At 39.9% G+C, this 72,089-nt stretch overlaps 2 long non-coding RNA genes across 4 annotated transcripts; one reads left to right on the forward strand and one right to left on the reverse strand.

Annotated features, from left to right (window-relative positions):
* Positions 1 to 815: 815 nt before the first annotated feature.
* LOC135315075 (uncharacterized) lies at positions 816 to 39,919 on the reverse strand. Its single transcript, XR_010374532.1, has 3 exons — positions 39,834 to 39,919; positions 1,293 to 1,446; positions 816 to 957 (listed from the first exon to the last, which is right to left on the reverse strand). It is a non-coding gene; the product is annotated as an uncharacterized LOC135315075 (long non-coding RNA).
* LOC135315071 (uncharacterized) lies at positions 38,597 to 46,928 on the forward strand. 3 transcript variants are annotated; one of them, XR_010374528.1, is made up of 4 exons: positions 38,597 to 38,686; positions 40,268 to 40,362; positions 43,848 to 44,207; positions 44,324 to 46,928. It is a non-coding gene; the product is annotated as an uncharacterized LOC135315071 (long non-coding RNA). The 3 variants fall into 3 exon arrangements; XR_010374527.1 differs by lacking the exon at positions 38,597 to 38,686 and adding an exon at positions 38,979 to 39,125; XR_010374530.1 differs by lacking the exon at positions 38,597 to 38,686 and adding an exon at positions 39,877 to 39,967.
* Positions 46,929 to 72,089: the final 25,161 nt, after the last annotated feature.

Consider the following 72,089-nt stretch of genomic DNA (forward strand, 5'->3'; position numbering starts at 1 on the left):
GACACGTGGCACTGATGAGCACAACACTAGCAGCAGTGTTACTGTAGCTGTAATTGTCTATGGCTACCAGCCAGGTAAAGTCTGAAGCTTTTGTCATAGCTTTTATTAGATTAACTGGCATATTTAGGAAAAATATAAGTGTAGACAAAATCATAGGTGCCCATCGGGTTTTTTTAATATATGTCTCTCATGGATGTAAATTTGTGATATTCAGATAAGACATTAGGAATTAAGGATGCACAAGCCTGAACTTTTCCTTTCTTGCTGCCTTTTGAACGTATATACCAAAACGAATCACATATATAAGAAACACTTATGAATTCTGGATAAGAAAACAAAACTCAGGTCACTAAAGGATAAACGCATGCATGAGGATGAGTTAATCTTTACACAATTTCCGGAAGTACAAATGGTTGGAGCTACAATCCTAGAACTAATGTTGTTATTTAATCAGGACCAATCTGAAGACTGCTGTCATCTGAAGCCATAAATTCATGGAAACATCAATTTCCTAGATACAATGGAAACTCTACCACAACACCCTGGCTAGGCAATACATGGCCATTTGTTCTGATTGAATTTAAAATTTTCCTTGTTTGTGTGTTCATAAATCAAACTGAAAAGTTAGACTATTATGTTAAGAACATAACTGCTGATATGAGGAGCCTATGCTACTTCTAGCAGGACAAAAACATAGGGTGTAATCCTGTTTGGATTAAATTAATCACATTACTCTAAAAAAAAAATCCCAACCCATTTGGGAAGACAAATGCATGGGTTAAATATCAATGAGGGAGAAACATGGTTTCATGCAAGAAAGTTTATTAGCTAAATCCGTAACAAGACCAAGCATTCAGGTTGATGTTCAACAGTGCAGCTGCAAAGCTACGCTGGCTATTCGATACGTGTGCCAGAAGAATTCTAGTTCCAAATGAATCAACGTAATATAGGCTTTTCCTGCAAAAGAAAGTGGCAGTGGTTTTACTAGGATTGTTTCTTTAAAACAATTTCATTAAACATGCAGCAAATCCACCCGTGGACACGGTTAAATTGATTTACAGCTGGCTTATGTTGATTCAGCTTAATTCAAAGTGTGGAATTTTATATGGCAGTTGTACATTGATTTAAGTGCTTCTTAAATCTACTTATGGAAAAGTCATATTCAGTATTCCAGCAGCATTGATCATCTTATCCTGTGAAGGACACTTAAAACCCACCAGTTTTGAACATCAGACTGCTTTCCTACAGAGCACAGAAGAAAAAAAATGAGAGTTTGAAACAATACTGAATACCTTTTCTCATCAGTATGTTCAAGCCATGCTCCAGAGTGAGTTTTTTGTTGCATTCCCGGTGGAGGTTCTAGTCCATGCAGCAGGGAACAGATTGCTGATTCTCATCTGCTTGTAATTCTGCAGTCAGGTTGCAAAACCTCATTTTATTTCATACCTGAACATAAGAGGAAGAAAATACCACAGAAAAAAAGTGAGTTTTACAATATCCTTTTTGATAAGCTGGGGTTTTGTTACTTGTCCTACTCAAAGGGTTTTTGCAATGTCTTTAACAGATGCAAAAAGAAAAAGTGAACAATGCTTACTTGGGATAAATATTCACTAGTCTGTGTATGTTAGAATGAGCTACAGTGACTGTTCATTGGAACGGTCTCATCAGCCCCAGCCTGTAAGTACTCAATGCTTTTGGAAATTAGGCCATTTATTTCAGGGCCTAAATGGGCACTTGGGAACCTAACTTCCAATAGGCATTTCTCAGTGCCATGCCCGCTAGCCTCTAAAATGCACAATCCCTGAGCAGACCCAAACTAAATCTCAGTGTTTTACCTCTCTGAAGTCAGTTGAAATTTTAACACTTCCAGTGGAATTTTTAACACTTCCAGCGGTTCCAGTGGGACCAGGATTTCACCCCTTATTTAATCTTTGCTTAGTTTAATGTTCAGCGTGCCATCAGTGGTTAATCAGTACAGATGGGATTAATTTACTTGCTGAAAGCAGGACTCCAGTGATAGCAATTACCCCATTTATTAGCTTTAATAATGGAAATTTTTTGTCACCTTCCCGCCACAGCCAATGAGGAAGAAACCACCAATCTGCAATCATTTTGTGGGTGAAAATACTCTTTGCTTTGATGGTGTTCTTCATGGACCAATTTGTGACATTTGATGTGAGGGATGGCAGACTTTACCTGGGGAATCAGGAATGTTCATGTTCTTGGGAAATACTCAAGTGGATTCCTTTCACTGGGAAATTTTACGTGTCATATCACCTCCTTTTTCTTTCTCTCTTTTTTTTTTTTTAATCAATACAATATAATGCATGTCAGAAGGCAAAATATTTCTATTAGCCTCAGAGATAAGTCATCTGTCATAGTTATGATTAAATGATACACGGAAAAGAATGTCTGATCTCTGAGGCAAAGAAATTTCCACTTATAGAAGTGGAATTTTAACAAGATGTTCTCATGAGCCCACTTCTAGCATGTTTCTGGAAAAGGTTCCTTATGCCATTACCAGTCTCCCAAGCTAACCACATCTGCACTAAAGAGGCTGATGCAGAACAGTTTTTAGCTGCCAGCCAAGGTACAGTGCGACTGCTGCTCCTTCACGGATCTTGGATGACCCCAGGGCTACTCCAGACTACACATCCGAACACAAAAAGAATAACATATTTACTGTCTACTCAGAAAAAAAGAAGCCTGTAATTACTGTGTGAACAGTAAGAATATGCATGTAGTCTGCCTATAAAGATAAGAAATTAAATAAAGGCTAGCTGAGAAGCGTTATACTGAACTTTAAAAAACACTCAGAAAAAAAGAGAGGAAGAACAGCAATACTAACAGGAGTGGAGTATGTTGGATTTCTGTCAATGTTCTATGGCATCTATATGTAGTCTATATCTAGTGTAAATATGAAAAAACAATAATAATAACAAAAAATAAAAATACTGATTCTGCTAAAGTCAATGGTAAAACTCCCATTAACTTGAACAAGACCAGAATTACTTCCACAGCAGTCCTGTGTACTTGTCACTGTACAAGATGTTGGTCAGCATTATAGTGTGCTGTAATCATCAATAAAATGTCACTGATCCTGGAAATATTTTGCTGTTACCCTTCGTGTTTTCATTCTGATTTCCAGAGATGTGGCTCTGCTTCCCACAGCAGCACACATACTTAACCTAATTCAGACCAAGGGAGTACAGACTTGCTTGAAAATCAAAAGACACAAAAGTTTTTTACCTAAATATTATAGAATATTGTTCAGGCTTTAGCTGAGAATAGTTTCAAGATGCGGCTGAATATATACACAATATAACCAAATGAAAAAAACAGGTGAGTTTAGAGTAGCCATTTCTACCTGTGGCCTGCAAACTGCTGTAGTGCCATAAACTATGCCTAAAAACCTAGAAGAGGCAATGAGGACAAGCGCTTATACTGCCAGTAAAAGTAAATTCACTCTGAAGATGCCTGCACTGCCCATGGAAGTTTTTGAAAATCCAAAAATTCAAAGAAGTTGAAAAGTCAAATATGTTAAAACAGTGACATTGTTAAACTTGCTAACAAGGTGTCATAAGTGGACTTAGAAAATGAGGATTATCAGTATTTATGCAAAATACTTATCACAAAAAAATGAGTGGCAAACCACTTTTATGAAGGGTTAGAATTTGGATCAAACCTATTCATTCCAGGTACCTTCCTCAGGCTGAAATTTGTGTACATTTGATAGACAGGGAACCTATACAAGAATGGATTCTTTGTGGTTCCTAAGATTTTATGCTGGTTTCCTAAGGAAAAGAAATTTCTTTACTCATAGGTTTTGTGTGATTGCTTATCTTACCTTTCCACCAGTAGCTTCTGAGCAGTCTAAGTTCAGACCAGTAATTAAGCTCCTACAAGTTTTGTAAGCACAGTCAGGTAAACAGAGCAAGACAGTAGGAGCATGTTGGCAAGGAGGAGAAACCGCAGTGTGAGGCTTACTTTGCTTGACACCAAAGAATCCACACAAAAAGCAAACCCACTAAGTCTGCTGTCTTCAGTCAGACCGCAAAATCACTGCAGGACACTAACCCATAAAAATGCAGTTTTTATTAACTCTGGCAGTCCCAGAATGATTTGTCCTGAGAATAGATATAACAATAGATGTACTACTGATTAGGAGTTTTGCTCCTGTCTCAAGGGTATTCAGGACTTTAACCTTTCACACAGAGGGCAAAATCCACAGTGCACATGGACTGGTGCTATGCCTCCATTAAGAGCGGATGATGTACCCCAGACTGTTGATCTGTAATCAGGCTGGGGTGACAGAGTACACAGTCCTACATTTGTAATTTCAGTACTTGCTGGTTTACCCAAAGGTTGCAAGCTCCCCGATAGCCTTGTTTTTGATTAGGATGCGGGGCTGAAAAATATGTAGTAATTTATTGGAAAATCTCAGGCTCAGTTCTGTGAAGCATACTTAACTGCAGTGACTGGATAGATGTTTATCCCGTTTCAGACTTATGTGATGTCAGTACTTATGTTCACTTATTACAGTAATAGTTTAAAATCATAAAAGCCAATCAGCTTTTCTCAAATAGGAATAATGGATTTAAACATCTAAAATGAATGGATATTAACTGAATAAACTGGTTTTAGTGTACAGACAAACCTTACACTCGGAATAATTTTTAAGCAACGGGAGCTACATTACAAAATAATTATTTTAATTAGGTGAGCTTAATTAGACTACAGGATCGGAGGAAGTGAGCTAAGTTTTCAGAGCAATTCCTCCCCCCGCCTCCCCAGTGCAGGGCGGGTGATGGACCACGGGCATCATGTGGCAGCAGAAGTGGCTGGTGGCTGAGCTGATGCCAGGGCCCAGCAATGTTGCTTAGCAACTTCCCAGGGCTGCCTCTGGCAATCAACTCTTTTGTGCATCGGGTGTGCCCCACCGCTTCCTTCAGAACGGGAAAAGACAGAGCAAATGGCCCTCCAGAAGAGAGAGACCAGTAAAGCTGCATGTGCCCATCTGCTGTGGCACTTCATCCAAAGAGCCACTGTGAAAGAAGCCCTTGTGCAGTAGCTGCTTCTTAACTAGCTCCTTTTCTGGATGCCCCCATTCTTACTATGCAAATATAACACACTTTTGAAAAGGATTAATCAGTAAAAATGTGCACACCTGTTACAGAACGGGAGCATCTGCATAGGGCATTGCTTCAAAAATGGCCTTTTAATTTTACATTCACACTTGAATCTGAAATGATGTTCAAGTGCAAAAAGCCCTTGTTTAACCTGAACTTCAGACCCATCCACAAAACCATTTTGCTTTGCAGACTACGTATTATTTTTGTTCTTCATTTGAAACCACACTTAAGTTGCGCCTTAGTCTGAGTCAAGGTGTCCCAAGATACTGTGAATGCATGAAGAAAACGACGAGTCAATGTTCTCGTCTTCAAGGTGGTACTGGGTTACTCCAGAGCTGGGCCATAATTACAGTCGTCTCTCCAGCTTCCCCCCTCTCAGTTCTCAGGGAAAAAAACCTATGCGCCGGTCTGTGCCCAGCTTACTCTTTGCAGTCTCAGCTCTGCAGGGAGCTCAGGCCCTGCTCTTCTGTGAAGGGGAGTGCAGCTGGCCCCCAGAGAGGGAATAAGGAAGCTCAAAGTGGCTTTTTTACTTCCTCAGGTGGTGTCAAAAGGCAGGTCACAGGTGAGCCCTGCTCTGGAAGCACTGAACAGCAACATTCCCTGTCTGGCGGGTCTGACAGCCACCAGCACATTTGCATCGTTCTTACCAAATGCTCCGAGAACTTGACCCACGCATTTATTTTGCCCTGAAACATGGAGGTGGAAGCAATGCTGGAGGTGTTTGAGTACATCTGATTAATTTTTCTTAAGCTTTTGTGTAAACACATACTACAGAATTATTTATTGTTACCTTTTCCCCTACCATGACAAACCAACTTGTTAAAAAAGGCCCAAAACAGTGGCAGATCCTTTATTATGAAGAAAAAAAGCATTTCCACTGTGCTTGCAATACGGTTCCTTAAGAACACTGAAAGCCAAAATTTTGCATGATATTGCAGTGAAGGAAAACTTGGAAGTAAATTTACTTTCTTTGCAGTTGAAAAAAAAAAATCTCTGAAGGACAACTTTCCTTCCTTCAGTAATTAAGGGAAGCTACAGTTCTGTTTAAATCAGGATGCAAAAGTTTTAATATACTTTACACCTGAACTGTGGAAAGAATTTGATAATACACCTCAAAAAACTGACCAGCTTGTTTTGTAATGGTCAAAAATAGCTAGTCTTCTCTGCAATTCAAAATTCTATCACTTGAGACGTTACAGAGCTCTTGTCTTTAGACTTCCCAGTCAGCTCTTGAAGCATGAATGATGCCTTTTTACTCACTGCAACTGCTTCTTTTGTCTATTGAGTCAAGTAATTAAAAAATGATTTTATGGTGGAAAAACTGCCCTAATGAATATAATTTTGACAATTATTTCACTGTATGAAGATTTTTACATTATTTACATTAACTGATTTTTAACATGCCAGTGATTTGTGATCTACCCACCAAAAGAAGTACCCAGCAAATGAAAATGCCCTGTGAAGACTGTGCATTTACATAACGAGTTTACATTTAATCAGTAGTTGAATATGCATAACCACAGCCTTTTTCACAGGCTGAGCTTTGCCCAGGTATGTCAACTATCAGTTGTAGTGACCACTACATGCCATATACATGCCAGCTATCAAGGGGTTACATTGCTCTCAGTCCACCACCACTGCCCTGCAACAGCACAAAGCAACACTGCTCGGCTGTTCAGGGCACGGACCCCACGATTTGAGGTCCTTTTACTTTGGGGTTTGGCAAGTACAGCAGCACCACTGCTCTCCTTATTGTCATGAATAGGCTGGGGGGGGTGGGGGGTGGAGAAAGAGAGAGGAGAAAATATACAGCCCTAAACTACAGTTGATCTGATTATTAAACGTCAGAAAACAGCAATTTGATAGAGCAGCTACGAGAGGTAAGGTATAAGCCGGAAACACCCTGCCTGTCTGGAGCTTCCCACTACCAGTATCAGGCTGACAGGATTCCCACAGCCTTCACTTCCTTACTACTTTTTATTTGCTTGGTAAATATCTTTGGGGGTTTTTTACCATCTTTGACAGTGAGCTCTCATCATCTATCAGAAGTGCCCAAAAATGTGTAATCTCTCTTTTGGAAGTTTCAGCTATTGAGGAAGAGTGAGTGGGTACAGGGGAGTGCCAGGAAGCGGGTCTCTCTGTGGATGCACTCTGAATATTAACTTCTGGTTTCCAGGCAGTGTCATCAAAGATAGAAATTCCCATAAGCTTTGGGCTGCAGATATTCGACCCAAGCTATGTTGAACAAAATTGATTCTGAGGTTAGTTTTTCGGCTATTATTAACGTCCTTGTTTTCTAAAATATTAATTCAAACAGATATGAAAACCTATGACATTGCCACATATCCATCTTCCCACCCACACACTGTCTGTCTAGGTATTACGTTATCTGTCTGAAAATTGTGTTAGTTCCCAGGTTGAATGAAGTTCTAAAACTTTCAGCAAAACTGGGCTGAATTTTATGATCATGAAGCCACATTACAGCTTGGGAAAGAGATCAGGTAAGCTCCCTGGAATTGCATGGTTTAGTTGGAAATCATGCCAATTCAGCTGTGTCATGCTTTGAATTTATGAATTTTCTTAACTTCTAAATTAAATCTAGGGTGGGAACCTGCCTGAATTCAGTAGGAGAGCAAGGTATCCATGAGCTACTCCTCAGATCCTTGTAACTCAATGAACACTGCTTTACACTCGAGATCTGATTATGTTTACAAGTAACAAAGAACACTCTATTAGCAACCATTGTAATTTTAAACAATCTTGCCCCGTTTACAGAAAACTCCAAGTAGTGAGGAATCTGCTATCTTCCATCCTTCAAAGCACAAGCATTGCCTTTTACCCTACTGTTATTTGTGGAACTACCTAGAGCGCAGCATTGCATTTTGTATGACGAAATCAGCTAAACCATACTGACCACAAGCCCTGTACTGTAAACTATGGCTGTCCCTCAGCTCAGGTTGAAAGGTGTCTGTTAGGAAAAGGTAGCGTGCAACTGCTTTGGGAATATAGGGAGAGAGCTGAACAGAGGCCTTGTCCCCCAAGACTTGTGACTGAGGGTGCACGTGGCACCAAGTGGTCCTCAGGAGGAAGGAAAGGTGCTGCAATCTTCTTTGGCCCCTCAATTTATAACCAAACTCCACACTAGCTGTCACCACTGGCACTGAGAGGCATTTTACTGACACTGAAGAACTGAAGGAAGATCCAGGGAGCAGCAAGCCAGCCAGCCTCACCTCTATCCCAGGGAAGGTGATGGAGCAAATCCTCCTGGAAGTTATTTTCAGACAAGGACAGGACAAGGAGATGGTTAGGAGTAGTCAGCATGAGTTTATGAAGGGAAAATAAAGAGTCAATGGGCATAAATTGAAACAGATGAAATCCTATTTAAGCCCAAGAAAAATTTTTTCTTACTGTGAGGGTGACTAAGCACTGCCACAGGTTTCCAAGAAAAGTTGTAGAGTCTCCATCCTTGGAGGGATTAAAAACCCAAAAGGACATGGTCCTGAAAAACCTGCTCTAGCTGTCGCTACTTGACCAGAGAGGGCTGGACCAGATGATGTCCAGGGGTGCCTTCCAACCTCAGCCATTCTGTGAATTGCTATAAGGTGGTTTGGTCTGGGATCAAATAACTGAAGCCTATTGCTCTGTCACTAAGCTATACCAGATGTAACTTCAACACATTTGTTACAAACATAGTACAAAACCAGACAACTGCAGGGCATCAACACTGACTATCACTTTCTTTAAAGGAAAGGTTAGTGTTTGTGAGAAGTAACTTTTCTAGAAGCATTTCTGGAGGAGGACAAGATGCATATCTGTTACTGAGTTTATCTCCAGGTAACTGACTCATACATGGAACTTAGGAACCCTTTTGTGTGTCAGCACCAACAGCACTGGAAGTGTGCCATAGCTGTCAACTGCACCTTGTGCAGCTTTCGTATTGCAACACAGCTTGCAGTCTCAGACTGTTGATTTCAATAAAAATACTCCAAACATCTTTAAGAGTCCTCTTCACCTCTGCTAATCGGATTAGGAGGCATATAATTAAGTATCAGCTGTTCCTAAGACAGAAGATTAAAGACCCCTTCTCAAGCATTGGTAGGATAAGGAGCTGCAAAACTTTTTTTAGAAATGTATTTGGTGCAAGGGAGTAAAAGGTTGAGGTTGAGGAATTATACAGTATCACACTGAATTATAGGAAAGAAACTCAGACACATGCCATTAAAATCAAAAAAAGGATCATGCTAAGAGAAATAGCAAACACTTTTTCTAGGCCTCTCAAATAGCAAAAATACTCACGACTGCATTTAGGACGCACACAAAATACTTACTCTCCCTGCAAATGGTGCGTTTTGGGTGAGAACCGCAGCATATTGGCAAGACAAGGAAGAGCTCATACTTTCTCTACTAGTGTGTATGATGTTACTCTCCCATGAAGGTTTGCTCTGCACAGCTCTCAATTTGGCAGACTCCTCACACAGCGAGCCCTCCTCTACTGTCTGCAGAAGAGGGCCTTTTTTATTGCTTTCAATAGCTACCAGGCCCAATTCATGCAAAATAAGCCCAGAAATCAATACGGTCTTGGAAGTAGCTTTCACCTCTGACTTCATCTTGCTTTGTGTCAGGGGGTCTCAAACTATGGTATACAAACCACTTCAAAATGCCGTGCCTGTACTGTGCTGCAGCTCTGGTAGCTGGAATTGAATCCCCATTCATTTAACAGCAGAGACAAAATGAAAAGCATTAAGTGCTCAGGCAGCTTGGTGAGGCTGAGCATCCCTGCAAGAGATGTCCTAGAAAGATCAAGAACTACGGCTAATCAGGGTTGGGATAGGTCCCGACTCTGTGCTATGCCCAAGCACAGGGGTTAGGATGAAGCAGTTCATACAGAGCTTCCCTTTCCTCTGCTCATCTCTACAGCTGCTGCCACTGCTGGCAGTGGTACCTGTTGCTGTTGGGAATGACAAAATCTGGTCAAAGAAAGTTTGGTCACTCTTACTTTTCACCAGTGATACAAAATGGAGGCAGCAGGGAAAAGTAGAAAATGAATGGTGAGTCTTAATGAATTTCCTCTGAGCAGCTTTTATCTCATATATCACACATCGATGCAGTGTTTAAAATTTTATTTCTTTAAGTCAGTAATAGGAAAATTAAATTATGCATTATTAATAAAGTAACTTGAAGAGAGGCTAAAGTCTTTCAAGACGGTGGAGAGAGTTTTCAGAGGCTCTGTTGCAGAAGGTGAGATGGTGGTGCTACCCACGGAGGAGAGTATTTGGGACCCTCTCTAAAACTTCTCAGAAGTGTTTCTGGAGACTATCAGCTGCAAAGGATTTACTAATGGCATGGCAAATGTCAAAGCTGGTGAGAGAATAAAACTGGAGACAAAGCTGACTTTCCTGTTCAGGACTGGTTAGCGATCACTCCTCAGTTACAGTGTATGCTATGCATAGACGTGGCTTACACGGGACCGGTCAGGTGAAAGGGAGTTCTGTGGGGTTCATCAGTCTAAAGACAATTAGACCTCATAAAAACTAATTGCCACACAAAGCACCTTGCTCCAAAGCAAAGACATGGAAAACAGAAAAATCAAACCCCAGATGTCAGGAAGACTGTTAGTAGCTAGAAAAAGCTCCACAAGTTGCTATGTCAGTGTTGCAGATACACGTAAGCTTAACCACATATGTGTGATATCCAATACGTATGAGGTTAAACATAGAACTGGACACTAATCAGTCTCCATTTTTAGATACCTCAAGCCCACAAAAACAGTAAAAAGAAAAAAAAAAACCAAACCAGGTTTCACAAAGCTTTACAGTGAGAAACTGTGTGGAGTGTCAGAGTGGGACTTGGGAGACCTGATCTGCTGCCCAGCCTTGCCGCTAGCTTGTAGATGCCTTCAGCACCCACCCCCACCCCGAATTCCCCCTCTGGGGCATGGGCAGAGTCACATTTTTCTGCTTTGGAAAGACCTGCAGGGTCTTCCCACCAAGTAGCTAATGCCGCTCCAACAGTGAAGCTTCTGCTTTAGAAAGCATTACTTCTGTTCCCATTTAAATAGCTTGTTCACAGGTTTGCACACATTGCACTTGCTTTCACTACGAAGTAATAAGTGAAGCAGATTCCTTCCTATAGCACAGCTACCTGGACCATAGGTGGTTTTCCCGTTATTACTATTATCTATAGGGTAAAGGAAGAAGGACTGAAAGGATCCGTACTAAGGTTTGTATCAGTATAACCATGCACATGTAACTATTAGAGCCACAGAGGGCCATAACAGTTACACTGCCACGGAGGGCTATAATAGTTACACAGCCACAGAGGGCTATAATAGTTACGTTGCCACAGAGGGCTGTAATAGTTACACCAGCACAAAAAACTGTGCTAAGACAAGTGTAAGCCTGTGGTCATATAATCCAGAGCAAATGAAGCACTGGAATTTGTGTTACTGCACATCAGCTGGGTACCATGATAATTCATAGCCTCTTACATATGCTAACTAATATGAGTGCTTAGCTTCTTTAAGCTAATTTTACTTCTCAGTTCGGATGTATTAAAAAGAGCATGAGCACAGCTGCAAGCAGAAATTTGCAAAGCTGTAGTAATTTAATAATTGCAAGTCATAAAGCAATATCCCACTTTTCTTATCCTGTCAGAGCTGGGATGAAGTGACATTAGTGCAAAAGAAGGAAGATGGCATTTGCAGACTTCCTCTGGTGGGGACAGGGCCTTTGAGTGGGGTATATGAAGTGGAACAAAATCTAGCCTCCTCTCTTACTGCAGTAATAAATAATTACTGAACCAAAACAGATAAGGGCAATTACCAATGATCTTGAGAAAGATTATTTTAATATAGAATAGAGCACTGTTAAAGCAATTAAATCGCTTGTAAAAAAAAACCAAAACTCAGCAGGATTTACATGTGCAGGTAGGCAAATCTATCAACACTACTGCTGCGTTTTCAGTCAGGCACAGCTTATACCATGGTCCTAATCTGTTCCATGGCACTGCTTTTTCTGCCGTGCTTTGCTACTCCTTCTTGCCATAGAACTGCATGTGCTTTAGCAGTGGGAGGAAGCATTCCCTGTCTACCACAGTGATAGTTTATGCAGCCCTTTTGTTTGCTGTTACGAAAGTCCCTTCACACCCTGCCATATACACGCAGGGAAGTCTGCCTCAAATTCAGAAATGTTTCCTTTCAAACAAGAATGGAGGCAAAGTACAGAAGTGTGTGGCAGAGGTCCCAGAGAGAGGGAAGCTTCTCTGCAAATCATGACATGAGAAATACAAAAATAATTTCAAAGTGGCAAACCCAGAATCCAATTCACAACACTTACCCTGGTTTCAACATTCTTAAAAAAGGCATTATATAATCCGAATGCAACAAAGTAATAAAAATACATCTTGTTTTTGTGCTAGCAAGGTCTTAACTCAGATAGAAAGCATCTGGTATTGAACAGAATTTTTTTTACTATGTGAGGTATGTTTTCTCTTGGATGAGTTACGTTGTGGAAAACACTTGTAAACATTTTTCAGTATATATTGTCCAAAGCTTCCATTCATTTTCTTTCAAAATACCGCACATGGGGTGGAATACCAAGAGATAATACCCAGACCTGCATGTAAAATAATAATTCTAGTTGAGTCTTCACTACATTCAGGTCTTCCCGAACATAGGGACCAGACAGGATGCTCTGTTTCTTCTCTTCACACCTATTTCTGAAAGAGGCATCTTGCTGAGGGTTAATTAATACTCAAACATGGGTAAATTGATATGCAAAGGAGCACCCAAAGTGCCCAGACATTTCCAAAGAGTTGGCAATGGAAGTGATATGCTCTCAGGTGAATTTGCTACCTGTGTCCAGCTCATACAGAGACACACAAGTTCTAGAGGTGGTTTTACATTATCAGTACCTTTCTAATTAAATTTCAATAGCTTTAAAAGTCAATTACTGTTTATAAGATTCAATTCCAAACCCTGAAACTTTGCTCTTTTTAACTGTCTTCTGTCTCATACTTTTTTAGAGAATTACATTACTAATGATGGGATTAATATTAAGCCATTTCATTATAAATGTGTTGGATGTACTGTTAATATCTTGAATTAATCTGCAGTTGGCAAGCACATCTCCACCCTTGTCCTTCTCTCCAAAAGAAATTTAGAATGACAGATTTGTTACAGGTCATAAATAAAATGTCTTCAAGGTTAACTTGTGAGATAGGACTGGATACTTTTTATAAAAAAGGAATCTAAGTATACCTTTCCAAGATTTACAGAAATTAGACAAAACTACAGGGGTTTTTCTTTGCTTGTTTCTCCCCACTTTCTAGTAACTGTAACAGCTGCTTTCATCCTGAGGGCTCAGCTCTGGTTTTTTGTCAGGTGCCTTACAGACAGCAAAAGTGCAAATGCTCACACATTTCCCTTTGAGCTTGTCAAAGCATAGAAACATAGAATGATAGAAACGTTATGGTTGGAAAAGGCCTCTAAGGTCATCAAAGTCCAACCATCAAGCCAACACCACCAATACCTCCTAAACAATGTCCTCAGGTGCCACGTCTACACAGTTTTGAACACCTCCAGGGATGGCAACTCCACCACCTCTCTGGGCAGCCTCTTCCAATGCCTGACCACTCTTTCAGTAAAGCAACTTTTCTTAATATCCAACCTAAACCTCCCCTGATGCAACTTGAGGCCATTTCTTCTCGTTGTACAGCTAATAACCTGGGAGAAGGGACCAACACCCACCTCGCTACAACTCCTTTCAGGTAGTTGTAGAGAGTGACAAGGCCTCCCCTCAGACTTCCCTTCTCTAGACTAAACAACCCCAGTTCCCTCAACCGATCCTCATAAGACCTGCTCTCCAGACCCTTTACCAGCTTCATTGCCCTTCTCTGGACACGATTCAGCAACTTGATGCCTTTCTTGTACTGAAGGGCCCAAAACTGACCACAGTATTCAAGGTGCGGCCTCACCAGTGCCGAGTACAGGGGCACCATCACCTCCCTACTCCTGCTGGCCACACTATTGCTGACACAAGCCAGGATGCTGTTGGCTTTCTTGGCTACCTGGGCACACTGCTGGCTCATGTTCAGCCGGCTGCTGGCCAACAACCCCAGGTCCTTTTCCACCAGGCAGCTTTCCAGCCACTCTTCCCCAAGCCTGTAGCGTTGCATGGGGTTGTTGTGACCCAAGCGCAGGACCCAGCACTTGACCTTGTTAAACCTCATACAATTGGCCTCAGCCCATTGATCCAGCCTTCGTGCCCTCAAGCAGATCAACACTCCCACCCAACTTGGTGTCATCTGCAAACTTACTGAGGGTGCACTCAATCACCTCATCTACATCATTGAGAAAGATATTAAACAAGGCTGGCTCCAAACCTCAGGCCTGGTGGCCTGGTGACCGGCCACCAACTGGATGTAGCTCCATTCACCACAACTCTCTGGGCTTGGCCATCTAGCCAGTTTTTTACCCAGTGAAGGGTACACCCACCTAAGCCATGAGGCACCAGCTTCTCTAGGAGGATGCTGTGGGAGACAGTGTCAAGGCTTTAATAAAGACCAGGTAGACAACATCCACAGCCTTTCCCTCAAACTACTAGGTGGGTCACCTGGTCATAGAAGGAGATCAGGTTGGTCAGGCAGGACCTGCCTTTCATGAAGCCACGCTGGCTGGGCCTGATAACCTTGGTTGTCCTGCACATGCCTGGTGAGTGCACTCAGGATGAACCGCTCCATAATCTTCCCTGGTACCAAGGTCAGGCTGATTGGCCTGTAGTTCCCTGGATCTTCCTTTTGGCCCTTCTTGTAGATGAGCGTCACGTTGACAAACAATCTATTGAGTTTGCTTTTGAGAAAGCCTTAATCTCCTGGCTCGTCTTTTCTCAGCCTCTACTCAGGCTGGGACCCCACTGACCCTGTTGATACTGCGGCATGCTAGCAGCTGGTCACCTGCATCTTTGCCAGAGACAGCCACCGTCCAGACTTCCACTTGCACATGCAGCAGAGCTCAGCCTGAACCAAATAATTTTTTTCCTTTCTGTAAAGGGGTTAGGGAATTGGGCAGCACTAAAAGGAAGAAAAAAAAAAGACTTCCTGAATCATCTTCCCCTTTGCAATACAGCCAGCTAAATGCAGCCTCCATCCTTCCGCTTCACATGGAGGCACCTGCAGTTGGATCCTGCTTTATGTGAGAGAGCAGATGGAGACGTTGAAGGCATAAGAAGTGCTCCTTCCAAGGAAGAAACTCACGGTTTGAGGGGAGGTCGAGGACAGGATAATTTCCATGACTAACCTTTTGATAATGGTACAAAAGCAGTGTTTGGGGAGTCATTATTATCAACCATATTATTGGCCATATAAATCAACAAGGCTTCCTAGAACAGTTAATGGCCTGACCTATTTCAGCAGATATTGGACTGTCTGAACAGGGGCACAGGAAATCAGGGACATTACTTCAGGCTTCTGCTTAGTGTTGAGGTGAACTACTGCAGACAAGGCAAAAAAAAAAAATAAAAAGAGAAGAAAAGAAAAAAAAGATTGATTTTCCTTTTGGCAAATATTTGGCTACAAGGATCTGCTCATCTGTCATTTGTCTTGCCTTGAGAATTGGCCTTTGCAGAATGAAACAAACAAACACTGCTACACTGTATGGCATTTTGTATTGACATAAAAGCCTCACTGAGGGTAACAGACATTTATAGAGCAATTCACATGACTTTTAAATTATCCACCTTTGCCTTTGCTTAGCATTGTTTAATCTAATAGTTTGCATTTGTTATTTGAAATGTACGCAGAATAGATTGTGTTGCTGATAGCTACATGGAAAGCCTGCTGTCTGTTAAGAAGACTTATCATTTGTGTATGTACTGATGAAATATCCTCTCCTGAGTGCAGGATTTCATGTAGACAATCACAGGCACACTGTGTTCCCCACCTATTCCTTAGAGGGGTCAGAGACTGGCTGCACCAGCACAGATTCCCCAGAAGACCCATATGCACAATAGTACAATCTTCCACTGCTTGGCGTGTATTGGAAATAGAAAATATAAACTACTCTACTTGCTCTGATTATGCTCAGCTTGCTCCTGTTCCCTTGAGGGTCATTGCCAGTTGCCAAAGGTTGGCATAATGCTGTAGCTTCTATAAAGCTGCTGTGTGGACAGGCAAAATTCAGGGACATGAAGGCAGCTCGCTCATACCGAACTCCCTGACAGCTCATCCTTCACATTTCCTGCCACCCACTCACACACAACACTCCCTGCTTTGTGAGCACAGGCATGGCGAAACGGGGAATTGGGCTTCAATTGCTAGAAGTCTTATCCTGTGGGTACTTTCTGGGAGATAACAACTTCACATCCAACTCCTGTGATGCACAGTTAGGACTTGGTCACCACAGAGAGAGACAAAGTTTCCTGTATCTGTTAGAATAATTTAATTCTTGGTGAATTTTCAGCTAAAGTCCACTATCCTTCAGGAAGAGTGAATTTGGACCATTAATGTCCACATTTTGATCTTCACCACCCCTGTCTTGCTTTGCTTTAGTATCACAAAGCAAATACATGGATTATTTAATTGCCTAGCTGACAAAGCACAGAAGAAAACTCCAGGGACAGACAGTTATTTATGCCTGAATGTAGCACTCACATTCATATTTATGTAGCTAGATATGCATTCTGACTATCAGGGTTATTATCACATCAAGATTTTTAAAGGCAGCTGATTCAAATACGTTCTACTGAGATGCCACTCAACCCCAGCCCGTTCCTCTTTTCCTGGGGTCCAGGAAGCCTTTGGTGAGTAGATGATATATAATATATACTTTTGTGTAAGCTAAATCGTAGAAGAATGGCTGCCTGCCCCACAAGATTGTGCATCAGAGACTAGGTGTAGGGGGCACTGGACACACTTATCTAACGTACTTTAAGGTTTCAAAGAAAAGGCTTTGTATCATGGTGCGAGAACAAGCTCAGGCTTACAGTAGATTTTGGTGAACACTGTATGTGTACTTGCTGGCAGGGTCATTTACTGTATGGCTTAGTGGTGATGTCTGCCCTCAATGGGGAGGTGAAAGCATGACCCAGCAATGGTACACTGAAAATGGAAACAAGTTTTTGGGTTCAGATAGCCCTTTTCAGTAAAGACAGAACAGTTGTTTCAGTAAATAATGACAGATATTCTTAAAAGAGCTGTTTTCTCTATTTTTGGTAGTAATAACAGCTCTAATGCTACTTGAAGAGCAGTTTAGGTTTTTTCCTTAGGGTGTGGGGGCAAAGCAATACGCAATACTGCAGAGCCAAAGAACTCCACTCTGTGAAAACACTAGTGCTAAGAGAGGTACAAAAACTAGACATACAGAGGTGGAAGTAACAGCCTTTAAAGCTAAATGCAACTTAGTACAAATGCAAGTTAGCAGACCTCTGTGTACTAGACTGGGTGCGTTAATTGTTTAGACAATCTGAAAGAAAAGGTAGTTGGTACCTGTGAAATGACATTAAGAAGGACTGAAGCATTAAGCTGGGTAAGGCTGCCAGGACAGAGAAGCATCGCAGCTCCACCAGCAATGAGGCTGCTAATGGCAATTCATCACTCACCTGAGCCAGGCTTCAAGCCGTGGTGCTTCCTTTTCTGTGTTGTGATGCTGTGGATGCTGGAGATTCAAGGATTAGGATATGTGACATTTTCACAGCATGAGCCTTAAGCCAGCAGGCTCTTAAATCACCAAGTGTCCAAACAGTTTTCATTGTGCTTTCATCCATTCCCCACTAAGTAAGATCAGCAGGGGAAAAAACTGCCTCCATATAGGAAACGAGAATAGCACAACACCCGCTGGGTCGGAAACTGTATTCATGAGGTACGTAAATGAGTTGACAACAGGAGGATGTTGTAACTGGTCCTGCAGCATAAACTCTGCCGCAGCTAACGCAGCTGTCCTAAGATATATGGGGTTCCTGAACTAAAACCTGGCTATTACAGAAGGAAGCAGTGTGTTTTATTCAGAAAACCTACGAAATGCAGGAAAATTAGCCTCATCTCAGGGAAAAAAAATTAAAAAAGATGAAAGCAACAATTTCAGAGTATCAAGGAGGCCTAAAAGGCTTGCAGATGTCCATCCATAGAAGCTATAAAAAGTGTTTAAACCTGTGAAGATCAGCCAGTACCAGCCTTTCCCAGCCAAACGTACATTGCTTCATCGGCCCAGTAACACATTTTTACCCATAGTGTTAAGTATGGTATTTATTACTGGGAGGAGACACTGCAGTCAGGTGTGCTGAGCAATGTCTCCACCAGCATCTCCTGGATTTCTCTCTTCACAGGTGCTGGCACTAGGGCACGGCTGCACTAGACTGAGATGCCTAAGCGAGCTGCCAGACAGAAGCAACAGAGCCACATTAACATAATAGTCCTTTTCAGCCAGGCTAATGAACCTGGGCAAGGTAGAGCATTAATTCAGCTTCCAGCACACAGGTTAGATTTGTCTCTGCCTGACACTTTATGCTGTGAAGACAGGCCCCAAGTCCTCAGAACTGACCCTGAGCAGGAGCCTGGCCAGAGATCTCCTGGACTCCTTTCCAACTTGCATTATCCTGTGATACTGTGAAAAAAACTATTTTGAAATCAGGGAATGAAAATGCAAAATTACTTCCTACCAGTAAAAAACATGTGCCCAATTTATGCTACTTTTTAACTCTGAAGAGAACACTTCTCACAAGTACAGGGCAAAGTAAAGCCTTTTTATCTAGAAGTCAGATTTTGTAATATACTGTGAACAAGTTGCAGCACCACCATGGGGAATTAATGTAATTTCAGTAGGATTACGGACTTAAATAAATGCTTATCCAATGGAAGTGGGCATGTTTGTGACCGTTAATTTCAAAATGACTAGGAGAAAAAGATCTAATCATGAATGATATCAGCCAGTGACTAGGTACAAGCTACGTATCAACAAAATGGCAAAGAATTTTCACCATCAGAAGTAATTTCTGGTTCCAATTAATTTTTTTTCTTCCCTTCTTTTTAAAATTTTGTCCATATGTGAACTGGTATATTGATAATGAAACTTGTCATTAGTCCTTTTCTAGGACATTCTTCAATTAAACTAAATATAGGTTTATTTTATCCCTATAAATATAGAGGGAGGTTATCCTCCCCCTCTACTCTGCCCTAGTGAGACCACATTTGGAGTACCGTGTCCAGTTTTGGGCCCCCCCAGTTTAAGAAGGATGCAGAACTGCTCAAGCAAATCCAGCAGAGAGTTACTAAGATGATCAGGGGCCTGGAGCATCTCCCTTATGAGGAAAGGCTGAGAGACTTGGGTTTGTTTAGCCTGGAGAAGAGTGAAGGGGGATCTTTTCAATGCTTATAAATATCTGAAGGGTGGGTGTCAGGAGGATGAGACTAGGCTCTTTTCAGTGGTTCCCAATGACAGTGCATGGGTCAATGAGCACAAGTTGGGACACAAGACGTTCCACCTAAACATGAGAAAAAACTTTACTGCGAGGGTGCCAGAGCAGTGGCACAGGCTGCCCAGAGAGGTTGTGGGGTCTCCTTCCCTGGAGACATTCAAAACCCGCCTGGATGTGTTCCTGTGCCCCCTGCTCTGGGTGTCCCTGCTCAAGCAGGGTGGGTTGGAGAAGGTGATCTCCAGAGGTCTCTTCCAACCCCTACCATTCTGTGTGTGATAGCCATAAAATCCTCTGTTAGGTGAGATAATAGAGCACTGCAATAACAGTCTGCCAGCTATTAACATGAGCTGTCAGAAGGACTAGGACTGCTGCTATTGGTGAACTGGTAAATTCCTCAATGACAGTAGTACCTATGTGGACCCAATTAAGAGTGGGGCTAGAGCAATATGAAAGTGTACAGTGTAACACCTGCCCAAACTTCTAGAGGCCAACATAGCTTAAATTTGATTTTAGAAATCACGTTGTGTTTAACTAGAATAAAACCAGATCAGAGCTCATATCCCATAATGGAGATGAACACAGTAGTTTCATTACTGTTCTAACAGTGCTGAAATTATTTTTGTTTATGCTGTTAAATTCCTGAATTAAGTTAAATTTCTGATTTAGCCAATAGGAGTTGCTAATTGTTTGTCTTTGGGAAAGGGTGAGCATGGCTGATAAGACACAACTTTTTCTCTCAAGAAAAGGCCCAAACATAGCAGTGGAGGAGAGTGAGTGGGTTAACTCACAGCACTCAGACTGCTATTATGGCCTTGTCTACAGAGCCAATGTTTTCTGTTGTAGCGTTATAATTATACTGCTGTCATTATATGTAATGATGTGGTACTGAACACAGTCTATTCATGCAGACACAAGCATGAACACAGTGTGAAGGTGTCAAAAAGAGAAAGAAAAAAGGAGGAAGAGAAAGAAAACTGAAAATAAAAAAGAAAAGGAAAAAATGGAAAGGGAAGATGAAGAGGAAAGATATCTTCCAGCAGACTGAGGGTGCCCACGTAGGGGATTACAAAGGTTATATCTTCTGAGTATGTATTTCTGAACAGGCAATGACCCAGGCAGCTCCAGTTCAGGAGAGGCAGGGGTCAGTTCTGTCAGTAGGCTGGACAGGGAGAGGTCCTCCTTCACTTGTACCACAGTCTATTCCAGCCATCCTAAGCCACTGTAAATTCATCAGTTTAATGACAACATTTTAATTTCCTATTCTAATTTGCAACAGTACAGCTTTATACAGACCAGTATTGAACCAATAAATTTTATCATGTTGGATGCCTTTGGGTATGAAACATCTAACCACTTAGGCAGAGTCTTAGCCTGGACTTAGTAAGTAGAAAAAAATTCAAGACTGAGAAAAGCAAATTCTGTAGGCTGCTGCTTCTGAAAACATGTCAACCGACTACGCAGCACTTCTTTCTCCAACACTGAGGAATTTGTCTTGGTGGCTACTGTTGTCTTATGTTGCATGTACGTTGAGGCAGAATGGTCTGAATCTTAAACTGTAGCTATGCAGGATCATGGGAGAAGCTGGGGATGCTGCAGAGCTGAGCAGAGGAGTCTGTGGAGAAGATTACACAACCTGAGTGCATAGGACATTTGCCAGGCAGGTATAACGGATCTGTGTGGATGTGTGGAAGAACAGAGAAGGGATTGTATGGTGCTTAGCTTGAAAAAAGAGCCGGTAAGCCCATAATTGTGCCAACTTTTCTTTTTTTTTAACTCAGATTGTTTCACTTCTCTGGGCTACCAAACAGTTAAATCTACATATAAACAGGAAGAATAGTAGTAGGGGTTGTCTACAGAAGAAGAAAGGAAAAGGTAAAAGGTGGAGAGTGTTGTACCTCTTTACAAATTGGATGAGCTACTGGTACAGCAGTTTGTGCAACCATGCTTTGCTATGCTGATAGGTGAAAGGAAGGCTTTAGCCTACTTGTGGTTAATGCAGTTACTGTTAAGGAAGATGCCACTTGCTGCAAGGTGGCCTTTCATTCGGTGAAGGATGGAAATTCAACTGTGACTCTTCCTTTTGTCTAGAGAGGGGGAAGAAGTGAAGTGGGAAAGTTGGATATGCAATTAGTGATTTGTGTGCTAGGACTTCACTGTTTGCTGTTACAAGCTTATTCTAAAATGGGACTACAAGTTCAACAAGCTGGAATACCTATCGGAAGCAGAGGGATGTATCATGCTTGATCTATAATCCCATTGGGCCAGTAGTTGCATTGATGCTGTATCCCAATATGACTATGGGGATATCTGCACAGGGTAGTTCAAGCACCTGGGCACAAATCACATCAGTCCTATAGATGTGTCACTGCATGAGTCTGGGACTTTGTCTAGATAAGAGGCAAGAGTGCTCTCAAAAGATTGCATTTCTAAACTGTTTTAAACCTGCAGAAAGCTCAGGCAATCTGTGGTGACCTTGTTTCTAATAAGGCCAATGTGTAAGGATGAAATATGGGCATGTCAGAGAGATGCATCTTCTTGAGGAAGAAGATGTAGGGTGGAATGAGAATGAGAGGAAGGAAGAACAGGATGGCCTTGGGCTGCCATGGCTTGCCAGTTCAAAACTGGAAAGCCTGGAGCACTCCGGCAATTTCCTTCAGGTAACTTTAACTTCCCTCTGTCTACACAGTCAGGGAAAGCTCCCCACATTGTCCTTTGAAGGAGCCTTCCAAGGAAGGATGTAATGGCAGGCACAGATGCTTATGCCACAACCACTGTGAATAGAAAGGAGACTCTCCAGGTCTCAGAGGTAGCATCACCTATATTTGGTTTAGAAATACATTGCCTGCAGGATTGTGACTTCAAGAGCTGCTGCCAAAATGCCCTGTGTGATGACTCATACCCTCTAGGTGCACCCTGCTGGGTTAATGGTGCAGCAAAAGGCAGTAAAAGTGCTTTGCGCTGTGTTGCATCTAAGGTTTGGCAGCCATGGGAACAGATGGGAGGGAGGCATGAGCACAGCTGGGAGCATTTGCAGTTTGCAAGGCTGCTGTGTCAGGGATACCTCTGAACAGAGTGCCAGGTGCCCTTGGAGTCAGTGCCTAGAGCACCCCCACTTTGCAGACAGCTGAGTGCCTTGCTCTGCACTTCCAGGTGCCCCAGCTGTTAGTACAGGTAGGCTAGTGCCCTCTCACATCTCATTGTGGTACAGCTCAGGAGGGTGGAAAAGCAGCTTTGGGCGTGCCAGGTGCTCATTCTTGCACTCCCATGCCCAGTTTCATAGTGTAGCAAAGGCAGTGTAACAAAGTCATTATGAAGTTGATGTAGGAAGAAGATTTAATACTTGAACTGATGCTTTTCTACTCAAAAGATTTCTTTATATTTCTCGAAGCAAAAACAATGGAGTAAACAGAATACAAGACCTCAAAGCAGCTAGAACCCTTTTAGGGATAATTTTCTCACACTAATTGCTCTTTGCAGGCTTTGGACAGGATGTGACTCCTGCAGACATCTTACAGATGAGCTGAAGAATATTTCACACAATATACACACCAGATTTAAATTGCCTTCTCAAAAGAATAAAATAGCTTTTATACAGTAGGGTTCAATAATCTTGGCTGAGTGTCTCTTCATTTATTTGAATTTTAGGAAGCCACGCTTAGACACTTTCCATTCATGACTTTAGAGAGTCTTTGGAACATTTTGGATAGTAATTGAAGTGAAACAATCCTCAATTTTTATGTCGTTGTTAAAACTAACAATGCCAACTTATGAATGCACTGACTGGTTATGATGAGAGATGTCTACCATTTATAAAACATTTTTGTAGTTATCTGATAGTTCAAGATTCTGAAATCACTTGAGAATCTCTGGAAAGTAAAGTTTAATTCAGCCTCTTGGCACATGCAATTAGCTGGTTGCCGTAGCTACTCCTCAGACGAATCTGTTACATCCAAGTTAAGCTTGAGCCAACACATCTGTGTTGGGTTGTTGGTTAAAAATGAAGCTGAGAAGCCTGCACATATAGGGTTTAAGTAATATAAAAAAATTCTGATAATTTTACTTACTTATTCTGCTCATCATAGTGGGAGCTTTATAATTGTGTTTAATATGTTCAACAGTGTGAAGATTTTACTCTCTAGCTTTATTTGCTTTCAGGGATATTACCTTTTTAAATGATCTAGTAGAAGCTGATATTTAAATTCAAGACACATTGAGACACATCTGCTTGGACAGATTCAGCAATGCCAATTCACTCTGTCCAAAGCAGTTTGAGCCTTAGTATGGAGAGTCTGTTTTGAAGAAGACATTAAGAGAATGGGAGATTGGTCTTTCTCATTCAGTCTAACATTGAAATTATTCAGATACAGAAGGTTCAACTCAATTGTGCACATGTAAGTCTTCAGAGCCCTTGAAATGCCCTCAGGCACCCTGCCTGGCCACCAGCTGCCACACCAGAAGAGCACAGGTCTCCTGCAGGTCCTGTGTATCATCTGCCACGCGGATGTCCCAGACAGCCTACGGCATTACAAACGCACTCAGGGCTTGGGATGACACATTTGATATTTTTCTTCGGTGCCACAAGGGGCAGACAGTATATTATCAGATAAGTAAGTCAAATAGCTCAGGCACATTAACAAAGCTCAGCAGAAGGCACTGCTGACCTGCGTGAGCTAGACATTTGGAGCAAGTCTTACATGGACAAGTAAAAGTGAATACTGAAAACATTCCAGGGTGGTCCTTGCTCACTAAGAGCAAAATACTTTGATTTTGATTTTTTTTTTAAGGTAACTAAAAAGTGTGTAATAATAAAGCAGTTAATTGTGTTAAGCATCAGAGTTTGAGCACTTTATGACAATCAAATACATTGGAACATCCGCAGTTAATTACTTTTAAATACCTTCCAAAGCAAGTGTGCTCAGTTTGACTGCCCACCTGTCTCTCCCTCTACCCACCCACCCACACACCCCTCCACTCACCCATACTATGAATTTACTTCACAGAAACTCAGATTCCAGTTCTAGCAGATACTTCTGGATATGCATAGCCACAGAAGTGTGAGTAACTCTACCCAGTTCAGTGGAAGTACCATGTACTCAGTTCTGACATGTGTATGACTTAGCTCCTCTGCTTGAGGACAGCGAGCTGGATATTTCTCTGCTGACTCAGACCATATGAAATATGCAGGTTCTGGACCACACTGCTTGCAGTGCCTTTGCTCTTGTCTCAGTTTTCTTCAACTATGCATGAAGACCTGTCTGTAAGTGAGAACAGCAGCTGTGAGACTCAGTATTTCTGCTGATACTATGATAAAAGCTGTAACTCTCTCTCACAGCCATATTATTTACATTAGATTTGATCTGAGCTTTTTGTCACTTCAGTTATACTAATTTATAAGAGCTATATAAAATATATATTTGCATATATTTCTGTATGCAAAGGTAGATGTAACAGCAGGAAAATATTAGGGCTTCAACTGATGCTGCTTAGTTAAGTGTACTCTTAGCACTTTTTATCACTGTAATGTGTTCATATTAAAACACAGTATATTTCTTGAATTATGTGTTAGGGAAAAGAAAGATATATTTAAAGTGACACAAGAATTACATACAGCTTCGGTCTAAATCGGGACAGGACTCTGAATGAGTCTGAATAGCAGAAGTCTTCTGTCAGATCATGACTTTTCCCAAAGTCACTTCTCAGAGTGTAATTGTACTTTAAGTACTATTCAATCCACTTACGTTTCACAGTCATAAATTGTCTCTTTTCTTTCTTGTTGAGTAACATTTTATGGCTTCCAGCTTACATTTCTCCTTGACAGACAGAACTTAAGTCTAAAGGACCAGATAATTTTTTTTTTTCTATGGGAAACCTAGCAGTGAAGTGTGCTTGCTTCTTAAACTCTGTCACTGGCAATTACTGGAAAACAAAATCGGGAAAATGTTGACTAGTCCAAAGTTCCTTTTCAAAACTACTGTCTGCAGTCAAGAGGCGACTAATGTGCTATATTGATTCAGAGCTCCTGGGGAAAGGGGTGCAGGGGATCAGAGCAAGTTATCAGCAAGGCTGTTAATGCAAATTTCTTATTTACCAACACTTCTTGCTAAGAAGTACTGCATACTATTAGTGAAATGAAAAATGTGTTGCTTATGACTTGGAAATGTTTTCATTTAGAGTTGGCTTTAATGGCTCCTTATTTCTCAGCATCATTATTAATATGCAAATAGGAAAGCGATCTTGTATAAGCAGTGACCATGATTTATGCTACCTGAGCACATTTTCCTGTAGGAACAATGGAATTTATTGTCATGAAAAAATAACGTATGTGGAGATAGGGAAAAGAAACTAGCAGAAAGGGGATATATTGTCTTTCAGATGTGTAGGGTTGAAGTTTCTATACTAACATGAGCAGTATAGAAATTTTTCAAGGCTATCTCTTAGACACAGTAGCTGTTACTGTATTCTGGAAATCTAAGTGTGTGAGACGGTCCAGCTCAGGGGTTTTCAGGGAGGCATACTCATAAATATCTTGCTAAGATAGGTGATCTTGCTTGCATGCTGCTGTGTACTGGACTCCCACTGAATGGCAGAGCTCACTGGTTCCTGGCACATACCAGAGCACCATTCTGGAAGTTTCTGTGGCAGCTTAGGTTTCTTTTAATGAATCTTTTTGCTGCCTCAGTGGATAGAGGCCAGTTCAAAAACAGAGACGCAAATTCACATTTTCCTAGTGACTGAGTGGTTCATGCCATCTTTACTGGTTGCGAGTTTCTAGAACACCAGTTTCTAGAACATCAGTGAATGCCTGACTGAATATTTAGGAAAGGCCTGTAAAAAACACGTATAGGACAAAAACATATCTTACAAAAACATCTAGGACAAATTTAAATTTACTCACTGCAGTTAGTTTCACTTATTTTGGTGAGACTATTTTCTTTCATATTAGAGTCGAAGACTCTATACTAGCAAAGGAAAACTGGTATAACACATATCAGATAACAAAGACTGAATGAAGCATTTCCTCTGCTTCCCTGAACCTGTTTCAATACACGCAACTGCTTGATAAAAATAAAAAGCCTTGAGAATTACATATATACAGTGTGTGTGAGCACTAGACTGAAACAAAACCTAGCACTTTGAGGGACAAAATATCTCCCATATCTGGGATAATTGTTAAAGAGTTAATTTGAGAACGCAGGTACTGAAACCATTATTCCTTTTTGGTATTAAGACCCTTATTGCTGTCCTGGGATCTTGCAGGTGGCTCGCTGCATATTTGAGTGTCTCCATTTAATTAAGCACCGCACAATGTTGGTACAACTGAGATGGAGTCTCAGGGCCCACAATCCTGACTCAGAGCACATTAACACCAATGCAGAGACTCCCATCAACTCTGATGGTTTTAGGTCAGGCTATAAATGAGCTGAAAATCCTGAAAAAACCTTCCTGAACTTGTCAGGGAATATCAAAGGCAAGAGACAGATTTTTTTGTTTGCTCTTTACAACACAGAAGTAGCTTTTCATTAAAATTAAATCCATCATTCTGCTTATAATATATGACCCAAGACTTTATTTTGAATAACTACTGAAACAACTGAAATATGGAATATTTGGGAAAGGCAAGGCCTGTAAGACCCTTATCTTAAAAAACGGGCAAATTTAAATTTACTCCATAAAGAGTAAATTTACTCTGTAAAGAGTAATTGATAAAAAAGGGCTGTATGTCTACAAGGAAAAAGCGGTTATAAATGGTCACGTGTCATAACAGAATGAAACACATCTATATCACTTAGAAAAGCTTTTTCACTAAAATACCATGTAAAAAAGAAGCGGCAAAGGAAATAAACTGAATGAAAAGAGGAACTTAGCCTCTCACATTTGCCCTCTGCCTCCCTCCTATCATCTTCTTTTGTCCCTTCCCCATATGTGAGGCATCCTAGACTTTGAATTCTGTTTTGGTTTCCCAGAGCATTGTTTTTCCTTTCCATAGTATTCAAGAAGCTACTTGATCCATGTGGCGTGACTTACTAGGGCGGAAGGGAGATCACCTTGCCTCTGAGAGCAGTCAGTCGTGCGCCACCATGCTCTCAGGAAGAGCAGCCGTTGGGAGAGGAGTGAGAAGAGCAGGTCACAAAGGCAACCTCAGAGGGGAGATGCTTTCCACTGGGATTCTTGGGGGTGGTGACGTGGAGCTTGCTGCAGCCTAACAAGCCACAGGAAGCTGGTGGACAGCGAGCAGGACTGGAGGAAAGGACCTAGCTCACAGGACACAATAGGCGAAGGAGAATTCTTAGTTACAAAGTAATTTTTTTCATCCACTTCTGTTTCTCTCTCTCTTTTTTTTTTTTTTTTTAAAGTTCCTTTGCTCAGAGCTTTAGTTTGGGGTTTCATAATTTCTTCTGTGATTCTTTTTTTTGAAGTCATATATAAAAATTAATATTGATTACATGCTTTTGCCAAGAATAACCAAAAAAGTTAAGATTTTACATTTGTTCCTTTCTTCCTCCTTTTCCAGGGAAAATTATTTTTGTCACTTGTGTAGGAAAATGAAAAATGGTTAAAAAGTTTCCGTCAAATGACATGAAACATTTCAGTTAAAATGCAGTTACCATTTGCCATAAGCTCAAGTTTGGGAGTGTCTTTTTTATTTATGAACTGCAAAGTTATTCATTGAAATAATATGCAAATTTCTAGGTTCTGAAAACAGAAAAGTGAGCAAAACTTTAAAATTCAGCCCATTGGTTTGCTGAGTCTTATTTGCTCACTTACAATGCTGGTAGCTCTCTTTTGATTCTGGGCGGGGACCGCTAGTGTCTTGATTTTACAGATTCTCTGGTGATAAGAGATTTGATCCGCTGAGCTAGAAGAAGAAAACATGATCCAGAGGGTCTGGTGGCAATGCAGTTATTGCTTCCAGTTATCACACTGCACTGGTCTGACTCAGCATGTGGAAAATTGCTCACTGTACTGAACTGGCCAGAGAGGGAAATGGTATGAACTGCTGTTCCTCTGTAAAGGTAACAGTGATTTATTGGGTTGAGTAACAAGGTTTATTCTGCTGACACCAACCATCTCAGGGACTGCACACAGAGAGAGAAAGCATTAATCGTCCGGACAACAAGGTGAAGCTGTTTGTAGCTCTTGCTCACACCAAGCTGGAGGTGTTATTCCAGGTAGTGATTGGAGCAAACACTCAGTTGTAGTTCTTGGCTTCTCATCTTTTGTTTTAGCTGGGGTTCATGACAAAATAAAGAAATGCCAAGTTTGGCTGCTGTTACAGGAAGTTACATGCCTTACAGTCTTTTCAGCTCACTGACACAGTGCACATAAATGACACACACATCTACCAAGAAAAAGCTCCTCAGCAGTACTGCCTTGCTGGTGGACATTTCACATTTTTTGAGCTCTCTAACTTTGTTCAGTTCTACAGAGCATAAGCAGAAGACTTGTCTGTCTTTCCCAAGGGGGTCCTTAGGTAAGTAAGATGGATAGACAGCACAATTTAGACACAGAAGAGACTTTCTGAAGGGTATTAGTCAAAGATAATGGAGTTTTCAAAGTACACATGAACGGTTGCTGTTGGGGAATCACCCCCCACCCGCTCAACAAAACCACTGTAATTGCAAATACAAAGTACTGAGAGAGAAAAGACAAAAAGGTGGGAAGATTTGGGAGAAATAAATATGATTCATGTTATTATTGTAACGTTATACCAATTGGTTATAACAGTGGTTATTATAACAGTAACTATAATAATGGTTATTATTTAACCATACTGATGATATACAACATTAAGTAGATAATAAGGTCTGGTTCATGTAAGCAAAGCGTACTGTGTCTATAGCATTATCTCTGAATGCTCTGCAGAGGAGGAACATATAAATGTCTCTATTTTACAGACAGAGAATGGGTGCCCAGTGAGATGAAGTTGTTTATCAAGCTGTTCAGCAGACAACCCCAGCACTAGGAATTAGAGCTCGTGCTTCTAAGGCAAAATACCTATCCACTAGGCATTTTATTCTCCATTTAAGTATATTCCTCCGTAAAACATCCATTGTACAGAAAAATCTGTATTAGGTCAGAAGAACGAATTTAGCGAAAACACTATTAAGAGGGGTATTGCTTATTCTGTCACTTAATATATTGGAACTGCAGAAAGTCCTCTCTTGGTACGTATAAATGGTAATGGCATTCATTAAACACACGCACTGAGAGGGAGAGTCATAGCCCATTGAAGTGAGCAGAAAAGGCAACTCTTGATTTTCATAAGCTTTGTATTCAGTTCGGAGAAAGGCGGGTTGGGCGAAATCTCCTTTCTCTTCTGACTGATGCACAGAGCTAGCCGAGGGGAACCGCTAACGTAGTAAAATGGTATCAAGCAAAACTCCATTAGGAACCAGGCTGAGTGGTAACGCCTAAAAGGTTTATTTTACAAATACAAACTTCGTTTCGCTTGTGAAACTCACCATTTGCCTATAAACCAAGATTTTTTTAAAAGGGAAGAAATAGCAAAAAGCAGGTATGGCTTATGAAAAATCAGACCTGAAGTTCACGTATCTGACCTGATGAACCTTGCTTTAGGGATTTGAAAATGCCCAGATCTCATTGTTGTTTTGGTTAGAAGCTACTGTCTAAGCTGTGTCCTGTTGTGTTAGGTTATTTTGCTGCAAGGTCAATGATTCAATACGAAGACATTCTGCAAAAGGCTCTTTACCTCAGCACGGACCAAACTGTGTCTTCAGTAGTTTACTATTCATAGCTCCTGACTGTGTCAAGAAGTCAAGGGCAGAGAAGAAACTGAGATGCTAGATCAGGTTCCACTAGTACATGCCATCAGGTGCAGATACACAGATGAACACTTAGGTTTGATAAACCACTTTCTGTTTCACAGGGAACTGGGATTTTTTTTTCTTTTAAGGGTTAACAAGTGTTTATATCTCAAAAATACTCTGTCTGGTTATGCTGAATATGTTCAAAATAAGTCAAGCACCTGTAATGATATGTTGACGCTGTGAAAGACTGTAGGTATTTATGGACCGAAGAAATAAGGGAGGCACTTGCTGTACTACAGACAGGTGACAACTGAATAATTTTAAATACTAGCTTGGTATGCCATGGGTAGGCTAGACAGCATTTAATATGCTATGCTTATCATGCTAAATACTAATGAAATACTTGCATTTCATATAGTTCTCTCATCCTGCAGTACTTTACCAACCCTTTTCAGCCTTTCAATAACAACTTAACACCCTCATGCCGAGCTGTGGAAAATTATCTTGCAGCTGCCACATCTGCTCCCAAGCTAACTTTGTAGCTAGCTATGTGTTTGGTATTAAAGCTGAGCCTTCGTAGACTGTTTTGTTAGGCAGCTAAAGGACTGTGGGATCTCTCATTTCCCCACCAGTTTTCAAATGAGAGGTGTTTGGTTAGGATAAATGTATGTTTGTATTATTTTAATGAAAAAAAACCCCACCAAAAACCACAGTGACTTTCCTAACTTGTCCTTTTATAGGAAATGCTGTCCTTTGCTGCATAGAGGAGAATAAAAGCATGCGCTCATTTTGGGAGATGGAAACTTTGGGAAGAGAAGAGCAAAGTCATCTTTTTACTGGTGGTTATAATTTATTACATGTGGTATTCTGCTCTTCACCCATACTGATGTAAATATTTTGCTGTGGGTACTTTTCAGTTAGAAAAATCCCAGAAAACTAGGCTGTTTGCTACACTTTTTATTGTTTTCAAGCCTAGAATATAATTTTTCCAAAGCAACTAATAATGTTTGCTGTCCCTCTACTACTACCTTAAAAGAAGACATTTTTCCAAGACTAAACAGACTACTTTAGGTCATGTTTTAGGTTGACAGAGTTCCTAATCACCTATTTTTTCCAAAGCAAGCAAACAAACCAGAGCAGCCTGCACACGTGGCTCCCAACAGGCAAAACACATACTTGTGCTGTGCAGAACATCTACTTATACTTGGATAAGAATTCACACACTGATAAAATGCTGGGATGTGGCTTCCAGGTGATGAGATTACAGATCTTTTGTGTCCCTGCTGTGCACTCAACACCACTTTCACTTTCAGATAGTGCCTTGAAAAATTAATTATTTCTGTTGCTTCTAATCACAGAGATCTCTTCCTGAAATAAAACCTACCTTGGTATTTTTTGGTGATAATTTCTTAAAATCTTAGCATTGATGGCTTCCTAAAAGAAAACCATTGTTTTGTTAGGGAGGTGATTAATTAGGAATGCATTAACTACTCTTATTCTAACCAACAGTTGTTCTAACCAAGAACAAGGCTAATAGTCAAAGCCTGAATCTTTTGCAAAATTTGTACAAAGAATACCGCATCTTAGTAGGATAAAATGAGAACAATGTTTTTCTTTTGTGTTAGATTAGATTTGAATTTTGTGAGTAAGAGGATGGTCTTTACAACAACTGCAGTGTTTTTTTCAACACTCCACAGATTTTATTTTTCTGGCCTTTCTTAAATAAGAGTGAAAAAAGATGTCGATTAAGAACTACTCTTCATAGCTTGGTTTCTGTTAATTTCATATACAATCACTCACGGAAGCCCCGATCCTTCAAAAGAATTTCACGTGTAGATAATCTTGTAATAAATTACGTCCCATTTTGATGTTATTTTGTGTATCTATTAAAACACAGCTCTAAATACGTATAGCAAATTAGAGCTGGTTAGGCATCATCCGTCTTTTCCTCTCCTACCAATGCTCTTTGTACAAGCCTGCATACATCAATGAGAGAATTTTAATTTTGAAAAATAGGAACAAAAATCCTTAAATATTTAAAAACAAATGCCCTGGTGAATGGTAAGCAGCCGATGAACTGAAACAAACGTTTCTGGGAATTCTGTCACTTAAAGAAAAAGATCTATTTTTGGCTTTTCTTTCAACGTTCCAGGCAGTTGATTACCTGTTTGTTTTTCAAAGGCTTGCATTTTTTTGCAATATATAATTCCAGAATTTTTGATCACCTTTAGTTGCAACAGAACTGTTATCATTAGCTGATTTTCCTTATTCAGGACTATTATATTATAGTCCTATATATATATATATATAGTAATATATATATATTATATAATATATATATATATTGAGGACTACTATATTATAGTACTTTTCATGTTATTAAAAAAAAATACTGAAAGAGGCTCTCAAAGAAAGCTGGTTATAGTCAGCTTCATCCTTCCTAAGATATAACGATGTTTAAAATATTCTTTACTTACATTATCCACTCACAAGCTCACGTAACTGTTCAAATATACTAATTTCATTTACGTGATAGTATTGTTCCTATTTTATGATCACATACTGAAAACCTATTATTATATTTCATGATCTCATTTTAAGGCTATTGCAGTTATCTTTGCTGCTCTACATTACTACCATGAATACACTGCGCCTACAGCCTATTATTAGTTCTTTTATATTTCTCATCGTATTAAGAAGGCAATGTAGAAATTAATATCACAGAAATACATTGCTGATGCTAACATATCTAGATGTTTTCCACAAATAGATTTTTGAGTAATTGTTAAACTAGGAAGTCAGGTAGAGATCGATGTTGGGATGTTATGTTTTAATTACCTTTCTCCAAAATTACCTCTATCCCAAAGATATTTCCATAAGGATGGGAATAGGACTCTGTTTGTATGAGAACTTGATGATGAATGGCAGATATTATGGAGCTGCCTATAGAAATGAATGGCATCTTAGCATCAGTTACACACTGATCTCCCCGCAAATCTCAACTCTCTGTTAGACTTTGGCATTGTCCCTTATTTTCAGTCTGATTATGCATCCGCAGTGGAGTTTTGGGGTGTTCAGTGCGTGCATACTCAGGCATTAGCACACAAGATTTAGTAAATTGGTTGTATCAGATTTTCAAAAATGCTTCCTGGAGACAAAATTTACTTGTTCTCAAGAAGCCCACGAAGTTACAGAAGGTATTCTGAACCTTTGAGTCTGGTTTCAAAACATACGTCAACACCAACATTTCAGTACTAACATGCAATTACATCTAGAGTAGACAGGGTGAATAAGGACCCTCGGTGATCAGAAGACACGGCTTTTATAGGAGAGCTTCATTTCTCTGTAGTCTATTCAGATGACTTTTCAATAGGAGTTGTTGAGAACAGCAGGGGCACCTATGGGTACCACAGCCCCCTGCAGATACGGTTCATGTTCAGGGTGGAGGAAGGTTGCTGTCTCTGCCCTGGCCATGGAGAGCAGTGGCGCTACCAGGCAGGTTAGGTATGTAACGCCAGAGAGAAGAGAGATTGGAGTCAGGTGACATAGTGATATATATTCCTCATCCTGCTTTCTTTGCTGCTAGCTATACATTTCCTTGACAATAGCGCATCTCATTGCTTATGCAACAGCCTGTATTTACCCCCACCCTTTTTACTGAAATCTTTCCTCCTGTCACACTTGCCCTAAGCAGTAAGTTTTTAAAGGACTCATCCTGGCATTAGCATGATTTTATTTTTAAAACTGCTTCTTCTGTGTGGTTTAGGATTTTTAAGACAATGCGCTTGAGGGAGGTTGACTGAGCTGGGCACTTCCATTTTTCTCTCATGCAATATTACTGTAAGAATGATTTTGCTTCTCAGATTCATGATTTTTGAGACAGCCATTCAGCTGGTATAAGATGAAACCATGTTAGCGGTGGCCAGATCAACTTGTGCCTGGGGAAAACATGCCCCTTTATTCATGAATCAGCAAACTTTCCAGCTACTCTGCAATAGAACTTTTTCTATAGTAAAGCACTACGCTTTGCCTGGTCTGTAGTGAAAGATGTATGTCATAACAAGTAGTAACTGAAAAGACTAAAGCACTTAACCTTGTTTATTTGGTACTGAAGTGTAAAGATAACAGGAATCAATCCAGTACATGTAGACAATTCAATTAAGGAATTTATAGCAATAGCCAGAGCAATTAGCTATTAAAATGCAGCTAGGATTTTTTCTTGGAATTGAAATTGATAGAGATACTTGAAATGTTAAAGGTGCCAATAGCAGCACAACATTAACAAAGCTACATAGATGACAGAGACTCCCTTTTTACAAGGAGTCACATGGAGAGGACAAGGGGGATGGACACAAGTTGCTCTTGGGGAGATTCTGACTGGACATGAGAGGAAAATTTTTCACAGTGAGGACAGTCACCCATTGGAATAATCTCCCAAGGGAAGTGGTTGACTCGGCCACGTTGCACACCTTCAAGAGTCACCTGGACAGGGTGCTGGTTCATCTTGTCTAGACTGTGCTCTTCCCAGAAAGGTTGGACTAGGTGATCCCTGAGGTCCCTTCCAACCTGTGATTCTTTGATTTACAAGACTTGTATTTGACTTTCATTTTGTTAGTAAGTGAATGGTAGGACCATTTGCTCTGTGGGGCAATTCCAATGCCACGTGAGGGTGGTAAGAAGTAAAGATATGTTAAGGCTATGGAAGGAAAAGGCTTGACTCCTTTAGTATTGGATAGGTTGCATGTTAACCAACCCTACGACTGCAGTGCCGTGAAAAAATGATTTTACTCTTTAAACAGTTGGAGAAGGCCTTGGCTGGCAGCGGAGCCCCCTGAGCTCAGTCCTTCTGGGTACGTGCCACATGGGAGAGCTCCTGCCCAAAAGCATTTAAACTTAAACAGATGGAGGGTCTGTCCTAGCATCATCTTCAGTTTCATGAGAAATGAGGCACACAGAAAGGAGATACTGAATTGCTGTTCAGCTAGGAGTTGATTTTGGGGAAGCCAAATATCCAAATAGGTGTTACACTCAAAGACTTGGGCCAAAGCAGGTGACCGCAGATCATGCAGAAATGCATAGCGGAGCCCAGGACTGAGTGAAACCTGCTGGGTCCTAGTCTAGTGCACTACATGTAATGTTGCAGCCATTTAGCCATTTTCCTGTGTTTTATCTTTGCGCCCTAGAGTGAAACTATTTTTCCCCTGTATTTTTCCCTTCTCAGATATTTGCATCGTATTATAACCCCTTCACATTGTTTTCCCATTTACAGTAAATAAATGTAAATCTGACAGATTAATCTCATAGATCACATTTTAAGACATCATAAATTTGAGTTGGACATTTCCACTATAGAGAATTAATGTGAGCTGCCTCTTACAGACACAATTCTCCAGGATATATGCATAAAGAGAGATGGTGGATGTTCCTCCTTTTGGTGCACTGTCATTACTCTGACAATTTAATTTAGGTTCTTACAATTTGTCTCTTTCTTTACTGCTGGTTTCTAAATGCACAATTCATTTTTCTCCAGTAGACATCACTGTGGGGACCATTGCTTCCTTCATCCTGCACCCAGGGACGCCTTTCTACACCACGCCATTGTGCAGCCTTAGGCTCTGTTCCCATCAACTATAAGCTAGACGCAACTGGGAGACCACAGCACTTGGCCATTAAATCAATAAACCTTTTTTAATGGGCCCTTCAATTGTCCTGCTCAGGATGAAGAAATGAACCAGCAGCCAAGCATATTTGTCTGTCATCCTAAAATTCATGCAGAAAGGATATTGGGCTCTGGGAGGCTCCCAGTTGCAATGATGTCCTACACAGTGGATCAGTGGCTGCCACTGCCCCACTGACCATCCCACCCTGCTTAAAGATGCTGTCCATCCTCAAGCTGGACTAACTCGATCTGCTCCTCAGCCAGCACCTCAGCTGAGGTTGTTTTCAGCTTTCGTTACAATAAGCTGAAAAGCAAATGTCCTGTGGTGGGTTTGCATGTTGGTAGTTCTTCCTCCCACAGAGAGCTGCGGCTGCTGGGAGCTTGGGTGCTGGTACTCGCCACTTCCCACGGTTGCCCAGTTTCCCTACAAGGCAGGCAGAAACCCAGCAAGGTCACAAGTCAGAGCTAGTGTCACCTCATGGAGGCTGACATACCAACTCTATTTTTTAAAGATGCTGTTTCAAATATGTGGGAGGCAAATAGAAAACCACTCTCAAAGCTTCCCTCACCTGAAGTCGTCCCATAATAACAGCAGGAGACCTCAACTGCATTTAGTTATTTAGCATTAAGCACTCTCTCTTTTCCATCCTTCTTTAATCAATGACATAAATGCGTGTTTTGTCAGTTTAGAAGTAGCCAGATGTGTAAATATGTGATCCACTGGCACTCCTGACTGACTTGATTACTACAAATTGAGCTTTTAAAATACCGAAGTGGTGTGGGAGGACACAAAAAGTAATTTCTAACAAGCCAGACCATGTTTATTTTGTACATAGACTGTTTCCTAGCTGTTTGTAGCTATCAGAAGAGGTATCCCTGCAAATGTTTTGCAAGCAGGCAGTGCAGATGGTCTTTGCCCTATTCCTCTGAAGCAGACCTTCCCCACGCAGCAGCACTCACAGCTCCCCATCCCCCTCCCACCTCCATTATCAGTTTTTCCTCCTTTATAGATGGTCTCAGCAAGTCCACAATCCTTTTTCAATTTATTAGATTCTTTAACTGGTTTTGCACGTTGTCACGGAATTCTGCAACTTCGTGATACAGGGCCAGTTTCCAAAAGCCACAGTCCCAGGGGAGGGTTGTTAGTGCTCTGCGCCACTCACTATTTGAGTCAAAGCTGCTTGACTGTACAATCCTGTGTCTACAAAGTCCAACATTCCCAGCTTTTTACTTAAATGAGCATTCCTCTGCTGGGCCAGTATGCTTTAATACCTTCTCACACAGCAGCTTTAAGGACATGCCGTAAACGAAAAGCAGATACAACATATCAAAACACAAAGAGTTCCTTTAAAAATAGAGGACTCCATAAAGGACTGAAGCACTGAATTCAATATATTTGCTGCAATATTAGCTCCATGCTTAAAGGTCCTTCCAGAATTAGGGTAATATTTGCAAGCATTTGGCAGGATGTTTTACAGCTATTTAAAAGGACTCTTTGTATCCTCAGTTACAAACTTTTAGTAGTTCCTGTCAGTTACATGTTTAGCACTTCTTTTGGCTTGGAAAAAGGGGAACTCCTGGCAGTCAGGCCAGACACAGCTTGCATGAATTTCATACCACTTGCAGCTCCTGAATGGTGGAGGGAAGGTGCAGTGCAAAAAATATTGGATGCATTTAGTTTATACATTGCTGCATAGTGGCACAAAGCTACCTAAGACATTTCAAAGTCCCGAACGACCCTTAGTCTGGAAGTATTACCTCAAATAAGATGAGTAGCTGAGCACATCTGAGAAATAACAACCGGAAAGAGTGTGCAGAAATGATAGGGCATGAGAGTTTTGTAAAAGATTCCCTTCAGCACTGAGACTAAACTAGTAATCAAAGCACAGCTTCTGTAAGGGTTAAGAGCTGCTTAATAATAACTCTTGCTTCTGCTATATGTCCCTTTACAATGCTTTCAAAGAAAGCTTGTAGTTTATTATTCCCAGGCATGCTATTTACGTAAACAGTGGGCAGATAGAGCCAGTACTGTATGCATCTTGTTAAAAGCTTTTAATAATACATGATGAACCAGACGGGAAAAAAAGGTCAAGTAAATAGTTATAACAAGACCATATAAAATACGTTGCATTAAACATTAAAACTAGTTGTTTCCTAGCACTTAAAACCGCTTCTTTATTTTGTGTTGTTCCTTTGCAATGTTTTAGAAACAAATTCGCTTTTTGTTCTTTAAGATAACACATTGCAGATGTGTTAAGAGTAGCCACGCAGACTAGAAACAGTGGAAACCCTGGTGTTTTGTCAGCTCATATTACACAGTTACCTAGTGTTTGTCATCATCTAGTAAAACAGAGATGCATTACAGCAATGCCATATGCAGTGGCTGATACTTTACCTGTTCAACATTAAGTTACACCAGCAAAAAGAACACAAGTGCTTTGCAACCAGAAAGGGAATTTTCAGAGGCCAAGGGTGAAAGAGAGTTTAATTTCTCTTCATTTCTGGCTTTACTTTATTGTTGAAACCAGTGGCGAATCCCAGACAGTTTTACTCTTGCTATTCCCTTAAAACATCTAATGACAAAAAAGAAGATACTGAGTAAAGAGGTCTCTGAATTCAATTATTGTTTTTTATTTTTGTTTTCTCTTGTCACTAGGTAACATCACTAAGTCATGGAGAACATCTTGCCAGCTATTCAACAAAAATCCTAATATTTCTAAGGTAACAGACATTTCCCCCCACTTAAACTCTGGGAAAAAATATTAACAATTGTAATCTGAAGCTTTTTACTATCTTAATTGTTTTATCACCTCACAGTCTGGATATCACAAATGTCTGTTATTTTTTTGTATTTGTCAAATTTGGGTTCATGGTACCCAGCATGAACAGAAAACTCACTCTGCACCGTGAAAACGTAAGGTTAAAAAGGAAGATGTTGCCTCAGAGAGGTTATGAACTCATGCCTACATTGTTTAACTTTACTTACTGCAGTGTGTATTTGGTCCTGGCCTAACTGGGGGTTAGTTATTAAATTTAAACAGATGGTTAAACAAATGGGTTGGAAGAGAAGGGAATTGCAGTAAAGTTATATAACCGTGTTTCTGAAAAGTCTGTCGTATAATGTACCTTGCCATTAGTCTGTCATCATCATTAACATCAGGTGGGTGATTTTGCTTTATCATATCTGTGTTTTTCCTTATAGGAACTCTGGCATCTAATTTTAATTATCTCAGCCTCAGAACTGTGTAGCTAGATAAGCAGGTACAGCTGTATTCCATCTAACTACCAGGTTGTTCTATATATCTTATAACAAATTTGGATTTTCAAGTTACAAATATTAATGTCACAAAAAGGGAAAATTTGTATGAAATTTATCATACAGGTCCCAAATGTTCAATACCCATCAGTTTTCCAAAATGACATTTCTTGCAACTAGCAAACCCAGACAATATTATTCAATTGAGTCCTAATCCAACCCTCCAAAAATGACTGACACGTCACTCAGTCTTGGATCAGTCTCTTGAAATTTATTCAGTGTGCTTTTGCCACACTTTAAAAGTGTATTCAAATAATACTATGTACATTTACATCAGGGTTACAAATACTTCAGCAGATATTGAATAATTACAGTGCCAAAAAATGAAACGTTTCAGGTGAAACATTTTGATAAGCAGCTAAAGAAGCAGGGCCCCAAATCCTATTTCATAATTGACTTGGACATTCAAATGACTGAGTCTCACTGAAAATTAATGGGACTCAGATTCCTAACTGCATGTCAAAATATGTAGCAGTTGCTTCTGGGAAGGATGAAGGAGGAAAGCTACAGTATACATTTCTGAAAAAGTTACAAACCCAAAGAATAGCTTACCGCAAGCTCTCTTCATTTGCAGAAACTGCAGTAACACCAACAAAAGCAAATTACTTGAAATGGTCCCAGGTTATACCTCACGATCAGATAACGGATAACGTGGCACGTCCGTCCTTACTGTGCGTGATGGCTGCGTAAGTGCTGCATCCAGCTTCCAGCTGTGCTAACAGCAACTGCTCACCGTAACAGAATTTCATAAGGGGGACAAATTTTGCTCTCTGTAAAGACAAACTGTGCTTAATATTTTTTTTTTTTCTAATTTGAACAGTTAACAGGGGCTGCAGCTAAGGATGCATGACCCTTCTTAGCTCAAACAGGTTTCCTGAATTTTTGTCAAGCATATAAATAGAACTTAAACTTTTGCTAAGTGCTTAACCTTGGTTTTCCATCTCTCTCCATTTTTTTTTTTCTTCTATTTCTTTATGGTGGCAAAGGCTATGGGTGTGCATGGGAAAGGCAAAAAGAAAGCACATTACACACACAACTTGGACAGATGAGCTCTGTCAAATCCTGCTGTTAGTTGTTCAAGGTAATGCTAGTCCTACCACTAGGTTAACCTACTGCTCACCCTCGTGGCTGAGGTTGCTGCAAGGTGAAGTCAGCAGAAATGAACCAGTTGTTCCTGTTAAGAGCCTGGTGTCTTAGTATATACTCACTGGCTTAGGACAAAATATTGAAATCTGCCTGGAAACTGCAGAATGGAGGAAGGTGCAGGTTCCCTTGCAGGCTGCATTAGAGGGCTGGTAACCTCTGGCAGTAACACTGGAGAGAAAGCTGGATAACATCTTAAACCTCAGCAGTGAGATTTGCCAAGGCTCATCAGTCAAAACCTGCATTTTCCTCTTTTTTCTGCACGGAATTGGAGACCAGAAAAAAGGGGATTGCTAGTTTTATGCCAACAAATCCCATTCTTGTCTAACACAGCTGGATTAAATGCTCTTTGAGGCTTTATGATCCAGAATTACTGTCCCCTAGCTATGGAATATATGTCTTGATAATAATTCCACAAATTTTATAAGCCTATATCTAGCCGGGCCTCCAACCAGAATGAGAGTTATAACCTCATCTGAAAAAAGGATTATGACTACACCCCCCTGCCATCACAGAGAAGTTATTCCCTGAGGACTTACAAGACAGGGCTCGTAGATGCTTAATTTCATGAAAGAAGTAAGTCATAGTGACACAGGTGCCAAAAGGAAGAATTACATCAGTTTTTCAGCTGCGTGCAGAACATACTTGAAAACAGCTTCTTCTTAATTACCAAAAAGAATCCACAGAACAATGCTAGACTGCAAAGTCTTCCTTCATTTTCGTATGGCTCACACCGCCCTACTTACCGCTGCAGAAAACGGCCAGCTCATATCCCAGCTCGTGGAGACTGATTAACTTGTTCCTAGGCGATGCACACCTGAACTATTTAAAAAAAAAGTAGAAATAAAGCCCTTTCTGTGACTATGTTACCATAAGATGGTTACCCATAAATCTCTGGAAAGCCATAAAAATACTCCTCGGGGACAAAATAATTGCTGATGACTCAGTCAGAAAAGTGATAGTAAAGGTTAACTGTCTAGAAAAGAATATTTCTCTATTAGAGATGCAGTATGAGGAAGCTAAAATCAGAATTCTGTAGTTTCTAGAGCACATCAGAATTGATTCAGGCAACTTTCTATAAAGGTCAATGTAAACCAAAACCATATCTATTAAAAATGTTGGAAATAGAAGAACACAATCACAAATATCCCCTTTTGTAACAGGCAGAACAAAAGACACTGATGTATGAGGGTCTTTATTTGACATCTTATGAAAAAGATTTCAGTAAGGACCTTAGGCCTTCATGAATAAATTCACAACCATTTAAAAGCTCTGCACAAATCCTAGCCACAGGTTAAAATCCTTTAACTATAAAGTAACAAGGAAAAAAAAAAAGTCACAATTCTTCTGTTCCGAGCAAAAAACTAATGTATGTAGCTTATACATTTCTGAGAAACCATTAGATAACACTCAAGAGCTGAGAAGCCGCAAGCTTCTGAAATTCTTTAAGTTCATGAAGGAGATATTGGAAAGAACTGTCAGAGAAAAGATGCACCAGAAACACTGGAGACACAAGAGGACGGACAGAACTGTTTCAAAGCTGAGAGAAGAACAAATAGCTTTACAGTGAGGTGACCCGAGAAGGTCATCTGGGCTGAGAGGGACTAAGCAGTTTTAGAAGTCATACAGGCTATGCAGAAAACCTGTTGATTGCTCTTGATGCCTTGAACCCATCCCAAAGAAAGTTTCAGAAGGCAGAGGAAATTAAAACATCAATATACAAAGAAAACTACACGCAGATCAAGGCATTTTGTATGCTTTTGAGAAAGCAGCAGCAGTACTCTAGGAGAAATGCCTGCGTGCTTGAGGCCATTTACTTCTCTTTAAAGTTTGACTTTGTGCAGCTTTTGGTTTGTTTTGAGCCACAGAAGCCATACCGTCATCGCTCCCATTTCCTCCATCCTTCCTAGGAATACCCCTACATCTTAGTTAAAATAGAAAGGTGGGAAATCAGATCTACAATTAGCATTAAAGAAGTGAGCACATCATGAATGTATACAGAGCAGTTTAGTTTTGCTTTGTATTGGTTTCAGAACAATGTAAAAAAGTTAAATTTACTTTTTGGTTGTCTCCGAGCAGTCATGTTCCTAGGAGTTCTGTTACATTTCTATGATCTCTTTCCTGCGTGGAAATAGTTACTTTAGAGTCCACCACTATCTGTTTAAAACTAGCATTGCAGCCCTTTGCTGGCAGCAAAATGAATCTTACTGGATTTGGACTTCTCAAAGAGAACTGGTAATTCTCCAAAGAGAGATACCGACCACAACTGTAACTATGTTTATCCCACATTTAGATTAAACCATAAACTAAACCATAAAGTGTTTAAGAAAAGTAACGTCATACTGGTATTGACATGTTTAACCTACTCACAATGCAAAATTAACAAATACAAGACTGAATAAAAATAGTTTATTTACTGAAATAGATTACTGTTCCGTTAAAGCCTTAGACTCTGTACCCATCCCTTCATCCTAGTGTTGGGTGGAGGAAAAGGAAGGAAAATGGATCCATATACTTAGGTTTATTACAGAGGAATCCAAGAACTAATCATATAGCGATATAAATCGGTGGCGGCAGCAGCAGGTCAGGATCACTCCTCAGCATTTGAGATAATACTTCCTTCAGAACTGTGCTGGATAGAGGTGGATTGGAAGAGACAACTTGACTGATTAGCCTGCAATGACATGGCTTCAGTAACCAATATATACCAAGTAGTCGTAAGGCCAGAGTAGTGGTTTTAAGTGGCTGTGGAGTTTGTTTGCAGAAATTGCATTCCCACCAAAAGTGTTAGAAGCCCATCTTAAAAGTCTTTTTTCTTCTATTGCTTGTGAGTTCCACCACCTTCATCAAAATCCTGCCCTCCTAGCCTTTCTTCAGGCACCAGCAAACACACAGAAATAAAGGTTTCATCTTCCCTTAGTGTATTTAAAAACCATATATTTGTCTGAAAAAACTTCTGACAGCATGCTGACCAGGAGACTGAAAAAGATATTAGAATATGAAATTGTAGACTTCAGTAAGATGGTTGAGATGAAAGATTTGGGTTAATTAGGACCTAACAAAACCTAGTATTGATAGTCATTACTAGTTTTTCAAAACTGTGATCAATTTCTGGAACCAAAGACATGGGCTTCTTATGTGAGTCCCAGCAAAAAATCTCATTTTCTTACATAGTCCCTTACGTTTACATGTTTAAACACTGCTCCTGGTTACTGTTTAAAATATTTATTACTGTTATTGACTTTAAAAGCCTATATACACTCCCAACTACCTTAAGTAAAATGAAATAATATTAAATTCCTGCCTTTATTTGCTAGGCATAACCTCTACTAAATATAGCAAAAACTTTCAATACTGAAGTAATATTTGCTGCTTAATAAAAGTGAAATTGGAAAGCACTAATTTATGGTTTTTTCTAAGCAGGGAATCCCATAGAAATAGATGCTGTGGCGTTGCTCAAATGAGAAAAAAGGGAACAACTTCAAGGCAAGTATATCGGCAGTTTCATTGAGGCACTAGAAAATTCATGGATATTATTAATTTAGTTCTTTTATACCTCTTCCCTCTCTTCCTCCCCCTTATGCCATCTTCATTCCCCAGCACATTCCCACCAATATTCTGTGTAGAATTAAAAATCTTTCTTCATCCCTGGACAAAAAGGAAAAGTAATTTTCTTGCTATTCTTTGCTATCATTGTTTTGCTGTTACAGCTTTGATCACGTGCTGTGATGCTGTCAGCTCAGCCAGTGGAGCTTTCCGATTTTCCTAGTAAAAGTTAAAAATGTGAGTAGAAAGTAGATGCAAGTCCAATTTGTGTGAGAGATTGACATCCTGGCTCTATTTCTGGGCTTCCTGCATTGGCACTCAAGGTTTTAATTTAGCCCCGTCTCTATTTCTAGGTCTCAAGGTGATCTCCACCTGCGACCATGTACTCCCTCCACCCTCCTGCAGGACAACTTGCATAGGACAGAGTGCAGCCTCTCTCCAGGTGATCACCATGCAGGAACCGATCACCATCCTCCTTTGGGTCAAGTTCTAACACAACTTTAAAGGCTGCAGTATGCCACCAACCTGCTCCACACCTCCTCCGTCCCCAGCCTCACCGCGGGTGCAAGAAGGTTATCAGATGCTTGGAGACACATTTTGAAATGCTTTGTTTCTTTGAATTAACAGCATGTTGGAAACTGTTGTACAGCTCAGGATCAGATCCGCTGTATACATAAGAACCCAGCAGATAAGTCACTGACAGAAAAGAGGGGACGTGCATTCAGGAACATCTGACCCCCACATAAGTTTTTCTGGAAAAAGTGGGGGGGTCAGGTATTTTGAAGTGATGCACAAATAGTGTCACAATTTTCCAACACTGTGAGGGGACCTTCTCTCTGTTTTAGCCTCAGTGACTGAGGGAGAGGCCTTACTTCAGATCTGGTTTAGACCAGACAGTGTTTTTAAGCCCACACCGCTCAGCCACTCTACCAGAAAAGCTGTCCTTCACTGGTGGCGCTGCCATGTACTTTTTCTTGTACATACCTTCTGTGTTTCATTGGAATGACCAAACGGCTCAAAATTATACTTCTAATTTAAACTGTGTTGATCTGTGTCTTCCCTGCTTTTGGAGCATGCACCCAAGTGCTGAAGCCACCTGTGCCACTTGCATTGCTCCTCACAGCAGACTCACCTGGGGGAAGCAGCACCATAATTAAACTAATGCACACCCTGAATCTCAGTCCACGCAGAAGCGAATGGCTAACGTTTGGGAAATGAAAATTCGCTTTCGTTAAGGAAAAATTCCCAAAGAAGGGCCCAGTATTAAGTGCCCAGTGCTCTCTACATGAGCCTGCAGGCCTGTTTCCAAAGAAACAAAGGAGCTTTCATAGCTGCCGTCGTGCTGCTTGAGCATCTCACACAACACACACTCTTCAATACATTTAAATCCTGTTGCGTACACCTGCCATTAACAGGCATCCAACGTGACATGTACCCTGAGGCAGCAAAGATACATCCTGAAGTTAAGTGAATCCAGACTCCAGGATTGAAATAGGGAGGTTAAAAAATAACCTTGCTGTTGTGTGCCCTTGAACCACACGGCCTTTTCATTTCACCGATGCTTGGCAATACAGAAAACTAGTGAAAATAAAGCATGCTGCATCACCTGTGAGGGTCACTTTTTGTGCTACAGGAATTATGTCAGGTAGTATTTCTTGAGGCTGAGACTGAGCTGTTTAATTACTGATATAGTCCTGCCTGGTCAGTGCTGGCATGGGAGTCACTGACTTCACTGGGAGCAGAGATAGGCTAATGGTGCATTTAAAAAACCTCACCATATTTATATTTCCTTTCTCTTCCGACAACCTGTCTATGCAATCAAAATATTTTGAAGCTGGTGCAGTACACATTTTTTTATTTTAGGTATTTTTACACAGAGCCTACCACAATGGGAAACTGTGAGAAAGCTCCACCAGAGTCTTTGTTAATTCATGGAAGGATAAACTCTGTGTAGAGTTCAGACATTAAGTATTAAAATATTGACACACATACTAGTACGAGTGAGTAAAGAAGTATTCATGCTTCTTTTCCTATAGCAATCAACATACCAAGTCAGTCACTGATCAAAAGCCTACATACTATTTCTGTGAAAGATGTTGCATATGTTAAGAGATGAGCACTATTTAGGCTATACAATTTTTGAGTTTATTTAGGCTGTAGTGTTTGATACTATTTCACTGCAGATTTTATGTCCTGATCTTATACATATAAATTTCAGACCAATCAAGTAGAAAAAGCCATAGAAAGTCTTACAATGAAGAGGACTATAACTTGGAGTTATAGTACAAGTAAATCTGCAAAAAGGTCCCCATTGTGAAGGCAGTGGTCTGGGGGCCACTGAAATCGATGGAAGTTTTTTTTGTTTGTTTGTCCAGAACAAGATCCAAATTTCATTGCAATTTTACTTGCTCAGTAAGCTTGGGGTGAAACTGGACACAGCTTAATATCATTCAGATGTTTCACTTATATTCTTGGGTCAATTCATACAGTCGTTTCAGTCTTCAGAGGACAGAATCCCATAGAGAAACTGGAATTAAAAAGTGTAAAGTGTTCTAATGGCTTTTTTTTTCAAATTGGTCTATTTTTTTATTTCATACATAACAAGTGGGTATGTAAAAAATCTACCATATTTTTCCAAGCAAATTACTATCTCAGGCTAATATTAGACATTTATATTATTTTAATCAAATGTTCAATATTGATGAGAGAGGATAATATGCAATACAAAACAATCACGTTTCATAGAAAAATAAATTAACTCCCTTAATACAAGCAAATCTGGTAAGAATTCTTCTATAAGAAATGTTTCTCAGTAGAAAGTATCCTATCAAACCCAAGGCTTTTTAGAAAAGAGCAGATTTGAACAAAAAAAAATCTGCAAAATACATCTTTTTCCAAAACTGTTAAAATGCCGTGTTTTAACATTTTTCTAAATTAAACTTTTTAAATTGTTTCAAAGTTGTAGCATCTGTGACTGATATAGACATTACAAATGTGAAAATAACGTATATGCCTTTTAAAGGACTTACATTTGAAAATAAATCTTCAGATAACCATAACAAAATCAGAGCATAAGCAGGCGACATTTGGGATTTAAGAAAAGAGACTGCTGAGGGTCAGAGAGATGGGAATCTGGTACAAATTTCCCCTCATGTTACCTGTGCACAAACAGGCATCACGATTGCAGATTCACAGCAGGGGAGGTTGTTCATTTATACACATTAAATACAGAATCTTTTGGGGAAAATAAGCTATCTGATACAAAGGATATCAAGATTTTGCTCAAAAGTCCAAAGTCAAAACAAAACCATCTAATGGATCTAATTGCATATGATTTGTAAAGAATTTTTTCCAGTTTTCTTTCCTTCCAAAGACAGAAAGAATGTCTCTCAGTTCTAACTATTAGAACTTGCTATGCGTTTGGGCATCATTTGCTTGTGAAATGTCTCATGAAGTCCATATTTTGAATAAAGACTGCTTACTCTTTTTCTTCTTTCTTAAGCCAGAAGGAATGAAAAAAGATGGGGGGGGGGGGGAAGGGGGGGGCGGGGAAGGTAACCCATTTCTACATATCCCATTAGCATCCCCATCTGGAAATTCCCAGGAGATCAGAAGTTTGGCCTCACCAGGAACAAGAGAAAAATAGCAATGACGGTGTCTTTCGCACGCGCTGGAACTTGTGTTACCAACATAAAACCTCCATAGCACAGCATGTAATATTTCCTACTTTTGTATTGTATTTTCATCCTGAAGAATACTGTGCCTTTAGAAACTAGGTTGGAGGGTGGCAACCACTGAGCACATAACATGCTGAATAATAGGAGGAGGAGGAGGAGAACGCCAACCCTTCCTCTCCTCTCCTGACACAGAGCAGAAGAAAACCCACCTCTGAACACTAAATGACTATGCAGCATAATTAGGACTTCAGATTCTAATTCCAGTTCACACAATTAACTCCTTAGCAGTCTGAGGGGGTGACTCAGGTGTACAGACATGCCCTGTGACATTTTGGATGCCCCATGGTATCTGAGAAGTCTATAAAGGGCTGGCAGGTACCAGGCAGGAGCTATGGGAGACGTGAGTCTTTCCAGAGCCACAGCTGGAGACCAGGCAGCTAGCCTAGTTCACCTAAAATAGCATTAGGTTGGGCATTTAAATCCCTCTTCTGTTCTTTCTTTAGAAAAGTGGACTAATTAATCCATTGAAATAAATAGGTTTTTCTAGGTAGTCTAGCCGTTTTCTGCTACCTGATGCTGGCTTTGCATTAGTTGGTTATGAACTAAGTTTTCATTCATGCGTAGATTTAGACTGGATATAAGGAAGAAAATTTTTACAAAGAGGGTGGTAAAATTGAGAACAAGTTGCCCAGAGAGGCTGTGGAGGCCCCATCCCTAGAAACATTTAAGGTCAGGCTGGACGGGCCTCTGAGCAACCTGATGTCCCTGCTCACTGAAGGGGGGTTGGACTAGACGGCATCTAAAGGTCCCTTCCACCCCAAAGCATTCTGTGATTCATGCAGACTTCTCATGGCACTTTTAGGAATTACTGCACGAGTGGGGTACTGGGGCAAAGAAGAAGCTGCAGCTTTTTGGATGTCACACAACGGTGACTATAATAATAATATAATAACTATAGTTACTAATTATAACATCATTTTAGTATCATTATATTATAGTTAAACTGTTACAGTACAATTGAGTGAAATTTCAGTATTTTCCATAACCTTCAGATATCCCCCTAAAAGAAACAATACTTGTCTGCACCTCCACTCCTTTGGATATATGTGCCAGTATAGCCACAGTACTGATGCTGGTGTCCTCGTCTCTGCAATTCCTTACTTTACACATTCCCTAGAATAATAAGGCCCATCTTTTGATGAGATTGTGGGAGTTGATATTCCCAAAATACAACATTACACTATCAGATAATCACTACTACTTAATACTGCTCTAGGAAGACTATTTCTGTGAAAGCTACTGGGAATACAATAGCAACATAGGGAAGTCAATACAAGAAAGTATCTCTGTTTCTGCAGGGAATACAAAATGTAATTAGGGACAAACTCAGACAGCTAGGAACATTAAATACTTTAAAGTCTGCTTTTATAAGAGTTTATAAGTCTACAGAGCTGGACTAGGGACAGAAGCCAAGACAAAGAATGTCTTACCCTATTACATGTGCAACAAAACCACTTACCGAGAAAGGCCCAGCCTTTTTGGCAATGATCGGTATCTTTGGACAAACTGGACATTCCAGCAGTGTTAGAAAATAGTCTTGAGTATCTTATGAGCAGCACAGAAATGGAGGCAACATTGTTTCTGGCAATACTTTGAGAAAGGATGTGGCTAGCAGCATGTATAGAGAAGATAAAAAGAACCAAGAAGTATTTCTCCTTTCTTGAATTAGCATCATAATTATTTTTCCAACAACAGAAAAATATAATTGATAAGCAGCTTTAGAGATCACTGGGAGAAGTAAAGAAAAAAACAAAAAGTGGTTCAAGTTCTCCTGGCAAGATTTTCTCGTTTTTATTCAGCTTGTCACGTACCATTGCTGACTTAGGCTGCTCTACAGACAAACAGCAATGTAAAAAGATGCAAATGTAGAATCCTCAAAGCTTCCACTGGGAGGAGGAGGACTTGGAGTTCACTGTGTTAATGCATTGCAGAAGACACCTAAGCATATTTAATTAAATCTTTATGAACTGCCAAGATTTTATGTTCTGGCTCAATCTTCTGATAAGAAATTTGGTGAGTGTTTATTCTATTTTTTGGTGAGAGTGCACTACAACAACCAAAAGAGACCCTCCCACTGCTGTGAGGTGCCAGCGGTCACTAGCCCATTTCACCTTGATACAAGGTTGGTATTTGTTTGGTAGGTTCTGTGGCTTTGCTGACACCTAACCCGATATTACATCTGTAGATGAAGGGGGTGGAAATGGTTCCATGGAAGCAGAGTTACAAGCTTAATTTTAGGCTGAGCAACCCTGAAGGAGGAACCCGTTGAGCCCAGAGGGGAGAAAAAAGAACACAAAGTTTGGGGTTGATTTTTATTACCTCATCATTTTTCTTGTTTGCTACAACTGAGCTCAGTGAAAGCAGACTTTTACAAAGCACATAGGTTGTATTTACAGTGGAAAGCAGTATCGGTAGGGCTCGGACAGTAACAAGAGCAGCAGTGGGCCTTGCTGCAGCTTCCAGCATTGCTGTCAGCACTGATCTCAGCTACAAAATTAGCAAGGGTCTATTCCTTTTTACACAGCTGCTTTACAGGCTTGTCAGTAGTCATAAACATGACTGGCAGTTATCACCAGAGCTTGCCTGTCCAAAACGGGATCTTCCAGATCAGTGCAAGATTTCCAGGACCTCATTTGGACAGGCAGAAAAGGGAGATTCATCCTTTTCAACAGGGTAATTATATACTACTTGGTGTAGCAGTACATGGTCAAGCCTAGCCTTCTCAGTTGCTCAGACACACTCATTTGGGTTGAAAATAATTGGTGAGGGGAGGTCCGTCTATCCCAGTTATTACTAAACTATCTGTGTACCGTTGCCCAGCATTTGCTTAACTAGGTAGCCTGACAGCCTTAGCTAGATTCAGGAGCTGTAGTAAAATCAGCTTTTGGCTCCAGGTACCTGGATTGAAGCACTCCTACTGGGCAATATTCACCTGGGAGACCTGTCTGCAGGCAAGGTGGTAGCTGGTGTCTGACTGCGTCTCTCCAACCATGCCATTAACTACTAGAGTTTCCGTTATCTGAAGGAGCCCTGCTCTTAAACTGGGAGCCACAACAGCTAGCTGAAGGATGGGACTGCTCTTCTACTTGTGGCTTGCTACTGAAGAGGTTGGGCATAACACCATCGCCGTTACTCTAAATGGGTTCTGCACTTCCCAACTCATTTATAACCTTTCAACATCAAAGGATAGGGCAGCACAGATCCACTCCCTCAACTCCCTCCCAGGGCTTGTGGATTAACTTTGGGTAGGTATACGGGGAAACTTAAAACCAAGGAACCCTCCTTCAAGTCTTCCAAGATTCAGATAGCTGCAACTATGAATACTAGAAATCAGGAAAAAAAAAAAAAAATGGACCTCACTTCAGGACTCAGGTCTGTGAAGTCAAACAGCTCCCTTCAATTTCTTTCGCAGGGTAAAAAGGATCAGAGACAGAAATCATTAGCAGCCTTTGAGCCTATTAACATTACAGCAGCAGGACTATTGACTATCAACTGGGTGGAAAATAGTATACACTTGCCTGTTAACCCAAGCATGTGTGTAAGATGGAGTCAATTGATTTGTTGAGGTTTTGTAGAAATTCAGTTTAAATGTAACAGAATGGGATGTTTCCTTTCTGCAGTGTAATAACAAAACACAACCTACTGTGAGTACCGGTGCATTTCAGAAAACTGCTAAATATTAACTCTAATAGCATATCAAACAGACTAAGTCTAATGGTTACACAGCCACAGCTAAATCCTACCAGAATTAAGATCAGCCTTGATAAGCTCTTAGTCTCATCTATTTGCATATTTCTGCAAATCCAGAAACCATCTTTTATAAGCCATTGATAAAACTGTAAATTTCTTCTTTTTTTTTTTTTTTTTGAGTAAATGAGATACATTAAATTCCTGTAATACTTACAAATGTAAAAGGCACAGAACTTTAAACATCTTGGATTTTCTAAAGTCTCTGAATCAAACATATCTGACAAAGAAATCACCTCATCCTCACAGTAAAACCTTGGATTACTTTAACTAAGTCTCTGTAATTATGAGTTCCTTGATAGATCAGACAATTCAGGAATTTTAAACTTATTGTCATAAACCCCTAGAACTCTGGAATATTCTTTAATATTTTGGCTGACATTTGCTTGTTTATAAAGAAAGAAATCTACCATCTGCTTTCCAATTTAAAGCTTGGATTATAATACCCTTTTCTCAAACAAAAAATAATTCAATAATCCTTCGCTTTCTTCAGTCTTTGTCTAGCAGAATTGTAATGATTTGTTGTTCCTACTTATATATTAACTCAACACTTGACTTGGCCAAGGACATAAGACAGAAATGTTTAAAGGAGTACGAAATGTTAAAAAGTTCAACTCCCTAATGGCTAGCTTTGTGTCTCTGAAGAAATAAGTTAGTGCAAGGTGTTTCACTTTCTTTAAGATACATTTATATTTTACTGCTTGTAAGCATAGCTCATGGTTTGCCTCTGAAGTAGAGGAAATATTGTTTTCCAGGTAATTTCATTTCTAATACTGACTATAAAAGGGACATGGCAAAGATTGTGCTGGAAATAAATATATTCTGTTAAAAGCCAATGTAATTTACAAATGATTAAGTGCTGCAGGTGAAAGGTAAGGAAAATGAGACCTAAGAGACAGGCTAGCTCATATAGAGCATTATTTTAAAAAATTATCTGTACAGCAACTCTATTGAAATGGGGACAGAGAAGCTGCAGAGATCACCAATTTAATCATGTTGAACTATTTAGGAGACAACTCTCCTAAACTAAGCTCACACATTAGTTTGTGGCCACTTTTTTCCTAAGGAAGGTTGGGCATGTTCTCATCCAGGGTACAGACTCTGTCGCTTGCAGGGAAGCAAGGAACAAGTCCCAGTAATACCTCAGTGAATCAGGGGGTGCAGGATGTTCTCCAAACCCATCAGTATGGTGGGAGCTGAGGATCAAGCTCATCTTTTGAGTAAGGTAGTTCTTGTGATACTGCGCTTGCTGTCCCAGAGATGTAGCTCCTCTTTATCTGTATACAAGCTGCCCTATCTTAGATAAGCTAACCAGCTGAAGCCTGAGCATCCCAATGAGATGCCCCACAATGACCACTGGAAATTGCATCTGGAGGGAATAGGAAGAGAGTTCAGCTCTCCTTTGAAGTAAATCTTCTCAGCAAGTCCTTTGAATGCGTGACTATTCTGCTGAAGCTACTATTAAGTGCAGTGCTGTTTGTATGGCACTCGATTATGCTTCTGCTGAGAAACAGGCTGAACCAGGAGCTCTCTCATTTGTTTTGTGGGCAGGGGGAGGAAGATAACAATGACTTATGGTTAGTACTGAAAAAAAAAAAAAGATAAAAAGACAATCAGCTGTGAACCAGCTAGATGAGGAAATGCAGGAGGGAGGAACTGCTCTTCCCAAATAATTAATTGCTGTAATTGCTCTCTCCCCACACAAATCCTCTCAGGTCAGGTTTATTAAAAACCAAGTGCAATTTTATGCCTTCAGAACAAAACTCTTCTTCAGGAAAGACAGAATTCTCTAGTGCAGGTTTATAAGTAAAGAAAGATCAACTAATTACAAATTATTTTAACCAATATTTGTCAGTGCACTTAGGAAAACTATCAACAGTTCAGAACATAAAATGGTGGGATGTATTCACTGATGCACTCCAGCTGCTTTGTCTTTCTCTGGCAATACTCGGAGGCTATAAAACTGCCTTAGCCTGGCTGGTGTAAGTTTACAGCTCTCCTGCATCACCAAGGCTGCACAAAACAGCAAGAGTGTGCTGGTAAATTCAGCCCAGTATATTAGCTTTAAAGTTTAATAAATGGAACATAGAAATGAAAAAGCTATGGGTCTGATGCAAAGATTTAAAGAGAAGGAGACAAGAACAATAATGCTTTGCTTCAAGGTCAGCTTGTTAAGCAACAGAAGTATCAGAGAAATTTTATACACCCTGTAATAACAGTGGTTTAAAAGCCCTGGGAAAGTATGGGAACCATATGCAGGCTGTAACCAAAGTAAGGTGCAGGAGATGGTTTTTTCCTCCTACTTCTGTCTGATTATGTCAGAAAATCTAGTTTGAGGACCGATTTGCCTTGTGCCTTATTGGCATTTATTTCAAAATCAGCCTACAAACATCACATAAATGGGACAACTTCACAGGTCTGTATCCACCTTTCAAGAACCCTTTTAGAAACATTATACTTAATACCTCTGTAATAGATTACTAGTAAATATGTGCTATCTCTGAGACCACTCTAAGTCAGGGCCAGAACTCATTAAACCTTCATTTCAAAACCTGTGCTCTAAGCTGTGCATCACTGACCAAGGGTATCAGAGATTACTTCCCCCTCTCCTTTATTGTTATAGCTCTCTAATAAATTTCAAAAGTAAAAGAACAGATATTTGAGAATCCTGGCTCTAAAAAGGAACATAAAACCCCCAAAACTCTATCTGCAGCTACAGAAAACATCGGTATCCTTCTAATACAAAATTACAGAGAAAAACTCTCCCTTCATTTTTACCACAGGCTACACACACACACACACACACACACACACACAAAAAGGAGAATTTAGCCTGAATTACACTGCTCAAAGGGAAGGTGAGAGACTCTGGCTGGTGTCCAACACCAGGTTAAAAGAGGGCTGGGCTCTGTCACCTTCTGGAGCAGGAGGAGGCAAGGTTACATTACTGGCTTTGAGTCATCAGAAGAAAAACATAGTTTTGACTTGATCTGCATAGTGAAAACAACAGAAGATGATTTTGTGTGTCCTGTGACACATGGACGTCTGCTACTATGGTTTGTCACTGAAGTCAAGGTGTATTTAGTAAGCAGTGAGTCTCTGTGGCAGCAAGGTCAATAGGCAAGGCCAGTGTACGTGACTTCTACTTCGCTTTAGCCTAGAAGCATAGATCTTCAGGGCTGGGAAGGACATTTAGTAATGGGTCCTTTAATATATCCTTCTCTCCCCAGGGTAAGATCAACTCTCATTTCTGATAAATTTGTTAAGCTGCTTTCAAAGGCTTATAGTAGTGGAGACTCCATAACCTTTGTACCTCATGTTTCAGCATACCACTGTCTTGGCTATTAAACTGAATCTTCCTTGCATGCTTGTTAATTTGCATTAACCAATAACATGCCTGTTAATTTGCAGCTGTCCAGTGCCAGTGATATTATATTCCATTTATATGGTACAAGAAAATTTGGTCACTGACTCTTTCCTACCAGCAGGTATATGTTCAATTCTATCAAGTGTCCCATGGCCAATAGCATACTCCTGACAAAACTAAAGAGGGGAAGATGGTTGAGTGAATGCCTCTGCCTGTGAAGCACCAGCAACCAACCATTTCATTTTTTGTTTCCAAAGATACGACTAATTTGATCTGGCTTGACGTGTAGGACTGTATAAACTATTAGCAGTAAGTATTGATAAACTGCACCTCTTTAAAAATCTCTCTGCCGTTCAAAAGTTATAGGCGTAGGAATTAAAACATGTTTGATTGCTTACTCAAAAGTTCACCATTTAATAAAAGGAGGAATGAAAGGACAGTCAACAGTTGCTTGAGTGTTCTTACCTAGAGATTTGATGTTGAAAGACGCTTAGTTCACCCCAGTGCCTTGGCTTCAGTAGAGGCCTAATAAAGAGCCTTTGCTGATCCACTGCTTACCCTATAAGCATCCTGGCATCCTGCAGGTTTGGAGGGGCGGGGTCATTTTACAAACATGAGTTTATGGCAGAAAATATTTGAGCCAGCACAGGCTTGTAGGATTAGGCAGATTAAAAGATTTACCTTTACAGGCAACAAGGAATATGGCTTGTTCCTTTTAATTGGCAAAGTATGCAATAAATAGCAACATGGATTTGTGAACAGTAAACCTTGTGACAAGACTGCTTTTACATGGAAAGGCCTGAGGATACGTTTTAATGCACAACTTTAAACATCAGCCTTTCGTTTTCTATCCAGTACCGTCTTACCCACATCAATAACCTACTACCTGCTTTAATAATGTGAAGATATGCACAAAAGAAGCGGTGTTTCTGAGAAATATTGATCCAAATCTGAATTAAAAAAAAATCTTTCACTGGGGATTTTGTGTTGTGCAAGACACAACCTGTGCTGAAACCAAGAGTAGAAGAGGACTAGCTCAAGAACACAGCATCTGAAGACATTGTGCTTCCATTTGGGTGCACAACAGATGAAACTTCCAGTTTGGTTTTTTTTTTTCTTTCAGCTAGTTGTCTGAATAATCAATTGCAGCTACAGGATATACAAATACTTTTATCTCTTGGGGAGAAGAAGCACACAGGATCAATGTGGGAGACTTCTGTGGCTCTTGACTGCCTGGTCACACCTGAAACCATGCTTGCTAAACCAGAAAAACCAAGGTGATGTGCTTCTCTCTCTGAGATCAGAAGCCTAGTCTCAGGAAGCTCAAATCAACTGAGCTGTCAGAGAAAATCCAGTATAACTTCCAAGTTATTTTCATCAACTATGTCTAGATAACACCACTGGACATTTCAAGAAGCCTTAATAAAATTAACTTCCAAATATTCAGTTTATCATGTCTAGATCTCTGCTCTCAGACTGATTTTAATTTGTAGCTCCTTGAAATATCGTTGCTGTTATCGCAAGAGTGTATCTGAAATAGTCACTTTACCACTCCAGAATGTTTTTACTATAAATTTTCATGCAGGACTCCAAACTTCTAAAGCTAATTTTACACTTCCTTGAATCCAGCAGACATCACAAAGCTTGTTTGAAATTCAAAATCCTATCAAGTATTTACTTTTTTGACTCTTTTAAATAGCTAATTTCCATTTCACTGATCATCCATTCTTTTTCATAGTCAAGTTTTCATCTCTCTGGCAGGTCTGGCAGGATTGTTGCAGAACAAAGGACACATGCTCCAGACTTTCGATGCACTTGTAATTTTAGCTCTAAAGTTTTCCAAATTTGTAAAATGCTCACAGATTTTATCCAAGGCCTTTTAATGAAGCCACAAGGAAACTTGTATTTGGTACTCCCCATGACTTGAAAAAGAGCATATATACTGTTGGCATGTTACCTTCAGGACAACTTTACGAAGCAGTGCATAATAAGCCAGTCCTCTGCCCTCTATCTGTTTTTAAACTGGCTTGTCCTTAATCACCATGAATCCATGCAAAGCAGGATCTACTAAGCATCAGGACTGGATCCAGATATAAGTTGTCAACATAAGGAAGTCACTCTGGCCCCTTGTAGAAGTTCTTGTCACAGGTTTAATACTCAGAAGTCTGGCTGATTTCAGGGCAATCTCAAGATACGCTTTTTCAAAGTGGATATTTTCTTCCTTTTCACAGGATGGGTGTATTCACCGCACCATGGAGGAGAGCAGTGGTAGAGCAATTCTTCAGCTGCCAAGGTGGTTCTCTGTTGCCTCACCACTTTGAGCTCTCTGTGGGCAAATTCCTGACAAGTTAATGAAGATAAACTCCTGGCAACATTAGCGTCACTCTTCTCTCACCATTAACCCTCAGACAAACGAGGCTTTGCAAATTTGTAATTTACTAGACGCTTGCACTAGGTCTGCTTCGGGTTTTGAACATCATATCAGTGGATAGGATGCTTTACTAACATCCAGACAACCAACTCTGGTTCTTTGTTCTGACCAACTGTCATATCAAATGAGACCAGCAGTCCCTTCTGGTCTCCAGCAGGGACCTACAGTGACACTTTCCAGAGCAAGGTACTTAAAGAGCAATTATTCCAGAACATACTCCAAGGTGGTGTTTCACTCTTGCCTTCCTGCAGTTCATGGCCGAGCTGAGTTCTGATAGCACAGATAGTGTTCCATGGATACATGATTAAATGGTAGAGGATTTTTTCTCATGAAAAATAGTTTACTCTATTTCTGATAATTGTTTCAATACATATTTTGATCCACTTTTCAGACCCCTCATAATTTTTTCAGATGGGGCGTGATTGATCTGGCTTATATTTGTTAGAGTGTGCTAGATTCATGTTCCAATACCAGCACTGCTAAAGGTTTCATCCAAAGGCCACTGATCTTTTGCACACGTCTGAATAGGCACATATGTTCATATACATAATTAAACTACTATGCAAATGTGCTCTTTTCCTATAAAATAGTGCTTTAATACCAATATCTGAAAAACTATTGCTATTCAGCTATTTAATCCCTAACCTTGGGTTTCAATTCACAGAAATAATACATGACCATTTACTAATTTGTTTTCAAGTACTCATTTGTTTATTCAGCAGGGTCAATATTTTTAAGACTTGAAACCTGGAACCAATTTCCTGGGGGCTGAAATTTGCACTCAGGCAAAGCCTGACTGATTTTGTACTCATCCCTCTTGGAAGAAACACGTACATTGCATTTCCTCAGCACCACAATAGGTAGCTTTGGTTTTTGGGGTTTTTGTGTGTGTGTTGGTTTTGGTTTTTTGTTTTGTTGGGTTTTTCTACGTGTGGGGGGGGTTGGGTTTTTTTGGTGTTTGTTTTTTTTTTGTTTGATTTTTTTTTTTGTAACTATTAGCCTCCTCAGTTTGCATCTAACTTGGACATGTAAAAATGAAGCAGTGTTATTTTTCACTCACATATAAAAACAAACAAACAAGTGCAGGCTTTAAACTCTATGGCCCAGGATCAAATACAAATGGATACCTGCTCATTCTCCCCTAACTAAATTATTGTTGCAGTACTAGCTGAAAACAATAACAGAATGATTATTTGGTCTGCTGAGAAATCAAAAGCTGCAGATAAAGCTCGGAGTCCATATAGAAAAGATGTTTTTGTTTTATCTCTAATACTCTGTGCTATGAGGAATACAGTCCGAGACTGGTTGTCTGGTACATTCAGTATCTTTGGAACTGTGCAAAGTTGCTCATCAAACTGATTTTACTGCTTTGTTTCCAGCCAATTTACATAACTGGGCTGGTATAACATTGTCAGCACGCAGTGGTGGGTCTGGCTCTAAATCTCAATAAGGAAGTTATACTTAATGAAGTCAAAGTTTTTGCAAACCGTAGATTTGCCTCAGATAGAAAGCAAAACATGCCAAAACTAAATTGTGTGTGACTAAGATTCATAAAAAACTAGTCAAGATGGAATAATTAGAGCAATCAATGCATTTTGATTAACTGATTACCACCTTTCGACTGCCAGTGGCAGAAATAACCTCCTCCTATAAAATCACAAACTCATTCGGATTAAATTGGGAGCAGATGGAAAGTTGTTTGTGTTATTGACATTTCAGTTCCTGAATACCCTTCAAAAGCATGCAGTACTGCTATATTGTAGTGTAATTAGAATAAAGCAACAAAATCAATCTCTTTTCACTCCACAAATACAAAGATTATCATCCAAAAGGTCAGCCTGGCATGTGACAAATATTGACAACAAGGACTGCATAGCTTTCTAAATGTTCCTTTGCAGTGTTCTCAGCACATATAGTTGAGACTGGATACAGCTTCATTCAGAAAATAATTCTTAATATGGAGTGACTTACAAGGTTTTCTATATGGGGAGATCAAATGGAATCAGATGGTGTAAGCTCATGCATCTCAAACTAGTTTCAGCCAGCTTTTACCTATCCTTTACAACAGACTTTGGACCACAAACAAATTTTGAAAGAAGGTTAAGGCAGCTTTTGTGCATTTATGTTTAAGTTGCTCTGAATAGATTTTTCAGCCTTTAAGAAGTTGAATTTGGTTTTTGCACATAAAATTTATATTGACCTATTCTGTTTGCACTGAAATGGCAACTAACAGCCTTTTGTTTTGGGAAATATGTTAACATGAGTGTAGCATCTCGTTTTTAAATATTCTGTTTTACACACACACAGAGGAAGAAAATTAGCTCTTCTAGAACTATTTATACTATTTGGAAGACAGTTATTTGTCTACATATAGATGCAGTGCCCTCAAAGAAATTGCAGTACTTTGAGTTTTCAACAGAACTACCTGCCTGCCACTTTCACAAACTTCTCAAACTTGAGCTGAGTTTCAAGTGGCATTAAGAACATACATAATTTTTGACCAGAAGCTCTTCGGTTTAACTGGTCCCTATTTAAAGTCACTTCAAGCTTCTCCTTCAGATCTAGAGCTCTATGTCTGGAAAGGATGTACGTCTGAACCGACGTATCTGCTATATGGATAGTTCTCCTACAAAATTCATACAAAGGAGCATCCTGAACCCTGTTTCCATATTCATGTATGTATTTCAGCATTACTAAAATGGTGATTATGCACTCGATTTTGCATCCTAATAAACCTGGAGAAACATTTTGCATTAAGTAGGCAGACACTTTATACAAAGGCTTAAAGTTCAAGGCTTTAAAATCACAGGGTGGTTTGTTACAGAACCATCCTGCATGGAAATTCTGTTTAGTGGTAGTACAACCTCAGCAAAGGCCATGCAGTGTCATTTGGATTCAGCATGGCCAGTGGTTCTAAGTGGGGAACATAAGCCATTGTTAAGATCTGAAAAAATGGCATTGAAGAATTGAGATGGGATGTAATCTTAAAAACATCACAGTGCAAAACAGTAACTATTTGTTTTAGAAATGTAGGTAAATAATAGTTCAAATCCACATTCAAAATATCTTTTGAATTCATCCTGTGTCTTAGGACAAAACCATTTTTAAAATATACTCTGTTATAAAAAGCTTATGAGCTCTAGAATTTTGTTTACTGCTTAATCCAACAGAATTCTTCCTAGTTTGAGATTTGTGAGTGCTTTCTGAGCCCTTTCATCACAAGTTGCTTTAGGATGTTTTTCTACAATAGAAATAACACCATGTCTCAAAAGATAAATATTTAATCAAGGAATTGCTCCTCTTATCACTATTATCTCTAATAATGTTGATTAAATATGTTATTTTGTTTGAGCAGCAATACAGAGAATTCCCTCTAAGTTGTCTTGCATCTATAAACTTGCTTTAAAGTAATAGAGATTCCTGTAGTATTTACTGTATAGAAAAAGCAGGTACATTAATCAAACTATAACAAACAATTTTCAGCATTATTATTCAGCACAGTACAATACCTAATTGATATGAAAGATTTACATTTAATTCCCTCTGGCACCCTGGCTTCAGTACAGGAGTGGAATATATTTACCTAAGTACTTAATTTTTACTTACTTTTACCGGTTTCTTTGAGAGGCAAGAAACCCTGACTTGAGGTCACTTTGATCTTGTTTGGGAGAGAGAAAGCACATTCCTGCACAGACTTTAAGTTTCTCTTTGTTGTCTAGGTCTCAAGTATCCATTGGTGTTTACATGTGGAGGAAGAGAGCACTGGTCCCCTCTGAACAGAGTAGAGCTTGTTTAGAGGGATAGCCAAGAGAGCCAGGACACACAGGGCTGCATGGCAGGGCAGGTTGCATGACCAGAGACCCAAGAACAACTGTGGCACTGCTTTTTCCACTCTCTCCAGGATTTTTAGAAAGGGCTGCAGAATTGAAGCTTACATTGGCTCAATAACAGGAGATTGTTTGCTGATCTAGTCATTGGGTGTTCAGAACAGCACAGAACCTGACATTTGTTTTACATACAGAAACTTTCTGCAGACTTTAATAGGCTGAAACAGATATTCAGGAGAGCTACAGGACCTCTCTGGTCCTCACATTCTGTTCTACTAAAGGAGGCTTTCCCAGTTAAGGCAATGAATACCAAACTGAAACCACTGTGGAGGTCTTATACTTGTCCTAGCAGACAAGGATAAAAGATTGCTTAATTCCAGGGAACCCAAGTATTTATTGTTAATAGCAGTTTCTAGGGAAAGTCTAGGTATCTCAGTTAAGACATACAGTTTGGAAAAGGAAAAAAAAAAAGAGATTGGCTCCATTCTTACAATACATGCCTTCTCCTCCACAGGCTACAGAAGTGAGCTGTGCCAGTTAGGGCTGGCGTTTCCCAGACCTGCAGCCACCTACATGTGCCAGGGAGATTTTGTATCACAGCCAATCCTATTGCCATGGCAGGGATGTAAAATGATGAATGACATTCTTCTGACCCTTCCCAAAAGTTTGTTTCCTCAGTCAGGGGAGTAAGGGAACACGATAGGCAAGGGCTTCGCTCTCTGTATTCCTCCACAGGGATAAATATGACATTCACATCCTCACCCTCTGCCCAGCACCTTTGCACAATAGCCAGAGAGCTCACTGCAAGTCCTCACCATGAAGTTTCACTTTTAGCTCAAGTGCCTCCAGGATCTTTAAAGTGAAGCACAGCTAGACTGCGCATCAAATTGCACATCCCCTCATAGCACACATAAGGGAAGACAAGGTTATGGGCAACTCAGGTACGCAGCTTCCAGGTAAACCTGAGCCTGGTCCAAACCCCAGTGTCCAGTGCCTTGTCCTTGCAAGGTTTGCATGGAACCACTGGGGAAATACACGCACTGCTGTTAGCTCTCTTGCACATCAGAAAGGAAGGGGATGCAGTCACACTGGAAACCTAGTGCAAGCGTCAGGTAGATTTACATTATGAAAATAACACAGTAAATTTCTACTCCAGTTATTAGTAAACAGGTGGCACTGTGTAGCCACGAAGTCAGGGGCTGCAAATAATACAAGAGCTCTTTTGAAATGGACTGTCATATCTCTTACTGATTTCTGAAAAGGGCCAGACTGGTCATTAATTTCAGAGCGGTAGAGATAACAAGAAGTATTGTCAGGAATTTCACAGGCCTTTTAAGCTGAGGTGCTGCAAGCATGAAATACAGTTAGGAACAAAGAAATTGTGAAGGTGTTGGATCACTGTATGACCGGTGCTCAGGAACAGCACACAGCTAAACTGTATGATCCATGAAATTTATTAACTTTATTATTTTGCATCTTCTTATAATGCAAGCTTATGTCAGTTAAACCCATACAGCTTCTACAACTGTAGAATACACTCCTGTAAAACCACTACAGTTTTGTCCTCAGACATATTTTGTGTCCCTTGAGAAACAAAAAAAGTCCCAGCAGTCAGTAAGAATAATTCTGGTTCCTGTCTCCATTGGGTACACAAGGAATAACATGCGGAATGTGGGATTTACCAGTTTGGCAGGATCAGGGTTAACTGCTTTTTATATGCTATATATAATCACAGGCATTATCCCTGTTTTAATGATTTTTCCACTATTTGATTGTTTCTGGATATTTCTACCACCTTAAGATTCCACAGAGGTACTGAAACAGGCAACAGTAGACAAAGGTTTCTTACGTCCCTGAACGTAATTTTCTGAGCACAGATATGATCTCTCAGCTCTCCAGAAAACCTGAACAGAGCGAGCCTCCTCCAACACTTTTCTGCCACCCATGCTGGCCCAGCAAATAGCAGGGAGCCTTCAGCTACCAGCCAAGCCAAGGAGCCTCTTCTCTTTGCAGGCTCAGCCATTGAGACAGTTGGCTCAATTAAGATAAAATTGTTGAAGTGTAAAGGAAAGGCCCTAAAGCGCTCAGATGAGTTTAAGCACAAGCTGAACAGCTTTGCTGAACCAAGACTTTCTACAGGGTGTGCATTTAGGCACACGATAAGGTACATCAATGAAGAGGACAGAGGTATACCCTTGGGCAATAAGGCTAGCATCTGAAGCTCAGTGAAACTTGTAGGGGTTTTTCCACTAGTTTGCAGACTTATTAGTAATGTTGGATTGGATCCTAGCATGAAGTAGTTTAACAATTTAAAGCCAAAGAATATTTGTTCATTCAGCAAATGAAGAAGCAAATGAAGACAGCACTGAAATGTCAGTAACAAATGCTAGGGAATTTTTTCCCCACATTGATATGCACTAATAACACTCATTAATTTCGATAAGTAATGATTTGAGACTAAATAGTAGTTACACTTCTAGTTTTAGATTGGGCAATAAAAGCTTGAGGCAGGAGTGGAGGTAGACTTTTTCACTACCTAAAAGATTTTTTTTTTTTAATTTCTAAACCAATCTTTTTGCAAAGCCATTTACAATTTACTATCAATTTGCATACTGAAAAAAGCTATTAATGAAAGCAATGTAATTTCTTCTTCTACAGGGCCCTGAGTGCCTAATTCAGTGTTTTGAATAAATTGAACATCAGGGTGATGAGTACAGAGAATACATTTTATTTTTTTCACTCAACTATCATTAAACTGAGTTCCCCACCAATGAATTTAAATTAAAATGACGCCAACTACCATATTTAAATTTTATCCACACATAAGCGTGCTGAATTAAATATTGCATTTTATAGCATGTTTTAGTTAAAATATCTACTAATAGAGACAGATAATGAGAACTGGATATTTCTTCTTTACTGAAGTGGTCTTTATAAATTCTCAAGTCATTTTACAGAAAAAAATGATCACCATAGTTTCAAGCTAAAGTAATTTCACTAGAAAAGTAGGATGATTTCTTTCAGCTACAAGACCCCAGAGATGTTTCATGAGTAGTTATGCAGGTTTTTTTTATACCATCTTGGTTTTACCCACTGCTTTAAGTTAAAAAGTATGCTGTTTTTACAGGCAACGTAAGCTAGAAAAAGAGTAGGAACATAAAAACGTACTTAACATTAATGCAAATTCTTTCTGAAAAAGGAAATCAATTTCCCTATAGAAGTCTTTATTGATGGAGCAGGAAGAGTTAAAATCCAAATTTCACACTAATACATAGGAAAGCAAGCTTCATTACTTACACTTGACTTACACCAGCATAACTGAGACCACAATCTCAGTCTCCATTTGAAAGCATAGATGAAAGGGTGATTCCCAATGTGTGCTGTGTTTTCTCATTTTTTCAAACACTACCAAAGATACTTGCACAGAAAAAATGCTGTCAGGAAGGCTGGACAAATGACTACTCATTATTTACAAGCTAGAGCCATTTTGATGAGAGTTTAGTGGGGAAGATTCTTCAGACACCATTACTTACAAAACTAGGTCCATCTCTGGGATTTGAGAGAGTAGGCTGCTGCTGGTAAGTATGCATGCAGATGTTCAAAACGCACTCATATATGTCCTTTGATTTCCTCCTAGAAGAGACCTGGATATACCTGTAAACTGTTTCCCTTGCCTCTTTCTTGCTGAAGAGCAAAAATAAAATTCTCACAGATGCCAGCAAGATGGGATACCAAAGTGACTTTAAATTGCTGTCTTCCTTATATCTTTTTTTTGCCTAGAGTTTCAAATATTGCTACAGGTATAGAGACCAACAGACCACTTTCCCTTAATAGACGATTAAATTTTGAATGCCTATATTACTTTTAAATGAAAAATAAGGTGAGCCCATTGGCCCCCATCCACTGCTTCATGCCAATTATTTTATTGGAAAGTATGTTCACATAATACAGATAATTATTTTGGAATTGTCTCATAAGCTTGAAGTTGAAATACTTTCCATGTAGATGAATCCTAGAGCTATTAATATTTATTTTTGGTAGTTTTGTCAGTATTAGATGCAGTTTTCATAGATTAGTAAGTTCACATTCCCTGTAAGATACTTTCTTAACATCCTCTGTTAGCTATCCGAACTGGTTAAATTTGATTCACATTTTTCAGCCTTTCTGTAAAACCTTAATAGCAAGACCTACATAAACCAAAAACGTAAGGACAAATATAATGGGAAATAAAGTAGCTTCAATTCAATATATAAGCACATAGCATCTATTTCTGACACTTGTTGATAAATGAGGTTTACAACAATGACTTGGCATAAAAATTAATAGGTAGCTCTCTTTAAAGTTATAGAACCTTTTATATAGTTCCTTAAAACTGGGACATCTTTATGGAATTTATACAATACTTTACAAAACACTGCACAAAAATAGTACTGCTTTAAACCTAGCGAGTCAAGCACAGACAGCTCTTCCAAACAAAGAAAAAACATGAAAGCATAGTGTACAATTATACACTTATATTAAAAACTGAACATTAGGATGCAAATGCACAAGCCACCTAGAGAAGAACAAGCCATATATTGGTCATTTCACCCAAGCTACATTAAAATATCAGTTTTTTACCATTGTGAGTGAAGCTTTCTAACAATTAGCATAGTATTTCTCAAAGTGTTACAGGAGTGTTCTTTTTCTGTACTTTCTGGTGTTCTGAAGTGTCATGGTTTTAGCTGGGATAGTGTTATTTTATTCACTGTAGCTGGCACAGTGCTGTGGACTTCATATGAAAATAATGTTGATAACACACTGATGTTTGAGTTGTTGGTGGGTAGTGCTTGTACTAGTCAAGGACTTTTTTTTTAGCTTCCCACGCTCTGCTGGGTGTGCAAGAAACCGGGAGGGGAGGGGACACAGCTAACAGAGCAGATGCAAACTGGCCAAAGGGATATTTCATCATGTGACATCATGCCCAGTATATTAACTGGGGAGAGCTGGCTGGGGCAGGCAGTGATCACAGCTCAGGGACCAGTGACATCAGTCAGTAGGTAGTGAGCAGTTGCATCACTTCAAGGATTATTTCTTTTTTCCTCCTCCCGAGGAAAAATTCCTGCTGAAGATTTTTTCTTCTTCTCTCATTATTTTGTTTTTTATTACATTACTATTACTCTTTTATTTTATTAAGCTTTTCTTATCTCAACCCACGAGTTTTCTTACTTTGACCCTTCTGATTCTCTCCCCCATCCTACAAGAGTGGGGGGAGCGAGGAGCAGCTGTGTGGTATTTAGTTGCTGACTGGGGCTAAACCACACCATGAAGCTAGTGAAGCATCCAGCTCAGGGATTAAAAGGTAGACAAGGACTAGCACCAGCTTGGCTGCACAAGGATGTTACTTTCAAACAGCTCTCTAAAATGGCTCATCCACCTGAGAGTTTAGAGCACAACAGGGAGTTGGTGTGCCAGGGAGATCCAAGGAAAGACATGAGAAAAACAGGCAGAGAGCAAACAAAATACAAGTGCACCAGGTCATCCTTCCCCCACAGTTAACTTGTGGCACAGGTTTGCTGCTGGACAGTGAAGTCCTTCACTTACTCGCTCCTCTAAGATAGGATGACAAAATACTGTCCTCAAAGAGCGTAGACTAGATCTCTGCAGGATGACCCCTCCCAGCCCCATGCCAAAAGGCACCCAGGGAGCGCATAAACCAGCATATTCTTACTGCTGGTCACGTTAAGTCACATTGCCTGAAGCCTCACATTATTTTAGGATATCTTCTACTGCTTTTTACCACTGTCTTTCAGGGGTCATTTGGCTTATGAATAACCAAACCATTCATTCTGCTTCATCTGTCATCTGCCATTGTCCACACTATTTTATTGCAAACTCCAGTGGAACTTGTTTTCTGGCAGGTGACCATAAATTATCTTGTGATGATTTGTAATGGCTATCATACCACAATAAAGCATAGAAGACAACACATTAAGTCACCTCTAATGTACTGATGACACTATCAAAGTATCTAATAAAGCCAGGTAGTCTGGTAGAGCCTAGTCAATTCCCTTATACCTTCCCTCTGCCTCTGTTCTCTACTGTGTAGATGCACAGGATCCTATCTGCCCAGAGATGCATACGTGTAAGGAATGCCACCTTTGCCGTATACAGCAGAGCCCCTTTCTCAGGTGGCAACCTCCTGCATCACTGCTGAAAAATAAGAGCGACATACCCTTGGGAATGCTGCTTACCCTGGGGAAAGGCATCTGCTGGAGGATGCTCACCAAGCCAAGCACATTGGCTTCTCCCAGAACTACCTCCCTGAGCTCAGTGCCGAGCACCAGATGAGATGATTCAAAACATTTACATATGTGTCAACTGATAGCAGGCTAAGCCTTCACACACACAGCTACTCTGGCTCTCAGCTTTTCTACAGAACTAGCTAGACCTGGACCCGAGGGCTGGGTAACAATGCTGATATTCCAACCCAATGTAGTTTCAGGCACAAAGACTGTATGGGCCAAATAGGACACTACATGTAGAGAAATGTTCTAAAATTGCATAGCCACCTACAGCAGGTGGGAGGAAAGCATCTGTTGGTCTGTCTAGAGCAACAAACCCTGTTACAGCTAGTCTGCACCACAAACAAATCAGTTTTGTGCTCTAAACTCAGTGTCTGACTGAAATTTCATCTGTACCAGATCAAACCAGTGAACCGTTAGCAAGCAGGATTCAATTAATCCTTACTCGCTCCAAAGAGAGGGAATATTAAACTAGATGAAATAATCTGATTGGGTTCAACCATTCCTAAATCTTGCTTATTTTGAGAAAAATATTTAAGAACATGAATAGTGGTTGGCATATGCAAATGATCACAACAGCCTTCAGTTGTGAACTGAGAGCAATGATTTGTCACAAGGGTGTTTGACAGCAAGAAGTTGAATTTTATCATTAGAAAATTCAAACTGTAAAGGCATTAACTATTAAAGAGAAATCTTAGCCTTTTAAACATCATAGGGGTGTATGAGGGGCAAAAGATTATGAGATATAGCCCTGCAGAAGGTTAAATGATTCTGTAAACAATGTTTGTTTCTCATGGAAACCCAGTGAAGGCAGAAATCAAATCAAACAAACCACCTCTAATAACATAAAGCTGAAGAACTGTATGGCAATGTTCATATACGTAACCTCCTTTTTCCCTTGGTAAGCATGCTGCATTTACACCATAAACCCTCAGTTAATCATATAGCACATTTCAAAGAATGACAGCAGTGTCCTCTGCAAGCATGCGAACATTGGATAGTCCTGAGGGAACAGTTTTAAGCAGTGGGATAACTGGCAGCAGCAAACCAGGCCCCAGTAGCTGGGCTCACAGTTATAGTTCACTGAATAGGATAGCCTTCTTTGTGAAGAGTGCAAAAGTGAGCCAATTATTAGGCTTTATCCTGAATTATTTTATAGTATGAATCCACTGGCAAAGAGTCCATCTACTGCCATGCCTGTATACCTGTATCACTTATGCACCGCTGTTCCTGTCCTTGAGCAGGCATAGATCTCCTGAAGGCAACTTACCTTTGCAAAATACTAGAGCTCTAGCTCCACTTCCCCTGCCTACTGTTTATTTGCAGCCTGCCAAATATAATTCACATTTATCTAAGATTCATTTTGCAGCACAGTCCTGAAATCTTATTTCTTCCTGGGCCACAATGGAGAAGTGTTTTCATGCAAAGCAGCACGTTCCATTTAGATTGATACCTGTCAGCACTTTTAATAGCACAAGAAATTGACAGTTGTTTAAAAAATACCCTAAATATACTGAAAGATGCACCCCTCTACCTGGCACTCCCTTATTTATGTCTGCCTACTCATTTCAGGATCAGGATCTGTGTTTATATGTCCTGCAGAGGAATGCTCCAACTTATGCCCTCTTTTCAGAACTATTTCACTTTAAATGGTGAATGCCTGTAAGTATTATCCAGAGAGCATTAGGATGACTTCGTAGCCAAACAATTAAGGGACTTACCTGTGGGCAAGTAAGTCAAGTTTCAGTCTCTGCCCAAGTGAATGTAATTATCCATACAAGATTTTGACTGTGTAGTCTCTGTTCTCAGAGACTTCAAGATCTGACTGGATAAAGCCTCAAATAGTTCTGGTCTCAGAACTGACCTTATTTTGAGCAGCAGTTTGGACTAGAGACCTCCTGAGGTCCCTTTCACTGTCCATTGTTCTGTGATGATCAAGTTACAAGATGAGCAAGGTTTAAAGATAAGATATACTGGTTATTAGGCTACTCCAGCCTGGGAAATCAATAATAGAAGTTCTTTAAGTAGGAGTCTAATAGAGCTTAACAAAACACATAAGTTCTAGGCTATAAGGCAGAGATATGAAGGAACCCACTTTCTCCAGCATTTCTGTGACTATCGCCCTGGACAGCTCATGCTGATATTTTGGAAAGTACAGTTAAAAGCCTGTAGCACGTTTCAGGATGAATAAAACCCACAAATTTCAACAATTTCATTATTTGCTATAACCCAGTTCTATCTCACTGAAGCTTCATCAGTCCCATCACCTCTACTGAGGATATTGAAGAACCACTTCCCTCCATCAGGAGCTCCTGGGATGTACAAATACAATTTTCCATTTATTCCCTACTCAGAGTTAGGAGCAGTACCAGGGAGGAGGAACCACTAATTTCCTTGAACCCCTGAAGCTTTCCGTACTTGAGGGCCATATTGTACTCCTCATTCCTTTAATACAGGAAGTCTTTAGTTGAAGAAGAATTTTACTTAATATACCAGGCACTTATTTCCAATCTCTGCAGGAAAAAAATCCTGTATTTCCCAGAGTAGGACGTTTATGTTCATACTATTTTAGAAGAGCTTATTTAAGGAAAACAGCAAGAGCGTGGGGAAGACATTTAATATACTACTGCTTTTCCCAATTAAATATTGTGAATATCCTTCAGTTAAATGCCTTTTTTCAGTTACAGACATGTGGGATGGTGAAAGCAGTAGTGATTCTTAAAGAGCTATTACTTTCTAAAATGTGTGAAAAGACAATAAAAGATAAGAAAAAAATCGTTTTGCAGTAGGTGAAGTTTTACAGATGAAACATGACTATTGAGCTTTTCCTACTTGTACTTCATATTGGACACAAGTAACAGAGGTCTTGGGAATGAACTACTCATTATTAACAACTTATATGGGAGTTTAAAGGTCTTATCTGCAATGAATTATTCAAGAGCTCTATGAATTAACTACTGAACTTTCTATGCTTTTTTACCACAACATTGTCCCACATTGGACCTCCCAGTCAGGTAAAGCAAGTTAAATATTACTAGTAAATCGAGTTCACACTAAAGCATTGGGGGAAGAGAGCTGGTGTTGCACTGAGAGTGAGAGAAAAATCCTAAGTGCATTATGCTGAGAGGTTTCTTCCCAGCTGAAAAAAACCCCTTTAACTTGCTCTCAAATGCATCTATGAAGGAAGTATCAGAAACAGTTAAGTGGGAAGAAACTTGTGATTTATTTTTTCTCAGGAAAAAAAATAAGACTGTAAATAATCATAGATGTATTGGAATACATTAATCAACTTTAATGAGCCATAAATTTAACTGTAGCAACAATTCACTGGTGAGGGTAATATTCACTGGTGTTTTCCTACCTACTTTTTCTCTGAAAGTTCAGTTAGGTAACACCTACTGTAATATTTACGGACTCTATTCCACTTGGGAATAGGCATTTCTAACATGCTGCTAGCTGGAGAATGCAGCAGTCTGAAGATGCCTGTATTACCTTGTCTCGCTAGTAATAGGCTTCCCCATGTAATGTTGGAGTTGTGTTCCTCCACTAACACCTGGCCACTACCTCTAGGAGAAGGAAGTTGGTTTTCATTCTTCTTGGCTCATTCAGTGTTTTGTATGAGTGAAGTTGGAGAGTATTTCTTTCAATATGTAAATTCTTAAAGTAAAAATTATAGGGGTTGTTCCTAAATCTATTGTGCCACAGACCTCATGGACTTTAAGACCTCTATGCGAGCCTAGAGTGAAAACCCAGGCCCAAGTAGAAGGCAATCATAATGCAATCCCAGTACCCTCTTTATGCATAGTACTTTTCCCCACTGTATACACTCGAAAGATGCCATACTAATATAAAAGGAGCAAAAGTCGAAGAAAATCTACCTCCTCTATTTACTGATGTAGCAGGGCCTCACATCTCTTAACATGCTGGCCATCATTTAAGTGCTTTCATTCAGGGTTTTTTTTCCCCCAAGTTAAGAGATTTAGAATACTTGCATATAGCGATTACCCACTGAAGCAATAACCTGGTAACAGAAAATGAGGTATTTCCTTAAGTACAGTAACTAGCAAATTTACAGGTATTGAATCCATTAAATCACTTCCTAGGCAAGCTGTTAATGATACAGAATGCACGTGGACACAAATACTGCTGTTCATAATGTAAGCCTCTCATACAACACAAGTATTTGTACAAACTGTGTAGAATATATTCAACTCCTGCTTGCCATCGAAGTAATTTCATTAGCAGAGATTTACAGTCCTAGCTCTTCCCTCCATTAAATAGAACATACTCCATTTCTTAAGCCTCAGTTACTAGCAAGGCAAATAATTCAGCCACTTTATCAAAAGATAAGTCATGGAACGGAAGGGAGAGATGTTTCAGGTAGAGACAAATATGCCAAGTATTGAGTCCAAAAATGTTCACAGCTAGGTATTTCGTATGGGAAGGAAGATGCTCCTACAAATAGATGATGCAAGATGAATTCTGTGCTAAGCATTAAGAAACATGCTTCTTGTTATCCTTGTATGTCTGACATAATACAAAAAGGAACTACTTCCTAGGCATGGGGCTCTATGACACTGACATTGCAATACCAGCTTTAGACTGTATTTCAAAGGTAGTCTTTTACTGCTTTCAGGTTTTTTTTGAAAAATATGTAGTTAGGTAAAAATTGAGTTTACTAAGTTTCAGTGGAGCTAAGTACACAAAGAGCATGTAAAAGAGTTAG

This window comes from Phalacrocorax carbo, chromosome 1, assembly GCF_963921805.1.
Source record: "Phalacrocorax carbo chromosome 1, bPhaCar2.1, whole genome shotgun sequence".
NCBI classification, from domain to species: Eukaryota; Metazoa; Chordata; class Aves; order Suliformes; family Phalacrocoracidae; genus Phalacrocorax; species Phalacrocorax carbo.